General features: G+C 34.8%; 3 protein-coding genes and 1 long non-coding RNA gene across 4 annotated transcripts in view; 1 reads left to right on the top strand and 3 right to left on the bottom strand.

The window, feature by feature from the left end:
- Positions 1-6920: 6920 nt before the first annotated feature.
- Positions 6921-10382, bottom strand: LOC144451661 (uncharacterized). The gene is made up of 3 exons (XR_013482306.1): positions 10098-10382; positions 7743-7821; positions 6921-7376 (listed from the first exon to the last, which is right to left on the bottom strand). It is a non-coding gene; the product is annotated as an uncharacterized LOC144451661 (long non-coding RNA).
- Positions 10383-12555: 2173 nt separating this feature from the next.
- LOC144451107 (uncharacterized) lies at positions 12556-35826 on the top strand. The gene is made up of 4 exons (XM_078141880.1): positions 12556-13420; positions 28259-28387; positions 29090-29510; positions 30809-35826. The coding sequence occupies exons 1-4, from the start codon at positions 13120-13122 to the stop codon at positions 31053-31055; spliced, it is 1098 nt and encodes a 365-aa protein (XP_077998006.1). The 5' UTR covers positions 12556-13119; the 3' UTR covers positions 31056-35826.
- Positions 35827-37625: 1799 nt separating this feature from the next.
- LOC144451511 (coatomer subunit beta'-like) lies at positions 37626-51542 on the bottom strand. The gene is made up of 22 exons (XM_078142379.1): positions 51487-51542; positions 50765-50785; positions 50348-50464; positions 50089-50175; positions 49238-49364; positions 48038-48186; positions 47369-47615; positions 47070-47212; positions 46356-46455; positions 45609-45708; positions 45140-45250; positions 44767-44852; positions 43762-43871; positions 43431-43574; positions 42639-42769; positions 42019-42226; positions 41480-41590; positions 41072-41286; positions 40331-40423; positions 39397-39574; positions 38800-38865; positions 37626-37847 (listed from the first exon to the last, which is right to left on the bottom strand). Exons 2-22 carry the CDS (start codon positions 50780-50782, stop codon positions 37626-37628), a joined length of 2763 nt encoding a protein of 920 aa, XP_077998505.1. The 5' UTR covers positions 50783-50785; positions 51487-51542.
- A 2751-nt stretch (positions 51543-54293) lies between these two features.
- LOC144451510 (coatomer subunit beta'-like) overlaps positions 54294-72089 on the bottom strand; it is an 18065-nt gene continuing 269 nt past the window's right edge. The window contains exons 2-23 of the mRNA XM_078142378.1: positions 71482-71502; positions 70571-70687; positions 69900-69986; positions 69060-69186; positions 68582-68730; positions 67763-67909; positions 67009-67108; positions 65940-66082; positions 65374-65473; positions 64754-64853; positions 64431-64541; positions 63660-63748; positions 63219-63325; positions 62390-62533; positions 61820-61950; positions 61299-61506; positions 60501-60611; positions 60063-60277; positions 59421-59513; positions 58504-58681; positions 57703-57768; positions 54294-57155 (exon numbers count right to left, since the gene is read on the bottom strand). Coding sequence (XP_077998504.1) covers positions 56916-57155; positions 57703-57768; positions 58504-58681; positions 59421-59513; positions 60063-60277; positions 60501-60611; positions 61299-61506; positions 61820-61950; positions 62390-62533; positions 63219-63325; positions 63660-63748; positions 64431-64541; positions 64754-64853; positions 65374-65473; positions 65940-66082; positions 67009-67108; positions 67763-67909; positions 68582-68730; positions 69060-69186; positions 69900-69986; positions 70571-70687; positions 71482-71502 — 2784 coding nt within the window. The 3' untranslated portion in view covers positions 54294-56915. The remainder of the gene's footprint in view (positions 57156-57702; positions 57769-58503; positions 58682-59420; positions 59514-60062; positions 60278-60500; positions 60612-61298; positions 61507-61819; positions 61951-62389; positions 62534-63218; positions 63326-63659; positions 63749-64430; positions 64542-64753; positions 64854-65373; positions 65474-65939; positions 66083-67008; positions 67109-67762; positions 67910-68581; positions 68731-69059; positions 69187-69899; positions 69987-70570; positions 70688-71481; positions 71503-72089) is intronic.

Here is a 72089-nt window from a genome sequence, read left to right as displayed (position 1 = left end):
TGGTTTCGAAATGTTAATAGGGGCATTACAAGCTCGGTAATCACCTTTCGTAGTTTTCAATGATTTCTTTTGTTCTAACAAGGGCCGAACGTTACCGAGAATTCCGTGATTTGCTCCTTTTTGCTCTTCGGGAATCCTCGGTCTTGCATGCTGTGGCAAGCCGCAAGAGGCGGCCGATGATTCCCGAAGAGCAAAAGGGAGCAAATCACGGAATTCTCGGTAACCTTCGGCGTACGTTTGAACAAAAGAATGCCTTGCAAACTACCAGAGACGATTACCGAGCTTGTGATCCCCTAATATCACCTAGACCTAATAGCAATTCTTGTTATGTTTCTATCTTGTCTGTGATGCTATCTGATACCCGTAATTTGGAGTTTCGGAGCCTCATGAATAATTTTTTTGAGAAATTTATAAGACGGGTCTAGAGTGAGTGGTGTGTGAGGGCGCCGCATCACGGCTAATGGGTGGGATATTAACGTACTGAGTCAATATTTCAGATGGGTAGCTAGTTCAAGCTGTTTGAAATTGTGTGCTCTAACACATCACTCACTCTAGACACTTTCATTCAATAATTTCCCATTGCAGATATATATTTATCTTAACTTATCAAAAATCCCTCCCAAATTGCAATAAAAACTTTGAAAATACGATTTACTTGGGCCATGGACACCTGTTGCTGTTGACAATACAAAGAAAGTGACATTTTTTTTCATCTCTTACGTAATAAGTCGTTTTTTACCCTACGAACATGCAGTCCCAACTCGCTGCCTATCTGAAATATTGACTCAGTACCTAGGATGAGGCGCCCTCACTGTCACACATCATCTCTAATCCTGAGGAGACTTTAAAAATTTCCCAAAAAATTATTCATGAGGCGATGAAACGCAAAATTTCGGGTATCAGATAACACCACAGGCAAGAGAGAAACCAAACATTAACGGGTATGGTTTCGAAATGTTAATAGGGGCATTACAAGCTCGGTAATCACCTTTCGTAGTTTTCAATGATTTCTTTTGTTCTAACAAGGGCCGAACGTTACCGAGAATTCCGTGATTTGCTCCTTTTTGCTCTTCGGGAATCCTCGGTCTTGCATGCTGTGGCAAGCCGCAAGAGGCGGCCGATGATTCCCGAAGAGCAAAAGGGAGCAAATCACGGAATTCTCGGTAACCTTCGGCGTACGTTTGAACAAAAGAATGCCTTGCAAACTACCAGAGACGATTACCGAGCTTGTGACCCCCCTAATAACACCTAGACCTAATAGCAATTCTTGTTATGTTTCTATCTTGTCTGTGATGCTATCTGATACCCGTAATTTGGAGTTTCGGAGCCTCATGAATAATTTTTTTGAGAAATTTATAAGACGGGTCTAGAGTGAGTGGTGTGTGAGGGCGCCGCATCACGGCTAATGGGTGGGATATTAACGTACTGAGTCAATATTTCAGATGGGTAGCTAGTTCAAGCTGTTTGAAATTGTGTGCTCTAACACATCACTCACTCTAGACACTTTCATTCAATAATTTCCCATTGCAGATATATATTTATCTTAACTTATCAAAAATCCCTCCCAAATTGCAATAAAAACTTTGAAAATACGATTTACTTGGGCCATGGACACCTGTTGCTGTTGACAATACAAAGAAAGTGACATTTTTTTTCATCTCTTACGTAATAAGTCGTTTTTTACCCTACGAACATGCAGTCCCAACTCGCTGCCTATCTGAAATATTGACTCAGTACCTAGGATGAGGCGCCCTCACTGTCACACATCATCTCTAATCCTGAGGAGACTTTAAAAATTTCCCAAAAAATTATTCATGAGGCGATGAAACGCAAAATTTCGGGTATCAGATAACACCACAGGCAAGAGAGAAACCAAACATTAACGGGTATGGTTTCGAAATGTTAATAGGGGCATTACAAGCTCGGTAATCACCTTCCGTAGTTTTCAAAGATTTCTTTTGTTCTAACAAGGGCCGAACGTTACCGAGAATTCCGTGATTTGCTCCTTTTTGCTCTTCGGGAATCCTCGGTCTTGCATGCTGTGGCAAGCCGCAAGAGGCGGCCGATGATTCCCGAAGAGCAAAAGGGAGCAAATCACGGAATTCTCGGTAACCTTCGGCGTACCTTTGAACAAAAGAATGCCTTGCAAACTACCAGAGACGATTACCGAGCTTGTGATCCCCCTAATAACACCTAGACCTAATAGCAATTCTTGTTATGTTTCTATCTTGTCTGTGATGCTATCTGATACCCGTAATTTGGAGTTTCGGAGCCTCATGAATAATTTTTTTGAGAAATTTATAAGACGGGTCTAGAGTGAGTGGTGTGTGAGGGCGCCGCGTCACGGCTAATGGGTGGGATATTAACGTACTGAGTCAATATTTCAGATGGGTAGCTAGTTCAAGCTGTTTGAAATTGTGTGCTCTAACACATCACTCACTCTAGACACTTTCATTCAATAATTTCCCATTGCAGATATATATTTATCTTAACTTATCAAAAATCCCTCCCAAATTGCAATAAAAACTTTGAAAATACGATTTACTTGGGCCATGGACACCTGTTGCTGTTGACAATACAAAGAAAGTGACATTTTTTTTCATCTCTTACGTAATAAGCCGTTTTTTACCCTACGAACATGCAGTCCCAACTCGCTGCCTATCTGAAATATTGACTCAGTACCTAGGATGAGGCGCCCTCACTGTCACACATCATCTCTAATCCTGAGGAGACTTTAAAAATTTCCCAAAAAATTATTCATGAGGCGATGAAACGCAAAATTTCGGGTATCAGATAACACCACAGGCAAGAGAGAAACCAAACATTAACGGGTATGGTTTCGAAATGTTAATAGGGGCATTACAAGCTCGGTAATCACCTTTCGTAGTTTTCAATGATTTCTTTTGTTCTAACAAGGGCCGAACGTTACCGAGAATTCCGTGATTTGCTCCTTTTTGCTCTTCGGGAATCCTCGGTCTTGCATGCTGTGGCAAGCCGCAAGAGGCGGCCGATGATTCCCGAAGAGCAAAAGGGAGCAAATCACGGAATTCTCGGTAACCTTCGGCGTACGTTTGAACAAAAGAATGCCTTGCAAACTACCAGAGACGATTACCGAGCTTGTGACCCCCCTAATAACACCTAGACCTAATAGCAATTCTTGTTATGTTTCTATCTTGTCTGTGATGCTATCTGATACCCGTAATTTGGAGTTTCGGAGCCTCATGAATAATTTTTTTGAGAAATTTATAAGACGGGTCTAGAGTGAGTGGTGTGTGAGGGCGCCGCATCACGGCTAATGGGTGGGATATTAACGTACTGAGTCAATATTTCAGATGGGTAGCTAGTTCAAGCTGTTTGAAATTGTGTGCTCTAACACATCACTCACTCTAGACACTTTCATTCAATAATTTCCCATTGCAGATATATATTTATCTTAACTTATCAAAAATCCCTCCCAAATTGCAATAAAAACTTTGAAAATACGATTTACTTGGGCCATGGACACCTGTTGCTGTTGACAATACAAAGAAAGTGACATTTTTTTTCATCTCTTACGTAATAAGTCGTTTTTTACCCTACGAACATGCAGTCCCAACTCGCTGCCTATCTGAAATATTGACTCAGTACCTAGGATGAGGCGCCCTCACTGTCACACATCATCTCTAATCCTGAGGAGACTTTAAAAATTTCCCAAAAAATTATTCATGAGGCGATGAAACGCAAAATTTCGGGTATCAGATAACACCACAGGCAAGAGAGAAACCAAACATTAACGGGTATGGTTTCGAAATGTTAATAGGGGCATTACAAGCTCGGTAATCACCTTCCGTAGTTTTCAAAGATTTCTTTTGTTCTAACAAGGGCCGAACGTTACCGAGAATTCCGTGATTTGCTCCTTTTTGCTCTTCGGGAATCCTCGGTCTTGCATGCTGTGGCAAGCCGCAAGAGGCGGCCGATGATTCCCGAAGAGCAAAAGGGAGCAAATCACGGAATTCTCGGTAACCTTCGGCGTACCTTTGAACAAAAGAATGCCTTGCAAACTACCAGAGACGATTACCGAGCTTGTGATCCCCCTAATAACACCTAGACCTAATAGCAATTCTTGTTATGTTTCTATCTTGTCTGTGATGCTATCTGATACCCGTAATTTGGAGTTTCGGAGCCTCATGAATAATTTTTTTGAGAAATTTATAAGACGGGTCTAGAGTGAGTGGTGTGTGAGGGCGCCGCGTCACGGCTAATGGGTGGGATATTAACGTACTGAGTCAATATTTCAGATGGGTAGCTAGTTCAAGCTGTTTGAAATTGTGTGCTCTAACACATCACTCACTCTAGACACTTTCATTCAATAATTTCCCATTGCAGATATATATTTATCTTAACTTATCAAAAATCCCTCCCAAATTGCAATAAAAACTTTGAAAATACGATTTACTTGGGCCATGGACACCTGTTGCTGTTGACAATACAAAGAAAGTGACATTTTTTTTCATCTCTTACGTAATAAGCCGTTTTTTACCCTACGAACATGCAGTCCCAACTCGCTGCCTATCTGAAATATTGACTCAGTACCTAGGATGAGGCGCCCTCACTGTCACACATCATCTCTAATCCTGAGGAGACTTTAAAAATTTCCCAAAAAATTATTCATGAGGCGATGAAACGCAAAATTTCGGGTATCAGATAACACCACAGGCAAGAGAGAAACCAAACATTAACGGGTATGGTTTCGAAATGTTAATAGGGGCATTACAAGCTCGGTAATCACCTTTCGTAGTTTTCAATGATTTCTTTTGTTCTAACAAGGGCCGAACGTTACCGAGAATTCCGTGATTTGCTCCTTTTTGCTCTTCGGGAATCCTCGGTCTTGCATGCTGTGGCAAGCCGCAAGAGGCGGCCGATGATTCCCGAAGAGCAAAAGGGAGCAAATCACGGAATTCTCGGTAACCTTCGGCGTACGTTTGAACAAAAGAATGCCTTGCAAACTACCAGAGACGATTACCGAGCTTGTGATCCCCCTAATATCACCTAGACCTAATAGCAATTCTTGTTATGTTTCTATCTTGTCTGTGATGCTATCTGATACCCGTAATTTGGAGTTTCGGAGCCTCATGAATAATTTTTTTGAGAAATTTATAAGACGGGTCTAGAGTGAGTGGTGTGTGAGGGCGCCGCATCACGGCTAATGGGTGGGATATTAACGTACTGAGTCAATATTTCAGATGGGTAGCTAGTTCAAGCTGTTTGAAATTGTGTGCTCTAACACATCACTCACTCTAGACACTTTCATTCAATAATTTCCCATTGCAGATATATATTTATCTTAACTTATCAAAAATCCCTCCCAAATTGCAATAAAAACTTTGAAAATACGATTTACTTGGGCCATGGACACCTGTTGCTGTTGACAATACAAAGAAAGTGACATTTTTTTTCATCTCTTACGTAATAAGTCGTTTTTTACCCTACGAACATGCAGTCCCAACTCGCTGCCTATCTGAAATATTGACTCAGTACCTAGGATGAGGCGCCCTCACTGTCACACATCATCTCTAATCCTGAGGAGACTTTAAAAATTTCCCAAAAAATTATTCATGAGGCGATGAAACGCAAAATTTCGGGTATCAGATAACACCACAGGCAAGAGAGAAACCAAACATTAACGGGTATGGTTTCGAAATGTTAATAGGGGCATTACAAGCTCGGTAATCACCTTTCGTAGTTTTCAATGATTTCTTTTGTTCTAACAAGGGCCGAACGTTACCGAGAATTCCGTGATTTGCTCCTTTTTGCTCTTCGGGAATCCTCGGTCTTGCATGCTGTGGCAAGCCGCAAGAGGCGGCCGATGATTCCCGAAGAGCAAAAGGGAGCAAATCACGGAATTTTCGGTAACCTTCGGCGTACGTTTGAACAAAAGAATGCCTTACAAACTACCAGAGACGATTACCGAGCTTGTGATCCCTCTAATAACACCTAGACCTAATAGCAATTCTTGTTATGTTTCTATCTTCGGGAATCCTTGGTGTTCATCTCTATGTCTCTGTCTCTCTGTCTCCCCCCCCCAACGGTGTCCAACCGACTTAGCATTATTAACTATATATCTCAGTGAGCCACAGGGACATGTATTATTGAGAAAATTGTTGTTTTTCTAAGGAAAATATTGCGAATCCTGTATCTACATATGTATCCATACACTCTGAACTATATATCTTTCCAGAAAGGCATGGGAAATATATTCATCACAGTTATTATATAGCGATACAAGGAAAACAACAATCTAAGAAATAGTACGTATCCCTATGGTCTGAGCTGACATCAGTAAATGACAAAAGAGGAATGAAGTCCTGGACTTGGCATTATTCACCAAACACATCTTTATTATTTTTACTTCATTATAATCTGACTTGTAATAATCGGCCATGATTTTATGAAATCTTCAATTTAATACATCTGACGCTATCTACACATAACATGCTTCACATTTTCTATGACATCATCAATTGTGTCATGGTTCGAAATACGTTTTCTATGACATTATCAATTGATTCGTAATACGTAGTGTGAACTCACCACAAATGTTTACCCCTCACTTGGTCAATCCTTATTTTTCTTCTGTACCCTTGTCTACTACCCCTTTGCTAATGGCGCCCAACTCAAAAACAAATATATTATCATAAGTCGCTCACAGGTGAATTGAGAATAATTTAATATCTAAAATGAGTATATAAAGTTCTACAATAAAAAGAACACAATTGTGTTGAGTTTTTTTTCAATAGTTTAGTTTTATAAATTTATGTACAATATAATTATGAAAGTATATCAAAGTGTTCAAATTAAAACCACAAAAACTTATCCTGAGTTTGAAAATGAAATGTAAACATGCAAATGTGTCTCATATAAACAATACAAATGTCATCTTGTTGAGGTAACCATAGTAACTTTACATAATAAAATTTTCTAAACTATAATACAAATATGGCGACTTCAGGGCTAATTTTTATTGATGCAGTGTAGTTTTATTGCGCTTGAGCTGCAGCGCTCTGGCTACCGGCCCATTCTAGAGTTCAAGTTCACATAGGGACGGTTGGACAATTGCCAACTTTGGTATCAGTTTGTGGCAGACTTTAATAAGAATTCTTCCTGTACAGATAAATCGAGCGTATTGTCATCAATCAATATGACTGATGCAGCATCCCAGGAGGCTGATTTCTTTCGAGCTATGTCTGGAAAGAGCGCCCTCATTTGGTAAACCTTTGTCGTCAAGTCCGTTCAGAGATTCACACACCAACCATAATGCCAGTAAAATCTGACCCACTTTGCACTGATATGTCTCTTTTCGAACTGTTGTCAATATAAACTGAAGCATACTGCCCTGCCTGTTAAGGAAAGAATTCAAAGTTATTGTCGATTAGTTAGCTTCCTTTACTAGACCCATCACATGCTATGTGTACAAGGGGTTCTACGTGTGCAAGGGGTGCTATGTGACAGTGCACAAGGGGTTCTATGTGTACAAGGGATTCTGATCAGCTTGAGGTTATGGTAAGAGATGCCTGAGAGAAACTATTCATGCAAAACATTCAGTAACATTTCATGTCGTACCAACAAATGAACTTTTTTGATCAAAAAAAAAGAAAACTGTTTTCACATGTTATCTTTGACTCATCATGTATATTGTGGATGATCACTCAATATTTTGGCAAAAAAACCTAAAATAATAAATTTGCATATAAAGAAATTATTACCTCCAACTGGAGAAGCCCTTTAACATTTACTGTAAAAACTCGACTATTACTCTCAAGCCCTGAGATGAACTCCAGTGACCTGTGGAAATGACAGACAAAAATATATTAATAAAATAAGAAAACAAGGAAATTATTGTGCAAAATTGAATCGTCCAGTAATTTGTTCTAACAAATGAGGTTGTCATTTCACTTTTTTAATAGCGTGTAGAAGGTGTCATTCCACACTCTAATTTATAGTAAAGGGTTTCACTCCACCTTTATTCATAGACTAAATGCTGTCATTGCAACTTCTGAATATAGTTTCAGGTGTCATTTGTTGTTCTGTCATTCCACTTGTCATTCATTTTAGTGTGACACTAATAAATACTGACATTTCATACATTGTAAAGCTTAAGTTAATGTAATAAGTATAATGACATATATGTATAAGTATATAGTAAACCTAGATACTTTCACCACTACAAAATTTTGCAATTTTACAGTCTTCAGCAAGTTCTTAAAGACTAATTTTTACTAATTACCAGACTGGTACATTGTGTTCATGTATAAGCAGGCATTTTAGCCACTACTTATTTTTGCGTTTTTTGTTTTCCAAGGAAATTAGTGAAAATAAAAATTTCCAGATTTCCAGTATCCTGTCTGTAGAGAGTAGCAGTGGGTAGTTTGTTAAGTTTTCAAGATTTTACATGATTTTCAGATATCGATATTCGGGTGAGCAAAACCCCCATAGAGGTTTAGAATTTGTAAGTGTCAATTTCCAGTTTATAAAAGTTTTATATCAAAACAAATATTCAGGAGTAAGTTATATTTTTATATCAAGGCAAATGTTCGAGAATACTATACACAATCTAATTGATAGCACTCGTGACACAGGTTTATGGTCAAGTCAACAGTAGATAAACACCAAACAAACATACTTTCAAAGACGGTGGATGAAGTGATGTCACTGTACTTACGTGTGTCTTTGACAGAGTGAATTTATAAACTTTGGGTTCTGTAGCACCATTCCATGATTTCACATAACTCAGTTGTCAAGAATCACCAAATATGAAACATTTTTCACCTCTATTGCTTCGTTAGTGGAACACCACTGCCTCATGGTTCTTTATAATATCACATATAAATATTTATTGGATGTGCACTGAATATTATAACTCCTACAACTTATTGATTATTTCCTTCAGATAAAGTCATGAATATTCAGTGTGTATCTAATACATATTCATGTCTGCTAAGACCCATCATGCAATGGTGTATCAGTGAAATAGAGTTTCAATTTGGTGTAGCAGCCAAGTGAAAATTATGAGATATAAAACCATAAAATGACTCCAGAACCCAAACTTTAAGAAAATACATTTCCTGGAGTGGTGTTTTCCTTAAAATGGACAGAAAATAATTGAAGAAATGATGCCTGTTGCATGTATTGTTAACAATTTATAATCCGACATTACTGTTTGATTTCCAATCAGTTAGACCTCTGTGAGAGATTCACATTAAACTGCACTAGTTGTACTTGGGGTATTATTGTTTTGATCCAGAAAACCAACAATATATTGACTTGTTTCAATATAAACAATAATTAGACATTGTACATGTTGATTACAAGTCAAATTTATCCATAAATAGTACAGTAACAGGTTGAAATATTGATTGCGTTGGGCTGCTGATTTTAAGGTGTGGACCCAAAAAAACAATTTGATAAGATTCATTGTATGCGTACAGCTACATGAAATCTTTGACTTACACGTGATTCAATACTTTATAAGGTGTACGATATTGTGAGTAAGTAAATTAGTACTCTTGTAATTGAGTCTTCAGTTTATGAAGATTTATACAAACTGAAATTATTGTCAGCAACATGTTGATACAACAGTGATAAGCTATTGAATGCATGTTGGTTTAATTATAAGTCTAAGTAGCTAATGAAGTGTGGTGCGTTTGCTTACTCATGACAATCAGGAATGAGATTGATGCAAAGACATACAATGTAACAAGTGTCAATAACTTATCAAAGTTTATACCCTTTAGTTGTCAAAATGTTGACTTGGTGTATCAAAGTATAAACACCACCGGACCCTGAATCCCATAACTCTGTTTACTGATTAGAACGTTATATGTTATAACAATCAAGTTAAGGTTACTAACTGAAAGTTTATTTTACAACATGACAAACTTTCACAGATGTAGACAACCTGATAAAAGCATTGCATCAACCTACATTAGAGGTGTCTGCTATTGTTTCTGTATCAGTTATCTTGTTGTCTTTACCTACATTGTCTCTGAGTGAAGCCTCTCTTAGCTCACTTCATTCAAGCAAACACATCAGTGTTTTTTCACCAGTTGTATTAAACTTACCTTCATTATTCTGCATCTGAGCTTCCTGTGGTCTTTGTCCTTGTACCTGTTGTATTTGGTTATTATAATCATCTTCAGCTGTGTCTGGGTTTCGTTGTGCGGCTCCATGTTGATCCTGACCTGGGACTTGTAGTTGGACATCGTTGAATCCTCTGAACACAAAACACAAACAAATTATCCAGATTAAAACTAGTCTTTGTAGAAGACACAGCCCCCCCCACCCCAATATTTCAAGGTGGTGGCAGCAGTGGTGGTGGTGGTGGTGGTGGTGGTGGTGGGGGGTTCTATCTCCTCTTCACAGAATGAATACAGAGGTGTAGTGAATTGTTGTGGATTAAAATTACAAATCTGTTCATTTGTTTGTATACAATATTGTGTAAAATCTTAAACTGAAATTCTCTATTTTTATAATCTATGGTCATTTTTGTAATCAAACTATATACACTCTTTCAACACAAATTGTTAACATCAAGTTTTTCTTTCAAGCTTTAGATGGCTTAATGGGATTACAAATTATGCATTAATTCTTCCTTTATGTTTTTCTTTGACCGATTTTCCAGAGGATCAAGTTTATTTTCAAAGTAAAATATACTTCCTCTAAGCACTCATGTATATTATTCTTTAAATCTGTGGAATTACAGTTGTAATACCAAACCATCTAAGGTTTTGAGTAAGAGAGAATCTTTCCCTTGAAAAGTCCTCACAAGGAATCAGAATGTCGTCACAAGGAATCAGAGTGTCTCTCGAAAACAAATCAGGAACTTTGTTACTGTAATACCATTTCGACCAAAAAAGCTCAAAACAGATTTCTTATGAAAAAGAATATTATTGTTTTCCCAGATAAATTGGTCCGTAGATATCTATTGAATTTTGGAAAGCTCTGACCAAGTATCCAAAGTCACTCATGAAAATAAGACAAATTCACTGGTAAAAATTTAGTCTCAAAATTAAACATAAAGGGAAGTTTCCAACCAAGTCTACTTAACTTTCTCTCTAAAAATTATTTCCATAGACTTGTTGGATTAATAATATCCTTAATTCAAATATTTCTATTTGAATCCTTCACAGGCATCTTGAGACCACCTTGACCTCTGACCTTGACCAACCTCTCCTATCATGGTATTCCCAGCTATTCAATCCTTTCCATACCATAAAAACTGTAGATATTGGAATGTATTTTTCGCTTAGTTTCTTTAGAAATGACGTATTTAATATGATAATTCAGAGATACATAAAGTCTTTATAATTTGAACTTTATCAAATAAAGTTAGATTCCTGCTTCTCCAAGCATTTAAAGTTTTCTCCAGTTTGTCTATCAATGTAGAAATATTTTTCTTAGCAGCTGCTTTTTTATAATACGAAACATTAAAGTAAAACAAACTTCACAATGAAATTTGAAGTTAGTCTGAACATGTTGGCAGGTATATAGAGAAGGTGTTGATAGTTTTTCAATTTGGTTCATTTTCACTGTACAACGCTCTGATCATGATTGCACTTGTGTGGTCATGACTTTGAAGAGACAACACTCAGGTCATACAAATGTCAATACATGAATGACCCAGAGTGACCTCCCTATCTTCTCAGTAATCCATTGACACATATAAACAAAAGCACATAGACCGAACAAAGAAGTGCAATCGCAACACAATGGTCGTATTACGGGCGTTGATTACAATAAGTTAACGGTAACACTTAACAACGAAAGCTAGCTGTATGCCCCTAGTCGATCTCTCAACATGTTTTAACACGATTTGACTCAAGGAATGCACAGATTGTGATCGTAAGACAACAAAGTTATTGACATTAGGTTATTCAATAGAAACAAGACAAAGAAAAACAATAGGAAATTAGTTATGGTTGCTAACCATCGATTGTTTATGGCGGGAACTATTCTCCGCGAACTAAAACCGTACCAGCTTGTAAATATATTACAGAATCACGAAGGCTAAAAACTCCGTCGTAAATAGCGACAAAAAGTGAAGGACAGCGGAAAAGAATACACCCCTGCCCCCAGAACAGAACACAATAATCGCATTCAGTCTCTCGACATAAATTTTGCAATGTCATTATGAGAATCTACGACTGAATGACACAATTTGATTATGGCATACAATTACAATAAACATGGACATGACCATACTTGTACCAATAGCCCGCGGCCTTGATGTTCCAGGTTTGGTCGATATTTTTTTTTCAGTACATAAAAAACCCTAGATCGACTGACTTTTGAAGAATTTCCTTAATTAACTGATATATTTGTCATGCCGAAAGATAAATTATCAAGAAATGGACTCAACAAATTACTAAACTTCAAATGCCGGTAGGATATTAGGAAGTACTCGTGAGTTCACACGTTTTTGTACAGCCCTCTGCTATTGATTTTATTTAGATGACATCACCATTAGCCAATGGAGTAGCAGTATTCTGGTCAGCTGATTCACTCATGAACTTAGTTACAAGAAAGTGTTGATACAGCAACCGGACCAAAACAACTGGGAATCGTCGCCATTTCTGCTGCGAAACAGTGAGTTTTCAAGGGTTTCACCGGAAAATTTGTATTAACTTAGCTTGGCATGTACTATAAGGATATTGTAACCGTTCTGATCGTTTGATGTCCGGTGTAAGGAAGAATATTCACTCGGTAACGGTGCACGATAGTCTAACTTGCTAGACGATCGAGCGGTGACTCCGGCTGTCGTACTCGCACGTACACGTTTGTTTCCATTTAACACACACGTTCCATTTAAAGACTGGGTGTATAACTGACTTGTGGATATATATCGTGGAAAACTAACTGATGACGACTTATACTTGAATGATCGAACTGGCTAGCGTTGTGTCGGAATATTTTGTAAACTGAGACGTATTTCGGAAGGTACGTCTGTATTAAGTTTACCCGGTAAAGTTCGTTGAATGACGCTACTGTGTTCAGGAACGCGCCAAAATTAAAACAGGATATTTGGCGATTTAACCTTGTATGCAATACATTGTGCATTTTATTTACATTTAGTCCACTAATACTATGAGTGGAAAGAGGGGACCACATGCTCTTGCCCAGAGCGGTAGTTCCGACGAAGATAACTCCGATCATGAACTAAGTCCAGATGCATGTCCCACGTCGCCGTGCAGCAGTACGTCGAGTGGACCTACATATGTACGGACTCCAGGATTTAAACATCACGGACATACATTTATTACAAGGACTAAACAACCAAAACATAAGAAAAAGAAGCAGTCATTTACAACAGAAAGTATCGTTACTAGTAAAAAGAAGACAACACTTGCATTATTGGGTGGAATACCTAAAACGAAACCTAAAAAGGGTAAGTTATACTTCTAGAAGTTTAAGAACGAGTTGTACAAGGGGTTGTATTTTTTAAACACTAACAATATAGTATATATAGGGGGTGATAACAGCATTTAGTGTGCATGTATAATATGTCACAATATCTGTGTGTGTGTGTGTGTGTGTGTGTGTGTGTGTGTGTGTGTGTGTGTGAGGGCAGATGTTACCTTGTGTGGGTGGGGAGTATGCAAATATCAAATTCAAGCCAAAAGCATTGTAGTCCATTAATAAATCACCTACAAAATATCGGACATAAGAAATCATGAGAAACATATAATAAATTATATTTTTGCTTTTTCAGTTTTTTGCTAAAACTTAAAGAGATCATATGAGTTTTTGATATTACATTTAAAATGATTGAAAATAACATGCAGCCAAAACAGCTGACCTCTACTTTCAATGGAAATAAAAAAATTGAAAATGGAATAGTTCACACTGAAACATTAAACGCCTATGGTACATTATATATAGACCATTATTCAATGTAATAGATTTACTAATAGAGTGGATTCACATTTATTGGTAGGGTTTCCAACTATATCCATGGCAACTGTATCCATGGCAACATATTCAAGTTATTAATCATATTGGTAGTAAGTGGATGGATAAATGCAAAGATGGCTAGGATGCCAATTATTTTAAAGATAGTAATAATAGAAATATTATATATGTTTGGTTGAAATATATTATGCATAATTATAATTCTGATTACATTGTCTATTGCATACTGTATTGTTCATGCCAGGCTTTGGTCATAAATCTGTCGCCATGGAAACAATATGTCTATTCTATATAATAATAAATATGAAATATTGTTTTTGCAACCATATGGAAATAAAGTATATTAGAAAAATGTCATATGAAATGTGAAAAGGAAATTTATATTTGCATAATAATTTATTCTAACTGAACTACATAACAGGGGTATTGAAAAACTCTTGTAAGTTGTAGATTCTGACCTAGCCCTTGACAATATATGAAAATTATATTAAATCACTCCAAATGAATATCAAAATAGTTTCTAATCAGATACCAGAGAAGAATTGAATTGATAACCAAACTAATGTTAGTCACTAGAGTTTTCATAAATCTATCATAAGCCCTCTTGTAAAACAAATCCGAGCTAAAACTAGGCATACATAGATTTGAAGTACTCTTAAGTTTATTAAATGAGTCGTTGACCCTTGAATAAAATAGAACTGTGATGAGATATGTACCATATATATATAGTATTTAACATTCTCGCAAACCAGAGCTGTTATTTCTTCCGCGACACTGTGAAATAACAGCGGTGTGTCTTGGACGGTGCCGTAAAAGAGTCTTTGGTTTACGATGCTGAGTATTGATAGATTTTTACTTCGATCTAGTCAGCTGTTGTATCATCTTATTAGTCCTACTTACATTTTTGTAGCCAACATACATATATGATATTTTAGTAAGTCAGCTGTTACATGGTTAGTATGTTGTAATCTACTTTTATACTTACACAAGTCAGCTGACCTTTTAAATTTTGTATTTTGTCTGTCAACAAGATGTGATTTAATATGTATGGTGATGAAGATTGCATGAAGTGTACATGACTACATGTTGACATCTCGCATTTAGTTAATAACACCTTCAAACAAACGACTAGACTTGAATCATTCCTATGGTCTGAATATAACACATGGATATAATAAACTGCAAACAAGTGAAATAAACAATTTCTTACATTTTGCAATTTGTCATGAATATTTTTTTTATAAAAACTGACACGTAGACAATATATTGATTGTTTCATCGAAATAAAGTTGAATATAACAATTAAATAATAAACCACAGATAAGTAAAATAAAATAAATTCTCACACTTTGATATCTGTAATGTTTAGGAATGTTAGTAGATGTTTTTATACAAATTTTTTTAGGACAAAACATTAAAACTCCACTAGCTGTAACTGAGTATTATTTTTTCGATGAGGCAATCAATTTTATATTCACTGAAAATTGTTAAAATACCAATAATTAGATGTTGTATATGTTAATTAGAGGTCTATTTTATCTAGAAGTTGTAGAGTAACAGCTAGGTTATATCGTGATTACATTGGGATGGTGATTTTGGGTGCAGACCCAATGATGGCATTTATTTGTACCATATTGTACAGTACACAAAATATATTTATCCATGGGTGATTCAATATACATAGTGTACGATATTAGGAGTAAGTCATCATGTCTAACAAAACGGTTTCAAAATATTTCCAGTTGCAACTAGTGCAACTTTAACAATTTCATCTAAATAAAGTTCTAGAACAATCTCCCCCCCCCCCTTCCCCTTTCAGTCAATATATGGCTATGATCTCATTGTTGACTACAGACTGTAGGTCATAGGTATGTATAGGGTATGGCAGGTCATAGATAGTCATATACATCCGGTTTCACATTTAATGAGAGATCGGCTATAACCCTGATGCTATTGTGTTTTGGCAAGACATCAAATTCATAGGTCTTGAGGCGGTGTACACCACCAGAACACAAGGCAAACTTAAACAAAGACATCCTTAAAGAAACAATCTGACAAACAAAGCACAACAAAAAAAGACCATTTTTGTCACGACTTGCGATAGTGGTTTAAGACATGGAGAGTTTAGAACAGTCTACTCAATTTAATTCAATCTTCTTGTAAAAGTCCACTCTGCGTGTGAAACTAGTCGAAGATTGAAGTCATTTCTTGTACAGAATTACTACTAATAAGATAAAAGACTGAAAAATATGACTTTATACCTTTAAATGAAGTTAACTCCCACAGTTTCCCATAATTTCCTGGTTATTTTTGTGGTAAATTTGACTGATTATTAAAGTGACTTTGTTTTACGCTATCTATGTAAGTTAAGACTTTAAAAAACAAAAAAACAACAACGAACAATAACTGATGATGTAGTCTGAAAAATTTGGTTGAATTAATTTCATTGTAATGGTGGTACATTATAAAGATTTCATTGTATTTGTGGCGGCTGTGATGGGACAAAGAAACGTTAGTCTGTTAGCCTTGAGATGGTCATCAGATGTCTTAGAATTCACGACAGCTATGTGTGTAAGGATTAATGACATTTTTTTTTAGATCTACATAGACTTACAGTCACTGACTGAAATGGTAGCTGAAGATCAGTTTCAATATTATAACAAGATATTCAAAAATTATATAAATATGCAAATTATGATATCATAATTGCTGTCATGAGCCACATGATATGCGGTACATATGATCTCTAAATAGATGTGAAATACTTTTATCATTATGTGACAATTCATATTTGATTTATACTTGGTTCAGATATCAGTCTAGCAATGTTACTCTTTGACACTCAAAAGCCAAGAATGTGAATGAACAGATATTAAAATGGAACTAAAGACAGGACTGATTTGCTTCTATGCCTAGGGGTAACTACAATATGCATTTCAACCCAACCTGCATTGTGCAACTTCTTAAAATAGTAGTGAAGCATTATGGGAAATAACTAAAATTATGGGCTTTAAACCTGTTGAAATAAAAATGGCCACACAATGCCGAATTGTGAGAACAAAAAGAAGCGCCTAACATTATTTATTTCCCATAATGCATTGGCACAATGTATAGCAGGCCTCTTCGAACCCAGGATTGTAGAGAGGTCACACAATGCAGGGTTGTAGAGAGGTCACGCAATGCAGGGTTGTAGAGAGGTCACACATTGCAGGATTGTAGAGAGGTCACACATTGCAGAGTTGTAGATAAGTCGCACAATGCAGGGTTGTAGAGAGGTCACACAATGCAGGGTTGTGGAGAGGTCACACAATGCAGGATTGTAGAGAGGTCACACAATGCAGGGTTGTGGAGAGGTCACACAATGCAGGGTTGTAGAGAGGTCACACAATGCAGGGTTGTAGAGAGGTCACACAATGCAGGGTTGTGGAGAGGTCACACAATGCAGGATTGTAGAGAGGTCACACAATGCAGGGTTGTAGAGAGGTCACACAGTGCAGGGTTGTAGAGAGATCACACAATGCAGACTAGTATGTTACTGAATAATTAAATAACATGAAATGTTATATCAGGCCATGGTCCTAAATTAATAATAATAATAATAATAGTAATAATAATAATAATTTATAGTATATTTAGAAATGAAACTCATTTCATCAGCCAACCTTAGGCAAAAAAAAAAAATTGTTTCTGGTCAGCGCAAGCATCACTTAAATACCCTGGCATCAGTCTTTTTTTTTGTGTGTGTTTGTCCAGACATGCAGTCTGCAGATCCAAGGGAGAAACACAAAAATAACCCTCCCTACGTCAGTGAAGACAACTGCAGAGCCAAACATGAACAAACAAATGACATCTGCCCAACTACACACTTGCTCTAAAGTACTAAATAAAAGAACAGTAACTGCCATAAATAGTAGACTGAGTGACAGGTTTGTTGAGAATAAAAAAAAATCGCATCATTGCACCAGTTTAGACAAAATGTCTCGACCAGAAACAATTTTTTTTTGCCTTAAAATAAAAATGTTTATTTGATGTAGATGGACTATATAAATCATGTCATTATCTCAAATACTTATATATATTAAAAATATGAATTTATTTATTATAAAATACGTAAAAACACAAATTAATTTATCAGCAATAAATGTGTTAAAAATGGCTTGAACAGTCTTTGACTAATTTTGAACCGCAACAGGCTTCTTAGAAGTTAGTATTCTGATTATGAAAAATGGAATTTGTAATAACGAACATGTACGAAGCAGAGTTGTATATCACTGAATGCAAGGTATAGATGAATTACAAGTAGAACCATAGATTATTATACCTGGGATTGAATTTAATAAATAAAAGGAAATAAAATGAAGAAATTTATTCATATTTATTTTATCAAAACACATTATTGATATCATGTCTATAAATTTGTATGATTACATTGGCTCTTTATATATATTATTAGAATCAGAAATATGGTTTCAATTATTTATTATGGATTCTATTCATAATATTACATTTTTAAGATTGGCGTCACATTTTATTTATACTGATTACAAAATGTAACCATTACTTGAATTAGATCAACATTTATAACTATTGTGGTGTATAAAATCTTCAATTTTGGACATTACCAGTATTTTCTGTTTTATAATATTGTTCATTATCATCACCAACAGAATATATTTATATTGTGTATGCGCATAGAATCCCAAGACCCAATACTGTTGTTTCCATGTTGCTAAGCAACCGTATTCCTGGTGGCCATATTGATTATAAATATAGATATTTAGGAGCAGTATGTTTCATTTCCAAAAACTAGAAAAGACATTATTTTGTCAAATTTGCATATACATGGTTCAAATTAATGCATTTAATGTGGTTGTTATGGTTTACTGATCCAATATGACAGACAATATTGTAAAAATTGCAGCTTTCTCACTCATTTATTTGTAAAAGTGTGTAATCTCTACAGACAGCCATGAACACCATGTTAGGTTCTGACCTGTATAAACTCATACTGATAATATCATGACATACGGATGTATGAAGGATATACAGTTTCCTGGTATTGATAGCATTAAACAGGACTTCAATATTGATAAAAGGTTGATAAACAAAGTTCTATATCACTGATATACAGAGTTCTATGCATAAATATAAATCTACACAATGGAGAATTCTAAATAAATAGAGTTCTATATCACAAATAAATAGAGTTCTATATCAGAGGTATTCTATTGTTTTTTTTCATTACATGACCCTAGGGTTATGTATCCTTGATATGTAACCATATCTAGGTTGATAACGTTTGAAAACACCGATACTTTAACTCAGTATATGCTAGCAATGTATATTATAAACCATTAATACTGTGAGTACATGGAGACTGTAGAAAAAATGTCAACCAGAAGTGTGTGGTACAACTGTTGACATCAGATCATGGATGAATGGAACCTGTTACAAACAGGGAAAGTAAACAAATGAATTAGATTAATAACACTTGGCACAATATATTGGAAGTACAGAGACTTGTATTACATTCCATTATTTGATAAACACAGTTTTATGGCCACTTTACATAATAGTTCAAGTTCACAAACAAATTTGAATTTCCCCTGACATTTTATATACACATAAAGAGGCCATAAAACTGTCCTTATCTCTGTACTTCCAACATGCTGTGCCAATTGTTATTAATCCAATTCAATTGTTTACTTTCCCTGTTTGTAACAGGTTCTATTTGTCCACGGTCTGATGTTGGCAGTTGTATCATACATTCTAAACACATATTTCTATGGATTGCATACATATCCTACAGTAAAATTTGCAGTGTGTATATATATGAATAACTACTGTGTATGTATGTCTATATCAATTTATATCACACAGCATGTAGACTATACAACATCTCAATAGAATAATTTCATGATGAAAAAAACCTTCAAATACACAATACACTCTTAATGAATTTGATTTTAATTCAATTAACAAATTCATTCAATCAACTGGTTGGTTGGCATATATTGTGTACATATTAAGGGCAATATATTATAGGTAGCATGTTAGCTGTGAGACTTTGTAATCTGACTGGACATAGCAGATCAACAGATATTCTGGTGAACTTAACATTGTTAATCCAGATAGCCAAGTGTCTGGGGCTGGTAGTGGGTAACATTTACCAGGTAATACCAAGGTAATATATATTACTAAGATTATAGCCACCACAATTATAATACAGCATCTATATAACTTTAATACAGGGTATTCAAATTTGTTTGTAAATTTTACAAATTTTCCCCCTCTGTCAGCGTTACCAAGGTTTGCAAACTTTTAACACTGGATATAGTTCATGCCAGTATCCAATACAGAGTATTATTGTAACATGTGTCAGTGTTTTTGCTAAGGCTTGGTAACCGTGGTAACCATGGTACCTGAAAGAGGTACTATAAAAGTAGCATTATTCCTCATATGAATGTAACATCACTTTTATTTGGGAACAAGGTGAAATGACTGATAGATTTTATGGACTTAATACCACAAAGATTCTGTGTAAAGTGCAAAAAAAACAATAAAACTAACGTGATAAACTTAATGGTAAACAATATTATCAATGTAAAGTTAGATTTATTAAATTTAGAAAATAAATAAACTTTAAACTTTATCTTAAAAAACAGAAATTAATGTGATATATTATGTTTCCTTCATTTGTTTTGGTAGCTTTATATATTTTGACTTTGTTGGTTTGGATATGTATTGCATTTGTTACATACAATAATTCATTATTCACATCAAATAAAATATACTATACCATACTATTATTTATACATATCAATAATTAATTGATTACATTAATTATTCATATTAATTATTCAAAATTCCAGTCTTACATGTCTTGATTGTTGATATACATTTGTAAAAAAATATTTTCTTTTTGAGTCCCTTGTTGAAGGATAAATCTAACTTTACGGTGTAAAATATTTCAATCGTATTTTTGCGTAAACAGGAATCGGAATAACAAGAGACTTTATAATGACTTACACATGTTGCTTCGTTTTCACCTGACCTTGCTATAAATTATGCATAATGGTAAACTGTCTTGGCCACAGAAACTAAACTATGCTACTCCCAGTTACCATGGTTACGACTGACTTAAAATTGGTTTAATCGTGATTAACGACAGTCCCATACTGTAGAGTAATGTGAACAAGAGAGAGAAGTACTTGTGCTAGAGATTCAAAATAAATTATATTAAACGAGTTTCATTGATATTTCATATATATGGCGTAAAGTGAGAGAATCGAGTATAGATTTTCTGTTCTCCTCACTTTCTGACGTTAGAAGAATTATTTCTCTCTAAAAATCAATAAAACATTCATAAATTATATTTAGTAAAATCATTAAGTTTGAACTTTTGTTGTATAGACTTGTTTCTACACCAAGTATTGAATAGCATAACATAGTATTTCGTTGAAAGGTCAGAGGTCATATAACAGCTGCTAGTAGATTATCATCACAATGTAACTATGTTATGTATGTTGTATGCAAATGAGTTTCCAATAGCGCTGAGAATGAAAGCCTTACACTGCTCCTAAAAATAATCCATGGGCTTTGTTGGGGAATATGAAACTGTATTTAGTTCCTGTAAGATTTATAGAGGGTAAAATTCCTTCTGGCATTTAGAGTAGACATCGGTAGTACGCACTGCAATAACCATTGTTCATGGTTTCCATAGCAATGTAGTAAACAGTGTATAAATGCTGCAGGCTATACAGTAGTAATACAGTATGATTAGTGGTTACACAGTAATGGATAGAACTAGATGGATTGGGTTGGCGGCTGATTACATTGATGGGAAAGGGTGGGGGTTCTGTTATTAATTTTTGTTGCCGGTGTTTTGGGGTGAATTTTTTTTCTGTCTGATTTCAACAAAAAAAACCTCTAATGAAAAGGTCGGGTTAAGTTATTGTGTACACAAATGACATCATTGGTATTATATATATAGTGACTCATACCCTACAGAGTGTAATATTGGTACCACCCAGTATACACTGACAATTCTATTGATCTATTCAGCCATAACGGCATTGCTACTCAGAGTTTTAACTCTGTGAATGGAAAGTAGTATTTAACTTTGTGTTATCATTTGTTGTTATTCTAAGTTTGTATGGTTGCTTTCTGGTTATTGTGTGGGAATGGAATGTGATGTGACAGGCAGTCCAGTGTGTTTTTTTTTAACCCTGGCTGGTACCAGAGAATGGAAAGAATATATTGTCAGATTTGCAGTATTTATAGTAAATAAACACACACACGTATGCACACACACACACACACACACACACACACAAATACACACACGCATACACACATATACATACACACATACATAGTGCACACATACATACATACATACATACACACATGCAGGCGCACACATACACACGCATATACACGTACACTCACAGATACAGAAAGACACAAACACACACACACACCTATACACACACCTACACTCACACAGACACACAGACACACACACACACACACACACACACAAACAAACAAACATAAAAGATGTATATAAAGAAGACATTCTGTTTTAAAACAAGCTATGAAGAGTACAGTATGTCTTAATTTTACTAGCACTGTAGCAGCTGTAGTAATCTCCATTGTGAATTAGTATATACTTGTAATTTTAGTGCGAAATAAATACTAAACTAAATGCAGTACGAAAGAAGACATATTTTTGTGATCTTAATCAATTCCAGGGACTGTGATGTCTACAACTGTTGCACCCTTAACAAAAAAAAAAATTATATATATATCCTGTACAGACAGTAGACATTTATTCAAATAAAAATTTGCGGAAGCAAATCCCAAATGTTTGCATTGTCTCAGAGTTGAAATTCTCAAGACTCGGTTTCAAGTTTGTTTTGGTTGCTGGTCATACTATAGTTGGACTGATCCTGTTTTGTTTATCAAACTGAAATTTTCATTAGAAACTATGAACCCGGAGTCCATGAACATTTATTCTTGCAGAGAATATATTGTCAATCTGTCTACTTATTTCAGTCTGTGTTATCATACCAAATACACATTAAATTGACAATCAAATCTTGTTGGCAGGATCTAGAGATAAAACTGTCATGGCTGGTGATGTAAACCCGGAGGTACATAGCTAGGTTGATAAACAAAGACTGCGGACGTCCGTAGCTAAGTTGACAAACAAAGACCGATGTACGTAGTTATGTTGATAAACAAAGACAAACGTATCTAGGAAGTAAAAGGTACGAATGTAGTATATTTAAATACCTGTAAAGATTTTAATCTCTTTGTTTATATGTGGACCTATTAACAGTGACACACATAGCTTTGTCATTGTTTTGACAAGACCCCCACCTCCTCCCACACATACACACATATTGTTTTATGAGGGAACGCCCCCCCCCCCCCCCCCCCCCCCTCAAAAAAATATAAATATAAATACATTTTAGGATTAAGATGAACAAATTAGTTCATTTATATTTAGTGAATTAATAATTTCATCACAAGTCAGTGCACCCTCCTCACAACCACCTGTTGACAGTTCAAATTACAATACATGTACTTTATTTCTGGCATTATATATAAATACTTTCTTCAAAGGCAACATAGATATCTAATACCCTAGAATAGTAAAATACAGTCATGTGGAGATATTTGGTTCTCATCTTTCCCTTACGCCATTATCAGTCTTGTACTTTGATGAATTATCAGCCAGAAAGACGTTGAAAATTCTTATTGGGTTTTCAAATTTTCCTCCTGTGAGATGACATCGATTGTGTCACCAAATGATTATAACTAACTCACAGGGTTGAGCTGTACTACAACATAACCCATCTCAGTAGACATACTCAGCCAATCACTAAGGGATAGATTTCCTGTTGTCAGATGACATCGATTGTGTCACCAAATGATTAGAAAACTAACTCACAGGGTTGAGCTGTACGACATAACCCATCTCAGTAGACATACTCAGCCAATCACTAAGGGATAGATTTCATGATGGTGTTAAATGTCGCTGCGGGAAATTGTAATCTAATTTTCTATTTCAATAGGCTGCTCTTACAGTGAAATGTAAAACGTACAAGGAAATATGAGAACCAAATATCCCCACATGACTTGATTCTAGACTAGTTAGTATACATGTATAGATTTGATTCTAAACTAGTTAGTATACATGTATAGATTTGAGTGAAGAGGAAAAATAAAAAAGATTTGTAAAATTATGAATAGAATTTTATCAAATGGTCAGCCCAAAATTGTTTCTAGATTGCCATGTTTTTTTTTCAGAACTAGCTGAAGACTGTAAAATCACAAATTTTCTTGTGGCAAAACTATTTAGGTTTGTAATCTATCTTATCCATGTTGTATTATTTTAGATTTTCCTTAAGTCTATTTCATTTCTATTCATGGATTGGAAAAAATCTTTCAGCTGTTAGCATATAACAGGTATATATACTTAGAGAAGGTGCAGTCATATGGGGCTTTGTACTTCCTTAGCAACCTACAATTAGTTGACCCCAGTGTTGCTATGCAAGGTCAACCTTGACAACAATTGAAGCAGTACCACAATGACCTCCAGTGTTACAGTCCACAACCCAGGTCATGTATGCTATTGTCAGAACTCACAATGAGTCGCCACTCAAGGTCCCCCTAACATAGTGACACTACATTCATCTTTCAGTACAGATAGATACCCCCCATTTATCCAAGGTCCCCTAGGACATTGAACTATATATATATCCCTTCATCTTTTAATATTGAGATAGATCCCCCCCATCGAAGCCCCCCCCCCCCAGCATAGTGAACCACACACTACAGAGAAATATACCAACCAAGGTTGAATACCTTTACTCTTATACACATAGCCTAGCTATCTCTAGTCTAGTCTAGTTCTTATACAACTCATTATGATTACTACCGTACCATAATCTCTACTTTAATATAGAGAAAGTCCTTATTCTAGCACAGAAATCTGTGCTACCCCTGCTGGTCAAAGTGGAAAACATTAATGCATGTCAGTAGTAATCCATCACAAATTGACAGGCAGTACAATTGGTTTATAGTTCCTTTAGACAATTGCTCATTAACGGAATTCCACCTCTCCAGTCTGGAACTAAAATCGTGTTGGGACACGATAACGCCATCACGTTTATAATGCAGTTTGAGGGTAGCGTAATCCAATATTGTGGCATTCATACTCTTAATCTATTGTACATGGAGTTTTTAACACAAGTTGGCACGTTCAGTACATCATAGTCATCATACATGTCATGAGAACTTCTCTATTCAAATATCAGACACAAGGACGTCCAATTATAGAAGCCACTATTAAATCATCCTACAGAAAATCTCAAGGAAAACTATTTGAAAATGAAAACAATGTGTACAAAGTACACTGTGTGAAGTCACTATCATATTCCATTCACTATAATGTCCCTAGGTGGTCATACACAGAAGATGTGGACTGAATGAAAGATTGCATATACATTTGTATATACATAATGGTTGCCTGTATAGTATGACAATCATTCCTAAATTAATAGACCCAGAGGTCATTGTTTGGTTACCATGGTTACTGCAAGTTAATAAAAGATATACTGGAGGTTGTTAAGCATGAATTTATAATGCTTCAATTTTCTCTTTGAGTTTATCCCCATTGCCTCATATATGATATGATACTTAGGCTTCAAAATAAACCTACCACAACAATAACTCAATCATAAATATCACATATCAGAAATGTATATGATTTCATAGAAATTATTGTAGCATTGAATATCTAACATGTTACATATTTATTTATTTATTTAGTACACTTAACAATTTCCACGGGAATTACGAAAAGGTAAATTACAAAAAGAAGACCTCACTGCTATATAATATAGGGTATACAGGGTATATCAGTGACAATGTATCCAGTTAATATGGCGTACTTGCTACATTCTGTATGTATTATAGTTACAAAGTATCCAGCTAATATGACATGCTTGCTACATTGAGTATGTATTATACTATAGTTACAATGTATCCAGCTAATATGGCGTACTTGCTACATTCTGTATATATTAGTTACAATGTATCCAGCTAATATGGCATAGTTGCTACATTGAGTATGTATTAGTGACAATGTATCCAGCTAATATGGCATACTTTGTACCTTTCCATATCTATTTGTTACAATGTATCTAGCTAATATGGAATACTTGCTACATTCTGTATGTGCTAGGCTACAATGTATCAAATATAGTATCACATACATGTTATTTGCATATTGCAACAAATAATATATATGCAGATTGGTTTATTACATTGTATCAATTTCCTGCTTACAATTGATAAATAGACTTGTGATGACCTATGTTGTTATGGCAACTACAGCAGCCATTTTGAACAGACTCTTGTAGAAACAGCAATAAATAAATCCAATCTGAGCCTACGACTATATACAATATTTATAGAAACATTTAGTTTTCATTTTTAAAAAAACTAACTTTGTCTTTACGTTGACTTGCAGAGTTAAACGGAAAATATATTAATGATCAAATATTATCTTTGAAGATTCAGATACAAGTATAACAGTTTTGGGACATCGACTTTGGTGATACAGGATATAAGGCTATCTGTATATTAATAAAAATAATAACATTTATTCATCGTTTTGATAAAGAGGGCCATAACAATAGATACATTACTGTACATACATGGCAATAGGGATAAGAAAATAACAAAGTTGTACCTAGTATTCTGTCTGACATATTAATTTATACAGAGATAAAAATGTAAAGATATTGTCTATAAGTGTTATACCATCAGATATTAAATGTGTGAAGATCTGGTACAGATAAACGATAACTGTTGTAAAACTGACATGGTTTAGAAACAGATATAGATATACTGTGTAAGCAAGAAACACACATATATATTCTTGCATACTCAGTGTACACATGATTTTGTAAGCAATGCAGGAATTTGTTTAATAATATGTTTGTTCGATGACATATACTAACATAAGTATTGCAAAGAAATCAATCAAATGTATTATATAGTGAACAGAGATTCATATCATTAAGATGTTATTTATCCTGACAATTTAAAGTTTAGTTATATACCTGTGGTTTAATTTCTAACATTCTCCATTTATTTTATTTTAAAAAAAATTAAGAGTGAGTTTTCCTTGTTTATTGGCCTGAAAACAGTGAATGTATTGTTTGCCATTTTACATGATTTTATATCAGTCATATACGAGGATGCAATGCATCAATATTTTAATTATTAAATTAATGCAATGTAAAGGTGTTCTCAGAAGCATAGACCCTACACGTGTAGGATGTAGGGTCTATGTTAGAAGGTAGTAAGTTGATAGGAGGGAGGGAAGGGAGGAGAGAGGGAGAGTGAGGGAGGGAGAGAGTGTATGTGTATGTGTGTGTGATGGAGGGAGGCAAAGGAGTGTGTGTGTGTGTGTGTGAGGGGAAAGGAGAGATTTTTGAATTACTGAGTTTAGAGGATACAGTACATCATTATTATAATTATCATCAATACAATGTACAAGTGTCATCGTAAGAAGTTTGAGGTGAGCACTGAGAGAGAGAGAGAGAGAGAGAGAGAGAGAGAGAGAGAGAGAGAGAGAGAGAGGGAGGGAGGGAGGGAGGGAGGGAGGGAGGGAGGGAGGGAGGGAGGGAGGGAGGGAGGGAGGGAGGGAGGGAGGGAGAGAGAGAGAGAGAGAGAGAGAGAGAGAGAGAGAGAGAGAGAGAGAGAGAGAGAGAGAGAGGGGGGGGGAGAAAGAGAAAGAGAGAGAGGGGGAGAAAGAGAGAGAGAGGGGGAGAATGAGAGAGAGAGAGAGAGAGAGAGAGAGAGAGAGAGAGAGAGAGAGAGAGAGAGAGAGAGAGGGAAGAGGAATGCAGTGACATCTATTGCACTGTATGTGTGTATATGTGATAGGAATTTCTTTGATGAACTTCTGTTCTGAATACTGGTTGTGGTCATCTAAATACATCACTATAATAGTACATTACATATATTGTATATAATGGGTTCCAGGTGTAACACATCTAATGCTATCATCAATGATGTACTTCTACGATATCACCAAAGGATAAAGTACTGTTGTAGCTTAATTGTTGCCTGGCAACAAACAGGTCAGTTGTGATGGTTACCATGGCAAAGGAAGTTTAATACAAAACAATAAGGCAGATGAAATACGGAGTAAACAGAGATATATCTCCTACACGATATTATACTGACCTACTTTCTAATGATATTTTGGATTTTATGTTTTTTACAGAACCGTTACCAATGAAATTACGTGCACTACCACAGTCTTTCTGGCAACAACCAAATGCAGTTAATACAGCGTCTCCAGCTAATATGTATCCAGTTTTACCACCACTGTTTAAACAGGATGAATTTACAGGTAAACAATCAATGACCTAGTTAAGGTGGACTGTACCACAGGCACTTGAATCAATCTGTATGATTTGGGGGGAAAATGTATATGAATAAGAGATATTTTCCTCCCAAATCATACAGATTGATTCAAGTGCCTGTGGACTGTACCTGTGGAGGATTTGAAAAGCCTTAGGTACAAGTATTTTCTGGCTGAATGAAACAAAATATTAATTGAGGAGTGGTTATACATGTATCTATATATGCATAATTTAGAGAAAAAATAGTAGTAATTTAGAACATTTTGACTCCTATTTCAAGCACCATACACCCAATGATATAGACATGCTGTCGTGATATAGAATGGCCAGGGTATATTTTGTTTGAACAAGTTCATTTTGCTCTTTACATAAATGTATAACTAACATTACCATATATAAATTTGACTGGTAGTTTGATGATATTCTGTTAACAGGGTCAAAACCAGCTCAAAACTAGTCAGAATTTCTGAATTTAGCAACTATGATCTACTTTCCATATTTTATACATAGATGTACTGTACATCCAAAATTTTCAGCGATGGTCAGTCATTTTTCAATGCATTTTACAAACCTTAACATGAGGAAGGTCTTGCAGATTGTGTCAAAAAGTGACTACCATCTTTACATTACTTGACACTTTCTATTCAGTAAAATAATCTCTGATGATAAAAAAATTCTTGTCTTAACAGAAGTCAGACCAGTAACTCCACCTGATGACTCCAAAGATGACGACAGAGATGAAAAAGACAGAGAAAAAGAAAAGGAAAAAGAGAAAGAGAAGGAGAAAGAAAAAGAAAAAGAAAAAGAGAAAGAAAAGGAGAAGGAAAGAGAAAAAGAGAAAGAGAGGGAGAAAGAGAAGGAAAGGGAAAAAGAGAAAGAAAAGGAGAAGGAAAGAGAAAAAGAGAAAGAGAGGGAGAAAGAGAAGGAAAAGGAAAGGGAAAGAGAGAAGGAAAAAGAAAAGGAAAGTAAAGCAAACGTTAAAAGACCACAATATCACCCAAGACCTCCAGCTTCAAGGATAATTACAGCCTCCACGGCTGAAACTGATTTACTAGTTACATTGTTTGATGGAATTGAAAACGACAAGAAAAAAATTATCAAGAGGGGAAGGTAAGGACAATTCTAAGTATGTTTATCTAGTGCAATGTTCAATAGCCTGTTTACATTTTGATCTGTGATGTTATGTCTCTGTCTCACTAACCACTGTAATGCTATCAATGGTAACTGATTGATGTAGTTTGAAAATTATATGCTCAAATTAGTTTGAAAAATGCACTCAAACTGATTGGTCACAATGTGGAGTGATAACGTATGTCAGCCTAAATTAACCATATTCAAATGAAGTCATTATGTAAATGAACACTAAAACTGATTGGTCACAATGTGGAGTGATAATGTACATCAGCCTAATTGACTTCGAATATAGCAAATATGTAAATATGCCCTTGTTGAGATGAGCAGAAGGGCAACACAATATACATATAGCGAATATTATGTAAATATATGCAAACAGGCATACTGCCATAGGGGCGTAGCAAAATTAAACCGTTGCTGTTGACAACGAAGCAAAATCACAGATCACGGTATACAAATCTAAACTATGCTCTACTGTGAACAATGATTTATATTTTAATAATAAAAGAGAAAAGCGTACTATAAAACCATGACCAATATGCCGATAGAAATAATATTAAATGGAAATATAAATCATAACAATAAAAATGATGGAAATAATTTATCATTTTCTACTTATTATAGAACCATGGACAATATTGACTAGAAATAATTTGTTATTACATATTGAAAGAATATATCATTTGTAGAACCATGGTCAATGTTAGGATTGAAAGGAATATATGCATTATTAATAAGACAATAAGATTTATTATCAAAATTATTTATTACACTTTACTGAAAGAAAAATATGATTTATATGACTATAGTTAATTATAACTATATCATGGTTTGGGTAATCTAATCTGGTTAGCTAATCTTGACTTAATATCTCAGTTCTGTGATGAAAGCTCGGACATCAATGATAGTACATGTATTACATTATCTACTGCCCCCAGACTTATAAACTCAGTTCTCTAAATATTGTCATCTCTCTTCCTCTCTAATGTGTTGTTAGGAGTTCAAGTGGTTACCTCATGTGCCTCTTACCACTGCAGTCTGTGTTCAAACCCACCAAGTGTGGTCGAATTGGTTTGATTAAAGATGTAAGAAGGATGCATGCACTGTTTGACCCAACAAAACAGTGCAGGTTTTCCTGCATAATCTGGTTTCATCTTGCTTGGGTACTAGAGCACTACACAAGTGGCAACCCATAGTTCAATTGATCAATATTATATCTAAAAAGTTAAACTCAACTGCAGTTCTAATGGTTCATTATCTCTCTCTCTATGTAGGCCTAAAAGAGTGCATGGAACAGAAAGTAAAGGTCCAATCCAAGGAGATGATCCATACATGATGGATAATATAGCAGAAGGACTTCTACCAATGTTATCACTTGAAAACTGTAAACACGGCTCAGTTGCAACACATCAACTTTCTATGGTAGCCGTTAGAGAAGGTGATAAAAGTATCACTTTGCCATCGCTCAGTGTTGAACAAAACTACACACATATGTTGTCAGAACTTGTGAAAGCGCTCTGAGCATAATAACAACACAATGATAAAACATGCAAGACAGAATATCATTGGATGTCAATGTCACAGAGAGACTTGCCAGGTCAGAGGTCAATGTGAGACTGCATCTAAATATCCTCGGTTAATGGTCAACATTACCAGGTCAAAGTCAAAGTCAGACATCTCAACTTTACCAGGTCAAAGGTCAACATTACCGGATCACAGGTCACCACATCAGAGGTTAAAGTTGAATGACATCTTGTGCATCTCATCAGGTTGCAGCCACTGCTACTGCAACACACTCAACAAGTACTATACATAATCTGTTGTTGATACAGTAAATGTCGCCCTCAAGTCATGAAAATTGCCTTTTGTTTTTGTGTAACTGAATGATTATAAGATTTTGCTTCCGTCCTTGTAAGTGTTCATACACATTATTTGTATATTGTCTCACAAATGAAGCATCTGAGTTGTTATGGCAGCTAAGGGTTTCACAACAGTTAGGTTATCCTGTATGTAACTATATCATGAATAAAACTATTCATCAACTTAGTTGCAATTATACATTTACAAGTTTCTTTGCTCAGATTATGTTGAAATTAACATATCAAATTATCATTTTGTGATACTATGTCACATCATGATACTATGTATCAATTTGTGATACTATGTGTCACATCGTGATACTATGTGTCACATCGCGATACTGTGTCACATTGTGATACTATGTATCAATTTGTATATGTCACCTTGCTATACTGTGTATCAATTTGTGGTTAGTGTCACATTGTGACACAATATACCAATTTTTAATACCATGTTTCGCTTTGTAATACTATGTACCAATTTGTGCTACAGTGTGTTACTTTGTAATACTATGTGTCACCTTGCTATACTGTGTATCAATTTATGGTTACAGTGTCACTTTGTTACACTATATAACAATCTTTAATACCATGTTTCGCTTTGTGATACTATATGTAACACCGATAGCAAAAATTGTGATACTTTGCAACATTGTATCATTTTTGACATCCTGTATCACATTGACACACTAGAAATCCTTGAGATTGCTATCAACGTATTGATACGACAAGTAAATTTCCTCTAAGTGACTTACGTGTGCTTTGAACATGTCCCAGCCGTCCATAAACTTAAAATCTTTCAGAGACCATATAGCAAATACTGGTAATGAAACTGTAAAAGACATTTTGCATGCCAGTGGATTTCAAAGTCCAAAGTTTTCAAATACATTTTATCGGTGCATATCTATTTATTCGAGAGCATGATATGAAATTGGATGCCAGAATAAAACCATCCCTCCATTGTGAAATGTTTAGTGTATAAACTTTTATTGACGTACTTAGACTATTGGCAGTGATTGTGTTGTTACATAGAACAATACTGATTGTCATTTGGAACTTGTTACTACTGTTAAATTCCTACTAAAAGTACATGTTTGTACGGGAATTGATGGAGAGGATATGTGGGTATAGTGTAACATATGTTATGTTGTTCCGTCCTCAACGAACTGGATTAGTCAAGGGGTACCACACAGACTAATTTGGGTATTAAGTTATCATTTCTTACAACTTACAACTTTCTCGCAACTAAACAAAAGCACTGGGCACTTGCCATTGTGAGGGCGCTAATGTGAGTAAATACAGTAATTCAAAAATCTGGTAAAACAAAAAAATTATCAGTAACTCTGAAAGTTGGTTGGCATTGTCTTATTGAAATAGATGCTCCTTTAATTGGGAATTTGACAGTGGAATTTAGGATAGCATTGACAAGGTAGTACGTCTTTGTTTTATTTGCTGTGTATTGAAATGTAATATATATAAATGATATCAAATGTAGATGGAAAATAAGTAAATTTCATTTTTTGTATATTCCTGATTTTAAAGTTATTCCGTGAATCATGGAAGTGCTGTGTTAATAGGTCGTCAGGGCTTATTGGTGCCAAACACACATATAATATAATATTGTATTTCTGATAAATCCTGATGTCATGACAACTGTGTTATGTGCCATATATCATTTCATCAGCTGACATCTGAATTTGTGTATAAATTTTCTGTTTATTTTGTTGGTCTATTAACTGTAATTTGTGCTACTAGCTTCAGTGCCAGTATTGCCTAGCCTGAAAGATCCTAGGCGTTCCTTCCGCTTACATTATTCACTCTCTCTCTGTCTGTCTGGGTAGTGAGTTGTTACTTAAGCGGACCAACGGTTGGACCTTTCACACTAAGTATTGCCATAAACCAAACTGACATAATTTATTACTTGCAATTAGTGTACAGCTATGTCCAGTCAGAATTCAATATTTTAATACTGCTAGTTGACAGAATACATAAATAAGGAAAATAAGTTATTATTTTGTGAGCATGATAAAGATATAAATTTGCTACAACTTAACCAACACAAGTGTATATACTAGAATTTACTATAAAATAACTGACACAATGTATTTAGTATTTGCTACAAGGTTACCAAAAAACTGTATATATTGTAATTTGCTACAACTTACAAGTTTACTGACACAGTGTATCTGATTCAATAGTTTGCTGCAATGTTACCAACACTTTGCTATAAGTTTTATAGTTGGGTCAATGAACTTTTTCCAATAATGACAAAGTACATACAAGTTTGTGTTTGTTTACATCATTCACAATATCTATTTGTACTTAATTTATTTCTGTACAGTACTTTTTTTTACTGTTTTCTTGTTTGTTTGTTTGTTGTGCAATTCTCTCTGTCCTCTTCATCTATTCTTTGTGTATTTTGACTATAGGAAGAATGTGCCTCAGGGACCAGTTTATTTGAAAATCAAAGCACAACTCACTCAAAGTGTTGCCATGTGAACATTTATTCCTGGTCCTTTTGTAGACTGTAAGATAAGTCGTGTCATTCCGCCCTCACTGGCCTCCTCTCTCACAGATGTGAGAGGGCTTGACCAATGTGTGAGGGCGTCCGGTCAAGGCGTACCTTACAGACTAGTTCGAGAGAAATTTGTTTGGTGACCATATTGTTTTGAAGGAAAAAGTCAGTGGGTCGGCAACCAAAGATGTTATGACAGTAGTAATTGAGGTTTCTGTTTACTGAGATAGACAAAAAATAAAACTAGTGTTCAATGTGGTAGATTACACAAGTGGTTCATAGTGGTACCTTTGTGTGGATATAATCACCCTGTAATCAAGGTAATGTAGACAGTGGAAGTCCCCAAAATGTACAAAGCAAGATGATGCAAGTCATCAGAAATGACATCCTAAGATTATGTATAATTAAACCAGAATCAATTCAATGGCTTGTAAGTTGTATCAACTTGTTGCAACAATAGTTTTAGTTTATGTCTATCTTAGTAAACCGAAACGTTGATTACTGCTGATGTTGTAATGTGTTTGGTGGCTTTTTGAATTGAAGTTTAACATGGAAACATCTTCAGTCATTTGGTTCTCATTTAAAAAGTGACACTTTCATGATTTGAATAGAAACTGAGTTGGAGTTTTCTTGAATGAAAATCTAAGACTCATTTTTGAGGCACAGACTTTTTTAATGTTACGTACTACTTTATCTTGGTGAATGTATAACACTTTATGTATGGAACAATTTATACATTATTACCGCGAGTTTTAGTGAGAATCTAATTATTTATTTTGAATGGCCCCCCAGAGGTCAATCTGAAAACCTTCATCTTGTAAAGTGACTTTATGATTTATGGCTTAAATTTCAATGTGTAAATGTTGTACAAAGAATGATTTCAACCAGACTAGATTCTTGATGCACTTGAAATCTTTATTTTTATACATTATATCTGTTCCTCAGTGTCGAGTGCTTTGTATTATATAGACTGCAAGATACGTCGTGACACTGCCCTCACTACACTCCTCTCTCACATGAGAGGGGTTGACTGATGTGTGAGGGCGCCCTTTCACGGTGTACCTTACAGGCTATTTGTATTTGGTGTGATAGTTTGGCGTCATACTTCACGGGGTCAACATGACAGTAAACATGAGGTCAGATTAAAATGATTTTTACAGATGTCAACAAATATTTAAAAATGTGGGAATGGAAAGCAAGTTATAAAAATTGATATGAGGCTTCGATTTACTGGCATTATCCCGAGATATTTTTGAAAGATGGACTAATATAGAATTGACATTTCTTCCACATTAATCAGAGAAAAGTTTAAAAACTATACATGGTGCCGAAATGTTTTCTCCATATTAAAGAAGAAATCTACAGCTACGTGTTCTGTAACCATAGTAACAAAATAGATATCTGAATGAACAGCTGTAAGTATTTAACCTTTGACCTCACCTACTCCTATGTTTAGGAATCAAGAAAACAAAATTGCAATAAATCTGGAAAAAGTTGGAATAAATTAACTGAAAAATGTGTATCAGAGTGTGACAAAGAAACTCAGAAGTATATGTCTGTGATTATGTCATTTCAAAAGTATGCACCTGTGTCAGATCCAAAGATTTACATATGTGTACACCCATAACAGGTGGACTGATTTGCATATAAAAATGTATGCACCTGTATCAGATCCAAAGATATGCATGAAGTGTGTACACTTATAACACACTGATTTGCACATGAAATATGTACACCTGTGAAAGGTACACTGATTTGCATACTGCATGTAACAGCATAACATATTTGCATATGTGTATACCTGTAATATGTCAACTGATTTGCATATAAACCTGTGTACACCTGTAACAGGTAAATATCATTTATCTACTTGTAGTTTTTTTTTGTATACATGATGGACTTTTACTTCTTTTCTTTACTCTTATGTCAAGATAGAAGATTTAATTCTAAACAAGAAAATTTATCAATTGCAAATAAAATTTTCAAGACTGTGATGATGTTTCTTGTTTTCTTTATTGACTGAGTTGCTTATAGAATGGCGCATAAGCTCAGGAAGTTGAAATTCCTTCTTGTAGGTCATCACCCCCCCCCCCCCCCCACCCATCTAAGCCAATCATCCTCTAGTCAATTGGTTAGGTAATTGCCAAAGAGATGTAAGCTGTGGTTGCAGTGGTAGAAACTACAATTCCCCACCACCTTATCCTTCCACCTTTCACCAGAGGTCAGCATGCAGTCAGGTGGGTGAAATGGAATTGGCTATACATATAGTACACCAGTTAATTCAAAAGAATAAGCGATTTCTACCGTTGGTGGCGCACTTTCTAAAAATGTCCCTGTGTACTTTCAAAGGACCCGACACCAAAGACAATACAATGTCTTATATTATAATCATCTTGCTTGTTTACAATTAAGGTCTGTTGTAGTTTATTATTATCACTACTACCAAAATACTCAAGATTACTCCTATGTGTGTAAACAATAAGAGAACCCCATCACATATGGGTGAATTTACAGCAAACTTACATAGGGTAGGGAGCCATAGGGGCTAGCTTTTAAAGACCCCTTACTGTTCTGAGGTAGTTATCAATACAAGCCTTAAAATGATTACTTAATAGAGTAGCATCAATTCTTTCTGGTAAACTGTTCCAAATGTCAACGACATTTTCACTGAAAAAATAGTCACATATATCCAATCTAGATCTGTTCTTAAAATTAAAACACCATGAACACTTGCAGAATACTCAAAGTATACCACGTCCACGCTGGTGATCACACACCTAATATGGTTTCATTATAGTACTGTTACAACACTCTACATGTTGTACATAGTATATCACATACAACTAGCATATCACACTGACAATTATACACTTCATGTGGTTCTGTCACTTTACTGTTATGACTCTATAGTACAGTATTTAATATCAAAATCATTAGATCTTACTCTGCTCTATTATTGCACTATATGCCATTAAATAAATCAAAATTCTGACATTCAAACTCTGACACAAAAAAATAAAATCATTGTCTAATGTTGCAGCATGGAATTAATTATGAATGATAACTATTCTGTATTTTACATATCTACATTTATTTAAAACATTTAGAATTATATATCTGTTAATTTAGACTTGGACACATCTGAAGTAAGGTCACATGATGTACAGTGGAAATTCTAATCATGTTCAGTTCTGTGATCAAATATATGTTTGACATGGTAATTAATAGCCACACTAAACCAAGTAATATCACGAAAACTTAAGATAAGTAACATCTGTCGAATAAGTATAAGTAATAAACCATTACATGGTGGATGGGTGGGTGGCAGTGTGCCCTCTAATGACAGCCAAATTTTGTTGTGAGTCAAAATGAGAACTGGGACTTCTTGTGAGTCACCACATAGTAAGAGATGGGGGAACACCAAATTTTGGTGCGTCACTAGAAATTGTGTCAGTCAAATTGGCTTTAGAGGGCACACTGATGGGTGGATGGGTGGATGGGTACAATCAGATCTATATAATAAACTTTGCACTCACTCTTTACACTATAAATCTAGTTGCACCCACCTGTCACTCTTTATTACTTACACTAATTGGGCAGCATTACCTATCTCAATTTTTGTTGATGTTACTTGGTTGAATGTTGCTCTTTTCAAAGCTGTTTGATCTTTGAAAGTGAACACAATTATAATTTGCGCTGTAACTTCACTCAATTCTATTAATCTTCTAATTGTAATATATCGTCATCCAGATCTATATCAATATCATCCACACCGTCGTCATGGAGATCTAAGTCTAAATCTAATGATCCGTCTGTATCTGACCTTGGTTTGGTTTCCATGGTTTTGATATCTTTAACTTTCTCATTCTGTAATACCTGGGTATGTTCTGTTTCTATGGTAACATTATTTTGGATGATTACGTCTCCAGTTTCAGGGTTCTGTAACAGAGAATGAACAAAAAGGAATGAGATATTTTTAATGAATTATTTGAATGACGATAGTCAGAACTATGGTAGGAAAATGTACTTGTTTTTAAACAAAGGTATATTGCACCTCAGGGAGAAATTTCCATGAAAATCAAACTTCTTCAATTCTCTCCAAACTTTGTCAGATGAAAGTTTGTTCCTGGTCTTTTTGAAATAATAAAAGAATTTGGAGATACACCATCTTGTTTTCAAGGAAAACATCAATCTTGTATTATCCAATCAAGTTAACACAGCTAGCAATCGACGGCCATATTGGTTTCTCATTTTGACCTCTACTTCAAAAATTTGTACGATGACCCTCTCGAAAAATAATAAAATCGCGACAATTGTGAAGTCTTGCCAGAAATAGTGGATGTGAAAACTGACATCAACTTAAAAAGACAATATACAACTAATCTGTAATGGTTGTACATCTGCTGGGAAGAAACCACATTTTTCTCACTGATTGTAACTGGGAATAGGTTGAAGTTTTCTTGAAGAAAGTAACAGCACAAGTTTAGAGTTTATATCTGAGGTAGTCTACATTATTTAATATTTGATTAAAAAATTACAGATATTTGCTGAATCTTTGAAAGTGAAGATCATGCCATATTTCACTGCTACTGTACATAATACACAGGATATCGTTGCTGTAATATGAAGAATCTAACCAAATCATAGCAATGTATCCCTTATACATGGTGTACCTAACACTCAGATACTAAAATTGTTTTTGCATATATAATGACCTATTTTGAATAATTCTGTGCCATAAACATCTAATTTGTATTATTCAATGTGTCCTTTCCATGCTTAGTAAGTTTTATACCTGTACTATCTACACATTGGACATTTTATGTTGACTAAAGTTTTACACGTATACTTAAGGTGTAAGTCTTTGCTTTGAATAATATAATAAACTTACAATTTGAGCAACTCCACTTTCTATGGCTTCCTGTAACTCCCCTAGCACGTTACGATCACTGCTATGCTGTGTACGAATCAATATGAAAGTTAATGGTAAGAGATTGATAAACTATGTGATATGCTTAATGTATAAAGCGATATGATAAGAGATTATTTGATAAGTCTACCATATCATATGATATGCTTAATGTATAAAGCGATATGATAAGATATTATTTGATAAGTCTGCCATATCATATGATATGCTTAATGTATAAAGTGATATGCTAAGAGATTATTTGATAAGTCTGCCATATCATATGATATGGTTAATGTATAAAGCGATATGATAAGATATTATTTGATAAGTCTGCCATATCATGTAATAAGGTCAATCTATAAAGGAATATGCAAGAAATAAGTCTGACAATCATGCGATATGTCTAGTGTATAAAACGATATGAGAAGAGATTATTTGATAAGTCTGCCATATCATGTGATTATTAAAAGTCAATGTATTAAAACAAAACCTATAAGTATTTGTCAGTACTTGGTTACTATGGAAACAAAACTTACCAACACTTTTTGGGAGCTGGTTTTTAGAAACCAAACTTACCGGTACTTGTTGGTAGGCTGTTGCTGGATACTGTTGCTGGGTTTGTTTCAGGTAATTTTCACCATAACATGTGTCTTTTAAACCACCAAATAAATTCTGATATTCTCTTGGGTCTGCTAAGGCATTGGCTTTCTTTTTGTCAGTTTTAGCTAAGGTCTCTTTCCATAGATCTACAATTCTAAAATAGTGATAAGAATAATATTTTATTGCCACAGTGACTTATAAAGGCAAAAGCTTGCAATGGAAATTGGTGCAGATTCGCAGATAAAAGACAAGGTTAAAAAGAAATACCACATGAAATAGGTGAGAACATAAACTAAGATAAAATACAATGGTATACATGAATTAAAAGCATGTGACATAGTGAAGTCTATATAAGTTAAAGGAGAACTCCACTCCAAGAAATAAAGGTATTTTCATTAACTTTGAGTTCTGGAGAGTCATTTCATGATTTAACATCACATAAATTTCACTCGATTACCAAGAAACATCAAACTCTATTTCACATCTATTGTTCTCACACTCATCCACTGTTGCATCATGGGACTTACCATACATGCATATGTACTAGATGAACACTTAATATTCATGATTCCTAAGTGCTTATTACCTTTAGGCAAATAGTCATGAATATTAAGTACCTAAAGTTAATGACAATACATTTATTTCCTGGAGTGGTGTACTTCCCCCCTAAAGATCTATGTAAAAGTAAAATTAAATTTAGATGGGAAAAACAAGTCTGTCAATTTTTAGCAATAGAAAAAGTTGGTCCAGAACAAAAGAATTATGACCCTATGTATTCATTATTATTCCACTGACAAGATAAGACATTGAAATGTGTGAGAACCTGGATTGAATCATATACCTTTGAAGGCCCATGTCCAATTTGGATTACAATACAAATTGAAATATAAAATTTGACTATTAAACTTACTGTGGCATTTTACTTGGCATGTATGTCCTAGCAAAGAAAGCGGCTTCTGGAACACGATTGGACTGAATCAACACATCTATGCATTCTTCAACCCTGCAATGAACACACAATGACATATATATTGAAAAGAACAGCTCCCTCTATAGTTTGAATGCGACAGTCAGCAGCAACATACAAATTCTACAGGTAAAAATACAATGTAATGTCAGGCAAGATTTTGTGCCATTTGTCTGCAAAGATTCATGTTGCCTTTGTAAGTTTTATCATAGGGTTTATGGTTCTAATACCCTCCTCAGTATGTACAGAAAAAGATAACGTTGGCTAGACAACAAAGGGGACCTCTCACAACCAACAAGTTTCACTTGATTCGATATCCATCGACACATCACATTTTCTTTGAATTTGGTTGGACTCTTTTGAACTGATGTCAGAAGTTTATAAAAAAAAGGAAAAACTTTTTGTAACACCAAAATCAAATTCTCACTTTCACACACTAGTACACTCAGATGAAAACAAAAACTCGTTAACTTTCAATCTTTCAACCTAAGGATCCAATGGAGTCCCTGCCTAAGTGTTGCAAACTTAGGAAATGGTTTATTATTAAAAGCAATGAGGAACATGATTGCATTTACTCCATGAATGAAACTCAACCTGGGTGAATTTCATTTATTGTTTCTTTCTGAACAAGTACTTAATTATCAAGTTAATCAAACAACTTGTAACATTTTCAGATAAACATACCTTCCAAGTAAAAAGTTTGATACAAAGGCAACATTTGCATGTCTATTGATGTCAACTGCTTTAGTTAAATCCTCTACCATGGCAACATCACTGGAACAGGTTGCCAATAGCAACAAGCCACCATAATCTTGAGCTTGGTGTAAACATTCAGCAGCCAACTTAAATTCACATTTGTTAGTTGCTAAATCAGCTAACAATTTCCATTTCTCTTCACTCTGAAAGGTCAAAGGTCACATTTAGATGTTACCAACTGAGCTGTTTCTACTTCTTGTCATTTTGTTCTCTATAACATACATTGTATGATGACCCCTTTTTTTCTCCTGGATTGTAACCAACAATGGGTTGGAGTACAGTACAAGGTTAAGGCTTTCATTTCTATGGTGCATATCTCTGATTATCTATACTTACCTGTGTTGCCTTGGCAACCTGATGAGCTATTTGGATGTTTTCTAACTGAATTGCGAGATCAAATTTGTGATCCTGGTCAATGGTAACTGCCATAGCTTGAGACTTGAATCCCTGTTAATATATAAAACGTGTTACCATAGTAACTGCTAAGCCATATAGAATATGACATATTATTCCCCAATATTTTCTCTTCATTCAGCCAAGGAAAATATGACTGCCCTAAGGGGCCTAGTCACTTCTCGTATTCAACTTGTAGTGACAAAGCACTTAGGCCACTAGTATTTCTTGGCTAAAATGAAGAGAAATATTGGAGAATAATATAATTATATATGTGCTGGCTTAAGTCAAGAAAATAGTGAAACTGAATATTTATACAGTCTGTAACTCAAATTGTGAGTACCATGATGGAGCCAATAACATTGACAATATTGCAGTGACATAGAATGACCTGGGTGTACCCTCCTGTATTTTCTGATTGAAATGGTACAACTTGGCTTGTGCATGGCTGAATATTTGTCTGACATGTCCCAAACTCGTACCTGTTTTTCTAGAAAATGTGCGACCCTTGACCTCTGCTCCCTGGGAACTGTGGGCAGTACTTTGTCCGCCGTTTCAAAATCTCTTCTCATGACGGCAGTTTGGTACTCTAGGACTGATAGCAACAGTTCAAAACTAATAACATTGAGTTCTTTGTCTCCAAGATACAAACGGTTATCACGGGGAATGTATCCAAGTAAATACATCACTCTGAAAATACAAACAAAACGATTATTAAGAACACGGATTTCACCATGTTATGATCATTTCCATAAATGAATTATAAAAATGTCTCCATCAAAATTGTAAATTATATATCTTATCAAGGGTTGGTAGAGGCCGAGTGGTTAACTCGTACACCTCTTACCCCTGCAGTCTGGGTTCAAACTCGCCAGGTGTCTGCTGGGTTTGATAAAATTTACCACACTTTAAGTAAGAAGAGTGTCGTTCAGTTTGACTTTACTGTAATACGCGGGTTTTCCCCGGGTACTCCGGGTTCCTCCTGCATTAACACTGAACCAAAGGAGCCTATAAATGGGACTAGCTCCTGTTGGTCATCAAATAAATAAATAAATAAATAAATAAATAAATAAATAAATAAATAAATCATTGTTGTCCTCACCTATCCATATGCGATATTGTGACAATTTCTCCACCAACATAATAATTCAATCTATTGACAGAGTTGGTATAGATAAAACAGTCTCCAACCCAAAGACCAGTCTTGACAATTTCTTGGATTTCACCGACAACCTAACAAGATAATGTAAGAACAATTTCAGCCAATTAATTGTGTGCAGAACACATTATCCATACATGTTGACTAAAAAGAATATTGTTTAGTTTGACCAATAATTGTGAGGACCACAGCAGCTATGGAGTATGGCTGGTCAAATTGTTAGAGTGTTTGGCTTGGAATCTGTATGGGTTGCATGTTCAAGCCCCGCTGCTGACGTTTGTTTCTGAGTGGCTAAAGTCTTTAGACAAGATTTGAACCACGACTGTGCTTCAGTCAACCCAGCTGTATAATAGGGGACCTAGTAGGATAGAGGTTGCAATGTGAAGGCTTTAATCCTATGTGCTTACAGAGGTTAAGCTTCATATATACTCGCCAGGGAGTTGAGGAAGTTGTATAGGGCTTTTGTGCCAATGTAGGTCTGTACTAGAGCTAAAAAATTGTACAGTGCCAGGACTGGCATCACTATTGGTTGCTCAAAGTTTTAATTCTCATTCGCTCTCCTTTTGTACATACATTTGTAGCTGGGTGTCTGTGTCTTCTACAAAGACTTTTCACCAGTGTTAGTCATTCATACAATTCAACATTCTCAATGACTGTACATCTCTATTCTACCAAATCACATGATCTTCTCAGTATATCACACACTATGTTACACAGTACAAAATGTAATCTCACCTCAAATGCATCTTCTACACCATCTTCTGTGATACCTTCATTAGTTTCCTGGGCTTTAGTCACAGCTTCAGCATTGTATTTAAGAATATAGAAAGAATCTTCTGTTGTGATAGCCACTAACTCACCGCTGTCTGACCAGTAGATCTGTGAAATAAAAAATGATTAAAAAGTCAACTTAAGTTGATGGAGATCGCTGTCAAAATACTGGATGTACTAAATATCATATTGCATTGTTGGTTCATGAAATTTAACTTCTGTTGAGAATTCACACAGTGAATGAAATTATTCAAACCGCAGATAAAATTTTGAGATTAAATTTAGAGAAACTTACTGCTTTGGGAACGATTTCAATCCTTCTGACTAAAACAGTTGGATTATTCCAGTCATAAAAATCCAAACCAGCTGATGTCCTGACACCAAGTAATAATCCTCCAAATATACCTAACAATGAAATTATGGCATTAAAGTTACTCTCTGACATTGAAGGTACAGGGGTTAATAGAAATCTAAACCAGTTGATTTCCTTATACCAAATAACAATCCCCAAAGTATACTAGTAGAGAAGTTAGGAATAAGTTACTCTCTGACATTAAAGGTACAGGGGTTAATAAAAATCTAAGCCAGCTGACATGTCCTTACACCAAGTAACAATCCCCAAAGTATACTAGTAGAAAAGTTAGGAATAAGTTACTCTCTGACATTAAAGGTACAGGGGTTGATAGAAATCTAAGCCAGCTGACATGTCCTTACACCAAGTAACAATCCCCAAAGTATACTAGTAGAGAAGTTAGGAATAAGTTACTTTCTGACATCTCTCTTGTCAAGCCTGGATTGTTTCAAAACAAAACAGAAGACTTATTTGTTAAGCAAAGTCTATGGTGTGCTTTAACCATTCAACGCTACTGAACAGAACATTGCTCTGAAAATCGGCACTATAGAAATTTGATTGATTGATTGATTGATTGATTGATTGATTGATTGAGTGAGCGAGTGATTGATTGATCAATCGATTGATTGATTGATTGACATATATTCATCAAAGTCATTGTACTTGTACTGGAATTAGGGTAATAATGGCCAACTGATAGAACGACACACAAAATATGGAATTTATTCCTGTCTGAAGTTTGGATTCTTGGACTTTTGGGGAATTTTTAGGAGGTTCAGATATTGATTTCAAAATACTGTATATCTAAAACAATAGTTGGAAGGTTGAAAAGTTATCATCTGACCCTTATATTGATAACAGTAAGTATAGACCCACACAAACCACTTTTACAAAAAAAATGTGGATATTAATTAAAACATATATTTAACACAAGAAATAAAAACTCACCATCAGCAACAAATGCTGGTTTCAGATCTTTGGTTTCCTTGAAATTTTTGTAGAGTTTCACTCTGTCCTTAACTCTTACTGCATATCTGAAATTATAGTAATTAATGAAAGATGTAGCAGAAATAAATATAACACACAAACAGTTCTAAGTTTTTTAGTATTCAGCTTTCGATCTGTCTTGGTTGACGATCCTCATCAGATTGACAAATTCCATAGTTACAGCTGACCACTAGGTGGCGATATCTTCATCAGAATGACAAATTCCATAGTTTTATACTTAGTATTGTAAAACTAAATAGACAAGATGACCCATAACTTGTTCATTATAGTCTTGTACTGTACCACTACATAGACAAGATGAACCATAACTTACTCATTAGAGTCTTGTGCCCAGACAAATTCTTGTGCTGATCCAAAAGCTTTATTTCTTAAAGCCATGGCTGTGTAGATAATATATTCTCCATCTCCACATACCACTACAAACCTGGATTTAAGACAGAAATGTTGAATGATTTTATAGTCAGTGACACAACAATGTAGTAATCTAATGTCTTGCATTGTTTTCACAGTAAGTTCAACTTAGTTGAAGAGTAGCATGCTGTCAATGTCTGCATTTTCTTCGATGTGTGATTCGTAACAACCAATGTGCGAGAAATAAAAAAGATCATGTCGCCTTATCGAAACTGTATACTCTCTCTAGTTTGGTAGTAGGTAACATAGTCTATACACTATGTAAATCATAGAATGTAAATAAGTGAAACTGTATACTCTCTCTAGTTTGGTAGTAAGTAACATAGTCTATACACTATGCAAAACATACAACGTAAACAAGTGAAACTGACCTTCCATTAGGACTATGTGAAATTGTCTGTGGATAAATTTCACAACTTCCCATATCTTTGACAGCTAATGGTAATCGTTCACCATCTTTCATTTCCAGACCTGAACAGACACAATAACTAACATTCTCTAATATCTACATGGTTTATTCGGTACTTTGGTCACTGGCCTTAGGTAGAAATGTATCAAGATATAACAAATGGACACTAGAAGAGTTACAGAAAATAAATAAATAAATAAATAAAGAACATATACAGACAAAAAAAATCGAAATAAATCAATATGGTATTAATAGCTATGTCTAACATCATGGAATACTGTTCATTATCGACTCGGATTTTGAATGCCGAGTGTCAAAAAAATGCAATATTTCTCAAAGTCTGAATATTGGTGGTTCTCATGAGTCTTGTAAACTTATCAAAATATGGCTGGTTACGGTAATACATATATCATTCTCTAATACAATACAATAGTTAAAATAAATAATACATACATTACAAGACACACAACAGAGATCATAAACGTACACTTGTTCACTGTCCTACCAGGTTCCCCTTTATACAGCTGGGGCACAGTGATGGTCAAATCTTGCCCAAGGACTTAAGCTAGTCAATAAAACAAATGGCAAAGGCAAAGTATGTGGCACATACTTATACAGTAACAGTATGGTGTATTGGTTCATTTTAGCAGAAATCTTGTCTCTATAACTTGAACAGACATGAAACTACATGTTTGTATTTACACTTTACCTTGAACAGATTTCAGATTTGCTTGTTGTATTTCAGAATGTTTTGCCCAGATAATTTTACCACTGCTGTCCATGGACATGGCTGGTTCTTCACGACCAAGCTATTAACCAAATGAAAAATACAGTTACAGTCAGTTTCATTATATTTCAAATATTTTTTGACTGTTACATTAAAATCTTGGCTTCAAGAAAACATGAGCTAAAACACATAAAATTTGGATAAGAAAGAAAGAAAGAAAGAAAGAAAGAAAGTAATTCAATATCAATATTTACTTCAAAATCAAAAACTCCAAATTATTTTACAACCAAAAACATTTCCTTGCTCTGGCATTATATTTTGTATTAGTACCAAAGTGAAATCATAAAGAATATTTCACTCGGCTTTCTTCAGCTATTATTGTATACAATTCAAAAGTTGAAATGTTGATGGTAAACGTTTGTATTCTGCATCAACTTGGACTTGAAGCCATGCATCAAGAGTGGAGAGGCTAAAAACTGAATGTGAAACTGGCTCACTGGTCAAACCATCAACAATTCAATGTTTTAAATCGTATATGAAAAGAAGGCCGAGTCATTTAGCCAAACTATACTCAGAAAATTATTTACTCTCTGAGTTTGGAACAAATTATTTTCTTACAACTGCTTTCATACATACTGCTGATTAGGAATTATAGATGATATTGTTAGTACAAATGAATGTTTCCCAAATACATACCTTGAGCATAACAGTTCCTTCATCAAATCCAATGGCAACCGCGTTAGATCCTTGTAAAGTGGCAATAGTCCAACTTCTCTCTAATCCATAGTTTAGTGTTTTTTCATGTCGATAGGTACTGGAATGCCAAATACGGATATTGTCTGCAGACAGTGTTAAAAGAGAATAATGGGTTAATTCAATAAATTGCAAAACCGTAACCACATTTTTTAGTTTTTTGCAATGTATTGAGTTACAAACACAGACTTGGCATATGCTGTTTCATTGATTTTTCAAATATGAAGTCATAGTCAACTTACCATCTTCTCCACCACTAATAATTATGGGTAACTGTGGATGGAAGCTGACCGTAGTCACATTGTTAGAATGACCTCTCAATGTCTGAACACAAGTTTTATTTTGATAGTCCCAGACTTTCACTGTATGATCGTCACTTCCAGATATCAGATATGGTTTGTCACCACCACTGTAGTAGTCAACACAGTTCACACCACCCTCATGACCTTGTAGGGTGAAGTTAGAGAAGTTGGAGCCAAGCTGCCATACCTACAAACACAAAGTATAAAGTTAGACAAGTCTATATGCAAATTGGACTTTTGCTGTCATACCAACAAATATACAGTGTAAAGTGAGACAACTTAGGGTCACACAAGCTCAACAAGTGAACATCGTTTGTTTAGGTCTAAACTCCCTCCCCTAAACAAACGTTCACAAGTGCGACATCATACGTTTTATATGATGTAAAATCTGATGAAAACTGTAGTGGTCACACCCCTATGATCGATGTAATGTAAAAACATGATGGTAAACACATTAAAATACTACCAGAAACCCAGCACCATATCTCACATTAGAAGTAAATTTGTATCAACTTATCAACATCTCAGTAGTAAATACAAAAGCTGTTATCATTGAAGGAGTGAACATTTTATTATTTCATCATTTCCATGGTAACATATCAGACTCACTTTGATGGTAGTATCCAGGGAAGCACTAGCAAAGGTGTTGTTATCTTTAGGATTGATAGCAATCTGCATAACATAGTGGTAATGACCTTCATAGACTTGTTCACATCTCCATTTATTTTCCCAATTCCATAATTTGATCACCATGTCATCTGAAAGTAAATAAATAGTCATTCTTACTACCAAACTAGAGACACCATGTCATCTGAAAGTACAAATAAATAGTCATTCTTACTACCAAACTAGAGACACCATATCATCTGAAAGTACAAATAAATAGTCACTCTTACTACCAAACTAGAGACACCATATCATCTGAAAGTACAAATAAATAGTCATTCTTACTACCAAACTAGAGACAGCATAGAGTTTCAATTATTTGATACAATATATCTCACATGTTTTTTTGTTACAAATTACATAAAAATAAAATACAGATATTGATAACACTTGCACATATTATTATTATTATTATTATTATTTATTTTATTATTTTAATTTCACTACACATACGTCACAGTGCGATGTACAGAAACTCTAAAAAGAATATGCAAAATTTAAAATACACAGTGCAAGTGGTAGGGTAAAGAACACACAGTCCTGCGGTGAAATAAATGAACAGCAAAGCAAAAACGAATCAATGATAGTAAAATATATATATAAAATAATAAATGTTATCTCACTGTGATCACAAATCAACATCACTGTCTGATAAGGCCAAAATAAAAAAGAATTTTTTCTGGTCAGGACAGTTTGTCTAAAATGGTGCAACGCACAATTTTTTTCTTAATTCTCAACAAACCTGTCACTCAATCTACTATTTATGGCAGTTACTGTTCTTTTTATTTAGTACTTTAGAGCAAGTGTGTATGTAGGGTAGATGTCATTTGCTTGTTCATGATTGGTTCTGCAGTTGTCTTCACTGAGTAGGGAGGGTTATTTTTGTGTTTCCCCACGAATCTGCAAACTGCATGGGCTGGATAAACCTAAAAAAAATGCTGGGGTATGTAAGTGATGCACAGGCTGACCAGAAACAATTCTTTTTTTGAGGGGGCTAAAACAAGGAAGAAATTGGTATGATATAAATCAGTTTGAGTTTTATTCTACATTTCAATACTATTTTCTACATGAACATTCTAAAAGAGTTAATATGTATGGTTGTGTTGTTGTTTGTTTGTTTGTTGGGGGAACCATACTACTTACCACTACTGCTGATAACATATGGTTGTGTTGGGTGTACTGCAATACATCGTATAAAGTCAGAATGAGCGTCTATCGATTGAATCTGTTCTTGTGTGTTGTAGTTGTATACTCTTAACATCATATCATCCTGAAACAGAACAAAACAAAAAGCCTTGGTGAACTTGGCCTTGAAATCTAAGGCACTCAAACTTTTCATAACGTTATAAAATTCTGATAAAGCTTGTTGACCAAGTCAGATGGAAAGCTTTTTTTGCTAGAAAACTAAAAAACTTTCAACGGCTTGTGTGTTATGACCTGTGCAAGTCATTATAGAATATTAATATAAAATTATTATCTATGTCATCCTGGTATTATTTTTCAAAAGTTAATTTGAAATGGCAAAACTATGGCATTCAAACATTGGTGTTTTAAGGTAGTGCCTATGGGTGTTTTAAGGTAGTGCCTATGGGTTTATTTTTCCTGAAAATCAACCTCCTTAAAATTCCTTCAAAATTTGCTCAAAATTTCAAAATCCCTTCAAAAAATGAAAGCTTGTTCCAGGTACTTTTGAAATAATGTTTGAAGTAATGTCTTGTTTTCAAGGAAATCATCAATCTTTTATTTCCCAACAGAATTAACACTGCCCTCAGTGGCCATATAGAACTCTATGTAGTTTGCGGCCATATTGGATTCTAAAATCATTTTGACACCAGATTTAAACAACTTATATCGTGACCCCTCATTATTTTCTTGATTTGAACTGAGAATGGGTTTTAAGTTTTCTTGTAAAAAGTAACAAAAACTGTTCAAATTGTTTATTTATGAGATGCATACGGAGTTAAATGAAAATACAACACATAACATATACTTACAGAACCAGCTATAAACCAATTCTTCCTGGCGATAAACTTGGCAGCTCTTACTGGCAATTCATTCACTTCAACATTCTTGACTAACGTCTATAAAAATGAAACACACACTATTAAGTTACAACTCTGAGTGTAGCTTATAAAGTATCTATTTATTATCAATCGTTATCAACTAAATCAGTAGTTTCACAATATTTTTATTGGAGAGACATAAACTCAGCTTGTACCACTTTAAGAATTGAGAAGTTTTTAAATAACTCACCTGGGTGTCATGATTCCATATTTGGATTTTTCCGCCAAATAGAGCTGCTAGTAACCATGGTTCATTTGGATGTATATCCAAACATTTCACTCTAGAAGATCTTGCTGAGAAGTGACGCTGGAATAATAACAGATGGCGAAGAAATCACTAACTTGAAGAAATCAAGAATTTAGTCACATGTGAAGATTAAATTGTTTAATTTTCTTCTCTATGATTGCCATTTTTAAAAAGGTTTCGTTAGAAAATAAAGGAATGTTCGTAAACTTTGGGTTTCGGAGAGTTATAATGATCTCACATCACAAATGATAAATTTCATACAGTTGCCAAGAAACACCAATTGCACCACCATCTCTGCAGATCCACCTCCCCCCATTGTGTACACCCCCCCCCCTCCATCACAATATTGTATAATCTTACCTTGATGTTTAGTTTCATTGCCTAAAAATAACAAGAGAAATATGAAAGATATATTTAATATCCATTTTATTCGTTTTTACAAAAATAAACATTGGGTTTAAAATCTGTAGAATAATGAATTTCATTTTTATGTTATTTATATTAAAATTCATATTTTAACCTTTTCATTCATATTGTATATTTTGTTTAAACAAATCAACATTTTCAAACATTTACATAACCCATGTGGAATATTTTACAAAGTATCATGTGTGTGTGAATACATATATTAAACATTGGGGTTTTGAAATAAAACGTGGTGGCATACCCCCCCCCCCCCCCCCCATCTCATCTCTGGATGACATGGAGTTAATTTTCTACCAAACACAATGGCCGACTGCTGCAACAGGCGATTCCTAGTAAGACCCTTCATTAAGAAATTAAATAAGTTTTTATGACACCTCAGAATTATGTCTTAAACAGTAACCTCGGACATAATTACAAAATATCAAACGTGTAAGCATTATGTGAGATCTGAAATTATATGCACCAAAAGACGGTCTATCTCTCTCGGGTTATCATCGTAGATTTAACTATTGGTAAAGTTCCGGCAAAGTGTTTTCCATAATTCTAGAAATCTTTGAAACATCTGAATACGTAAATACAATATTTATCAAGGTCTCTACATCCCTACATCATCTTACAATCTAGTAAGTGAATAGTATGGATGTTATTTCACTCACCGTGGGTTGTTACGATCACCGCAATGCAACAAACTTGTAACGTGATTGTGAGTTGACGACCGAACAGTGATCAAAGTCCGTTGAAAATACACAATCAGTGGTGATAATAATACGTAGTGACCTGGCCTGTTGTCTACATGTATATAGATCGTTCCCTTGTCACAACGGAATCAGTAAGTACCCATCATAATGATTTTGCCGCGTCACAACCCGATGAGTTGGCCAGGAACACGTAGTCTGACCTTTGACCCGAAGACGTTATAATATGAAGCCTGCACTTGTTTAATACTGCCATGCCACTGGTTCTTGGTTGTGACTCTTTTTTGTGGTCTGACGTTGTCATAATTTGAGGCATCAAGTGTATGTGTGTAAGTACGCGCGTGTACGTGTGTGTCTGCTTGTGTATATCTGTCTGTTGAACATCAACGTTATATATAGTAATTTTTTTTTGTTTTACGTGTACATCATTCTGGCAATTTTCGACAAAATTGTCCAAGTGCCATTTCTTGTGTGAAAAAGATATAACAGTACAAACGCATTTGTTTTTCACGCAAAAGTTTTATATCAATACGGACCAATATTTCGAATACCATTTCTGTAATTCTGTCCCCTTTTTCCAGAAGAAAAATTATTACATTGTTGATCACTGAGTCGTTGATATTAACATTATTAAAAGTGCATGGATAACTTTATATTTATTATATTGATATATTTGGAGGATGAAACTTTCTTCAAGTAAGCTTATTTAATTATAAATTACTACTTTTCACACTGGTTAGATGCAATATCCAAATATTGCACTTGTACGTAGCTGCAATAATTGTAGCTTTGTTTTTATTTACAATACTTTAAAAAAATCTTTTTTTTTTTAATACAGTACTTTATTTTGTGTGACTCAACGTTGTTCTTTTTACTGTTTATTTTCTTACGTGGTTTGCAAAGAGGGCCGAGAGCGACGTAGAAAGCGAAACCGGTACAGTTCTTCATCTAACTGGTATGATACAATATTAAGACGCTGCTTTTTACACTATAAAAATTATTGCATTGGTATTGAACATCTCATCAATAATTGCATAAAGCACAGAATGTGATGTGTGTTAGTTTTAATAATTATGGCTAAGCCATAGATGCAATAATTTGAACATAAGTTTTTCGTTTTGACCTTTCTTATTTGTATATTCTTCTAGGGTTGCACTCAAAACTAACTTTAGTGCAAACCAAGAAACAACAACAACAACAACAACAACAACAACAACAACAACAACATTCAAAAATAAAACCCAACGCAACAACTATTGTGACTAGTTTCAAACTATTACAACTGGTACTTCAATGCCTACACTAGCTGATACCTTATCTAGAGCAACGGGAGAGAATATACTGATCAAATTCGGTCTTTCTGCAGGTCAAAAATATAAAGATAGTGCCAAATATGAATCGGCTTGACAATTATAAAATATATGGCTGTACACCTAAACAACAATGACAGAATAACGGTAAATAATGTCCCTAACTTGCCGATAATTTTTGGAGGTTTTCACAATTCGAGAAGCTGATAAATGGAGAAAACATTTTATGAGACAAAAAATGCAAGTATGATATAAATTTTTAAAAACGTGCACTACATATCTGCACTGAAATGGCGTAGAAAATGACCGTGGCTATCAAACAGACTTATTAAAGGGGCGATAGTGCACGTGATAATCCAGTGGTCTGTGAAATCACGTAAGATTTTGAGGCATGTAGAGCCGGTGTCCACACCTGTCTAAAGTTTTGTGGACAAAGACGAACAATGAAGATGACGTAAGCATTTAGAGAACACCAGGATTACATTTTACTCACCAGTCTGTTCCCGAAATCATGGAGAAGCCGCCAAACAAGATAACTACCTACAAACGTCCCACAACGTATAGTACCCATGGCATGGCTGTCATCTCACATCAAAATCAAATCCCGGACGCGGAATGACAAAACTGATCGAAACACGTGTTCCACAAGTTGCCAGATATTAGTTGAAACGATTGACCAATCGCTGGCCTGTTGCGCGCAATAACTTGCTAATTTGTGTACACATCCTTAAATTTGTGACCACACACAGGTGTGTTTGCTCTGTCCATTCAATAACCCTAAACTTTCCAACACGTTCAGTCGGGTGAGGATTCATCATTTTGAAGGTGTTATTCAGCTGCATTTAACAATAATATTGGACCAAGAAATCATTTTATCCTTAATAATATATGTTTGTAAATTCGTGATTGGTGCGAACATGGTGTAAGCTGTTTAATGAACTCGAGTCGGGTTAGCACGCAGATATTGCACCAACCTCATGCTCTGCTGCACTCCATACTCAGTGTATCAATATAATACATTATACTATAGTGTGTATCAACGTGTTTACACGGTGAACGTTATAGGCACGGAAATCGATTTCAAAGCATATCTGAAATCATGAAATTATACATTCATCGTAATTATCATTATGTATTTGCTTTTGTCATTGTGCTTATTGTCCCGGGCTTATCATACATGTTTTTTGTTTCTTTACATGTAAAGGTTTTGACTTTCGTACACTTGACTTTACGTGCAAATATTATTAAAATAAGTGACAACATGGAAGTAGTTCTGCTGTTTTGTTTTTAATTTTCATTACATAAATGGTAGAAGAGAAGGATGAGAGAAAGAGAGAGAGAGAGAGAGAGAGAGAGAGAGAGAGAGAGATGCAGTGACACTATTGCACTGTGATTATGTCTATTTGTCTGTCTACAGTGTTTGTCACACACACACATACAGTCACTGAAATAGATGAATTTAGTATTGTATTCCTTTTATTGCCATTTAAATAAATTCCATGGCAACATGAAATATCTATATCACCATGGTAACATGACAATCCACATCTGTATGGCTTCTTTCAGCAAGTATAAGAAAAATACACATGTACATAATTTGCCCAATGAAAGATTTGTTTCCATGACAACATTACTAGCTTGCCCGATTTACCCTAACAGAGATGTCTAATCACCAGGATGTTCTTGCAATAAAATCTATGAAAAAAAAGAGTATAATGTCTGATAATTGGTGGAGTATAGAGTACTGTGATTATCACATGTGTTTATTAATAGAAGTTTAGTATCTTAGTATCACCATTACTCTACTATCTACTATAAAATATAAATGTCTTCCCAAATAAATAGTCAGAAAATAAAACATGGTTGACACAGCACAGTTCTTGGTGGCAATGGAGAACTTATTCAGACAACATTGCCATAAAAGGGTAATGCACAAGGCATTTATTTACCACAAAAGGGTACAGACATAGCATGGCTTTAATGAGGTACACAACAGCATTACCATAAAAGGGTAATAGACAAAATATGTAGATTTTACCATAAAAGGGTACAAACATAGTAGGGCTACAATGGGGTAAACATAACAATAAAGGGTAATAGGCAAAGCATTTGCATTACCATAAAAGGGTACAAACATAGCATAACCATAAAGGGGTACAAGACAGTGTTGACATAAAAGGGTAATAGGCAAAGCATTTGCATTACCATAAAAGGGTACAAACATAGCACGGCCATAAAAGGGTACAAGACAGTGTTGCCATGAAAGAGTGTGTTTAATGACATATTGTCATCAAATTTGGAGATTTCTTTTACAAATTCTTGTAATCGGAATTTATCTCAGTCTAGATTCTATCACAAATTGCCAATCTTTGATAATTTTCAAAAGGAGAACTTACACCAGTTTTACCATCCCAATGGTAATATTTGTAATTACAATTTATTACAAAGACAAACCAAAAGAAGTATCAGTTATTTCCAGATAACCACAAATTCAAAGACTGATAAGGGATATTTATGAAAATTTGTAAGACACTGAATATCAATATCATCAGATATTACTATGGAAACCAAGCTATCAACAAACTAAGATGAATACAAATTATTACTGTTGTGTGGTAGATTACACAAGTCGATGATTGCAATGACTTGGTTATGTGGATATAATCACCCTGTAATCAAGATAGTGTTAACACTGAATGAGATTTATTGTGCAGCAACTTTAGAAAAACTTGCTATCAGAGACACCCCCCTAATGTGAGTATTATTTTATCACCATGTTGCAACAATAGTTTTATTTTGTGTTTATCTTACTGTTCTGATAGCATGGTTTCCATAGTAGTACCCCTATACATGGCAGATAATTTTAGTATTCCACCATCCAATAGACACTATTCTGTGTGTTTCGCTGTATGTCTGTTTTGATCAAACTCAAGCGTTATGCATAAAGAATGAAAATGATGATTGATGTGTATGTTCTAGCATTGAATATAAGTAGAACTGTTGATATAAAGTATGTACAGAGTAAATCACCTAATGTGTCAGTTAGATAAATATGCATTACATGACCCATTCACTAAAACTCAGTAGATGTAACTTTAAAGCTTTCTAATCATCATATCACAGACAATGGTCTAAAAATGCAGTTAAACACTAATAAAGGCCAATGTAAGAAAACAGTCAAACAGTAATAAAGACAGTTGGTCCTGCACTAATCCCAGACACTGTTAAGATAGTACCGGTAGTTATTCAAGTCTGTTGGATTCAAACCCTGGGTTTTCAGTGTTAACATCATGTCACGTCATGTTGAGAAAAAATGATACCGCACTAGTTTGAGTATCAACTACGTTTATATACACATCATAACTGTTTTCCACAGCAAAGTACTACCAAACCAGAATGACTGTAGAGTTTCAATTACGCAGCACACTGTTTTTTTATGTCTCACACAACACTTTTTGTTTGAATTACATAAAGTACGGCACTGATAGTGTGCACGTATGTGAACTCTATTCACAGTGAGAAAACATGTACACTATAAGTGTCTGTATTTCGTGTTCAGTTCAGTTCAGTTGAGGGATAAGGTATCCGTGGATACTATAAATCCCTTTATGTGTAACATTTCATGTGAGTGCACACTATCATTGTCTGTATTTTGTTTGCGTCATTCATAGCAAAAAACATGAGGTGTACAAATCGATGTGTTGCCTAATTGGAAGTCTATGTTCACTCTCGTTTGGTAGTAATATAGTGTCATAAGCTTACAAGTTGTATTTAAGAGCATGACTGCATTGTGATAAAGTACAAAGTACAAGGCAAGTATGTCATTTTACAAAACACAGATATGACAAAAACTGCTAAAAGTTACAGCCACTGAGACTTTTACCAAATACTGACATGTGTGATTTATAAACTTTCTACTAGTCTGTAGGACACAAAGTTCATGCCACACTATCAGCTATCACTCACAGGGAAGGAGTTGGTCGATGTGTGAGGGCGCCCTTGACAATGTGACATGGTGTACCTTACAAACTAACTTTCAACCTCACATTTACAAATATTTGTTTTTGTTTTACACTGCTCCTAATCTTCTAAAAGATCTTCATCTAAATTCACGTCATTTGTGTCAATATTTTCATCTAAATTCAAATTTTCAATATCTTTATCTAAGTCAAAATCAAAATCTTTATTTTCTAAATTCTCGTCATCCTTTTCAAGATTTTCTTCCAGTCTCTTAGCAGGTGATAATGAAATGGTTTCCTTGGCAACATTCTCCTCTTCTTCATCCTCCTCCTCCTCCTCTTTATTTGCTACTTCTTCATTCTATGAAAACACAGAATGACGGATTTATGGTTAGCTTTTTATCTTGAATGTGTGCTGATTATCAAAACAATTCATCTCAAATTGTGTTCAATTTTTAAAAACAAATGAGATCGTTCATTTTTTTCAAAACAACACATTGCCCACTTGTTTTCAATTTTTCAACACACTTTATCTGAAATTTAGATTGTCTTGAAAACAACTTGTATTTAATTGTTGTGTGTGTGCGTGTATGAGTGTGTGTGTATGAGTGTGCACGTATGCATGCATGCATGCATGTGCGTGTGTGCATGTGTGTGTGTGGGTGTGTGTGCGTGTGTGTGTGGGTGTGTGTGCATGTGTGTGTGTATGTCTGTGTGTGTGTGTCTGTGTGTGTGCATATGTGTGTGTGTGTGTGTGTGTGTTTGTTTGTTTGTGTGTTGATAGTGCAATCCACTCCAGTGCCAAGGTGAACATGTTATAGAATGTTAGATTAATAAACTCAGCTCTACACATAGCAGACTGTGTATATATACTGAATCATTTTACACTCAACTTAACATTGACTTACCGGTGTAAAGTCACCTTGGTCTGCTGCTTGTTGCATTTCTTCAAACACATTACGATCATATGTATTCTATGGGAATCAAATCAGAATCACATCTAAGTCATGCCATTTTCACAAAGACATACACACACACTGATTTGTTACTTTCTGTTCACTAAACATAAACTTTATTACCAATGTTTCAACCTCACACAGGAGGTCTCCTTCAGGGTACAGTAGTATAGTGCATCAAAAACTGGCAGTGGAGAATGACGACAGATGAATATGTCATGCTACACATAACATAATCATTACATACATTAATACAATTGTCTATACAAACTCCTCACATACATTCATGCATACCCTCCAAAACACACATATCAAACACATATCCATCTACCTAGCATTGGAAAGGCAGACACAGACACATTAATCCATCCATCGACACAAACATCGACATATACATGTAGAGAGAGCACACACATAGATACTGACAGACTCACGACAGAGACAGACAGACAGAGAGACGAAGACAAAGAGCGAGAAAGAGAGAGAGAGACACACACAGAGAGAGAGAGAGAGAGAGAGAGAGAGAAAGAGAGAGATAGAGAGAGAGAGAGAGAGAGAGAGAGAGAGGGAGAGAGAGAGAGAGAGAGAGAGAGAGAGAGAGAGAGAGAGAGACAGAGAGAGAGACAGAGAGAGAGACAGAGAGAGACAGAGAGAGACAGAGAGACAGAGACATAGAGACATAGACAGATATATACACAGAGATAAGGACAGACAGAGAGACACAATTTTCCCCCATGATAACTTGTTACATACCGGTGCATGTGGATATGCTGCTGCAGGTAAAACTTTTTGTACTTTCTTTAGATATTGTTCAGCAACGAATGCTTCTTTCAAACCAACAAATAAATTCTCATATTCTGTTGGATCAGCTAATGAGTCAGCAGCTTTCTTGTTGGTCTTTGCTAAACTTTCTCTCCACAACTTTACAATTCTGTAAGAAATAATAATTAACTCAAGTCAGTATTTGAGAGTTACGATTGTCCATCAATTGAAAAACAATGTTTGACTTTATTTGACTAAAATTCCATACTGAATATGAATGACTGACATTCTGACACCTCAATATATTTCAGACATGTTTACAAGGATAAATAATGTATCATCCCGCAATACCAGACTCAGCAGCCAAAACAATGTCCTATATGTCCCCACAAACAAATTAATGTCAACATCCAGAGCATTAAGACATGCTGGTGCAATCAATTTTAATAAGCTTACTGAAAAAGTTCGGAGTTCACCATCTTTTAGTGTTTTTAAGACAAATTTTATAGAAGCATATTTTAAATGAGTTTCATTGTTTCCTGCATATTGTATTTAATTTGTTTATGATTCCTGCATATTGTATATTGTATTTGTCTTATATGTATTTCTGTGTGTGTTTTAACTTATCCTGTTTTATTGTCTTTCGAGGGCCCTGGAGAAGACTAGCTTTTAGCTAACCAGGTTATCTGTATGATTTTTAACCCTCTTTAAATAAAGTTTAAATAAAATAAAATAAAAAATAAATTCTAAAATATAAACATCTGATAAATACTCAAACTTGGTTAATACCAAATAATAAATAAAATGTCTAGTATATTCTGAATCCAGGGAGTACATTGTAACTGGGAACCTTTAGGAGAGAGGTTTTATTTTTCAATTTGCCTAGAACTAAATTGTGTGATACATACTCTGAAACTTTGCTTGGCATGTAGGTTCTTGCCAGGAAAGCAGCCTCTGGTAGTCGCCCTGTTTCACATAACAGATCCAGACATTTCTCAGTCCTGTAAATAACAAGGGATAAAACACAATAATCAATAACATTATCAATCAATCAATCCATCAACCAATCAAATGATTGCTCGATCAAATGATCAATCAATCAATTAATCAATCAATCAATCAATTAATCAATCAATCTCTCCATCCATCCATCCATCCATAAACCAATCAATCAACTTATCTATACATGAATCAAAAGAGACCTTCTAAAGCATCAAGACTCAAAAAAAAGTTGTAGAATTCATTTAGTGCTTAAAGCTTTGATTGAAAGTGAGTACTTCCTAGAATAGAAAGATATCGTTCATCATCAAAGACATTTTCTGGATGTTAAATATTCTACTCGCATTTCATGTGTGGTTGCTATGTGTGGTTGCTATGTGTGGTTGCTATGTGGGGTTGCTATGATTCTATTCCTACACCATTAAAATTAATTTTCTTGAGAAAAGCTGCTGAGGTATAAAACTAGTTGAAGATTCAAAATATTTTTATTCTCATCTGCTGATTTTACAAGAATCTTCCTATCGTTCTGAAATGATAAAACTGTGACTTACTGTCCCATGAGAAAGTAGGATAGGAATGCTACATTGTTTTTGTCTTCATGTTGTGATGCCTCACCAAGCTTCTCTACCATGCCAACATCACCAGAACATGTTGCCAGTAGCAACAGGCCACCATAATCTTGAGCTTGGTGAAGACATTCAGAAGCCAACTTGAATTCACATTTAGAGGTTGCCAATTCAGCTAATTGTTTCCATTTCTCTTCACTCTGAAATAACAAAGGTCAAAGTTCACATTAAGGTCAATTTCCAAGGTCAAAACTCTACCATATTTTTCTTTCTAAGACAAAGCAGTGATAATATACAAACAAATGACTAGTCAGATTAATAAAAAGAATGAAAACAAACTAAGTTTGTTGGCAAGTCAATGGCAGAAATAAAACTTTCATGGCATGTCACATCATAGTTGTTACCATAGCAACAGTAGCTTACCTCTGCTTCCTTGGCGATATCATAGGAAATTTTGAGTTCACCAAGTTGTAATGCTAATTCAAATCGATGTTCTGGATCTGTAGATACTGCAAGTGCTTGAGGCTTGAAACCCTAATAGGTAAAAAAATCAAGAAATTATGAAATAGCAAGTTAACCCTTTCATGACTAGAGATGAGTTTTCAATAATATGGGGACCCAATTTATATGAATATTTTCATAATTACAATAATATTACTTTATTAGGAAGTAACATTTCTTTATTTCCAGTCTAAAATGAAGTTGATATATGCCAAAAACTTACATAAAACAAGAATTTTGTCCAAACAATTTGGCGGGAATGTTTTCAGTTTTGAAGGGGTTAAAGAGTGAAATATTTTGATGGACACCAGACAGAGGTGGATCCTATGAAGGACTAGGCCTACTTCCAACAATACCATCCATCTACTCTTTACTTCATCTAAGATATCTAGTAACTACGGTAATAGAGTGGGTAAACCATTTGCATCTTTTCACTGCAGTTACATTTTCAGCCTTGGTCAGGGTGTGATTAAATTTGCCACGCTGTATTAATTTTTAAAAAGTGTGTCATTTAATTTGACTCTACCTAACAACACAGGTTTTCACCTAGCATTCCAGTTCCTCCTGCATAAACACAGAACCCATCAGGGGCAGCTGTCACTGGACTTCTTGGGAGAGAGGCACTGATGTTTAAAGAACTATCTTGCCTAAATAATGATTATAATTATTACAAAGCATTTCTGGCTATACTTCATTTAAACTCAGTATAGATCAACATACCTGTTTTTCTAGGAAATGTGCCACCCTTGTTCTCTGTTCCTTTGGAATTGTGGGTAGTACTTTGTCTGCTGTTTCAAAATCTCTTCTCATGACGGCAGTTTGGTACTCTAGGACTGATAGCAACAGTTCAAAACTAATAACATTGAGTTCTTTGTCTCCGAGATACAAACGATTATCACGGGGAATGTATCCAAGTAAATACATCACTCTGAAAATGAATACAAAATGTCAATAAGTTAAGAAACATATGACTTTCATTCTTCCATCACTTCTGAGAGAAAAATTAACACTGACTAATTACGTGATAAAGGTCTGTAGTAGATGGATTGAAAGATTGCATTTGTTTCCAATTTACCATTCCAAAGTAACTACATTTTACTGTCCTAGTGATTCTTGTAATCATTAATGATATATTCTCCTACGACTTTCATCTATTTATGTATTTATTGAATATTGTAAATCATAAAAATGTCTCTATCAAAATGATAAATTATTATATATTTTATAATTCTTGTCCTCACCTATCCATATGCGATATCGTGACAATTTCTCCACCAACATAATAATTCAATCTATTGACAGAGTTGGTATAGATAAAACAGTCTCCAACCCAAAGACCAGTCTTGACAATTTCTTGGATTTCACCGACAACCTAACAAGATAATGTAAGAACAACATTAGATGTACATTCACATCTAGTAATCTTGGAATTCACACTGTTAGACATAAATATTAGAATTGGCATGTTGCAGCGACAAGGCAAACACTCCCTGTTTTAGCTGTAAATGTACATGTTATGTACAATTTTCTGGCAAACATTCTCTGTGTTAACTGTACATGATTCAAGGCTAGAGATATGTGCAGTGTCCAAATAGAAATGAGAACATACAACACATACCCAGTCTACAATTATAGTGTAGCAGTGATGTCAATTGACCTTTCAATAAATCTTACACCAAACTTTCAGTAAAATCAACAATTGGCGTCTTACTTGACTTTAACGTTCTTCAATGTTGGAAATGAAAACCATTGATACAAGATACAATGACATTATTTTGCATTCACATGATACCAAAGACATATAGTCTCACCTCAAATGCATCTTCTACACCATCTTCTGTAATACCTTCATTAGTTTCCTGGGCTTTAGTCACAGCTTCAGCATTGTATTTGAGAATATAGAAAGAATCTTCAGTTGTGATAGCCACTAACTCACCGCTGTCTGACCAGTAGATCTGAAATATAAACATGTACACATTCAGTTATTCCTTTAATTTATCTATATTTTCTGTTTATGAATTAAGAATGAATATACTTTGTTTAGACAGAAAGATTAACATGAAGAGTGAGAAGACACAAACTTTACACAATGCACATAACACAGATTTATAGTCACACAAACTCACATGTATTCATCCATTCATTCATTTTTTCCATGCTCATTCAATCCAACATGTACTTAGATCCTAACATTGTACTTCATTGAGTGAGTGATTAAGCACAAACATGCACTCACTCACTCTCATTCACGCCCTCTCTCACTCACTCGCACTTTCACATTCTCTCAATCACTCACACTTACTTACTTACTTACTCAGTCACTCACTCACATTCTCTAAATCACTCACACTTGCTCGCTCTCACTCACTCACTCACTCACTCACTCACTCACTCACTCACTCACTCACTCACTCACTCACTCACTCACTCACTCACTCACTCACTCACTCACTCACTCACTCACTCACTCACTCACTCACTCACTCACTCTCTGTCTGTCTGTCTGTCTGTCTGTCTGTCTGTCTGTCTGTCTGTCTGTCTGTCTGTCTGTCTCTCTCTCTCCCTCCCTCCCTCCCTCCCTTTCACCCACCCACCCACCCACTCATTCAATGCTTTTACTAAAAATATATCACAACTTACCACTTTTGGTGCAATCTCTATTCTTCTCACTAACTCATTATTTTCCCAGTCATAGAAAGCCAATCCACTTGCTGAACGTACACCCAACAAATATCCACCATAAATACCTGTAATATATCAATCATATACAAATATCAGTATAACACACTCTCACCAATACTTGAAATACATACATATCAGCTGATAACAGAAACATTACATAATATCCATATATGATACATTTGTCATATCAGGATGCTACTTAATACACTTTTACTTTCTTCTAACAGTTGGAGTTTACTTATTGCATCAACAACTTTTGGTTCATGATTTCTCATCCCTCTAGACGTGGTGAAAGAGATCTTCAAATTCAAAGCCACGGATAGCCTCTAGAGTCTTTGTACTAACACATATACATGGTAGATTTCTAGCTATATTGATCTGAGTAAAAGTGATTGTTACCTTCAGTTCCAAAGTCTGGTTTAAAACTCTTTCTTTCTTTGAAACTTCTGAAGAGTTTGACTGTGGATGATCCTTCTCTGACTGCATATCTATGGTGGAAGTGAAAACAAATGACAATACACATTAATCATCATAGTGTAACTGTGTTGAGGGGTGGAGGTGACAAGAAGGGTGATGAAATTTAGACTTCATATAGATTTAAACAATGCAATTATTTTAGCTGGCTATGTTGTCACGTGTCATTCTATATATAAATCACTTTTAGTGAATCAGGTGCTATCTTGCTGGGCATGGATGACTCTCGCATAGACTGTGGTGGACTGGCTGGGAAAGCTTTGCCAGTTCCACAGTGACATGACATGGCGTGTGCTACATAGTCCTGTCAGGTAGTCCCAAACCTGAATGAATTTCTGTCGAAATGTATGATTGTGTGTGTGTGTGTGTGTGTGTGTGTGTGTGTGTGTGTGTGTGTGTGTGTGTGTGTGTGTGTGTGTGTGTGTGTGTGTGTGTGTGTGTGTGTGTGTGTGTGTGTGTGTGTGTGTGTATTCATCTGCTTAAAATAGAAGTATTGGTAGGAGCAATTCCCAGCACAAAAATTTAGGACAAAAAAATGATCTGCATCGATTGTTTAATGTCATAACATCTAGTTTAGATCTTTTTTAATATAGTATATTATAGTATTGTACCACTACAAGATGATCCATAACTTACTCATTAGAGTCTTGTACTGTACCACTACATACACAAGATGACCCATAACGTATAACTTACTCATTAGAGTCTTGTGCCCAGACAAATTCTTGTGCTGATCCAAAAGCTTTATTTCTTAAAGCCATGGCTGTATAGATAATATATTCTCCATCTCCACATACCACTACAAACCTGGATTTAAGACAAAAATATTTGATGATGATTTTATAGTCAGTGACACAACAAGTCATTACGTCTGACCTTTGTAATATAGTAAATTGTAATTTATTGAAGAGTACCAAATCACTTTGGACAAACTATCAACATCAAGACTTGTTTAGCAAATATCTCATAAAAGATGTCCAACAGAAAGTAGAGACAACTGACAATTTAGCCAGACTGACCTTCCATTTGGATTATGTGAAATTGTCTGTGGATAAATTTCACAACTTCCCATATCTTTGACAGCCAATGGTAGACGTTCACCATCTTTTACTTCCAATTCTGTATAAAGTTGAAAGCAAAGTCAATTAGTACTGCAAAAGATGCTCAATTTCCAATTCAAAATGAAATGGTATTACAAACAAACAAACAACACAGTATTTGATAAATAAATTACAGCTTGCCAAAATCTCATTATGTAATTATTTCTAGTACTACTTGTACGTTTGTATGTCTCAACATTATAAAAAGCAATTTCTAATCACCCTAAATAAAAGCATCACTAGATGTAAAAATTACAATGGATGCTATCATCTGACTTTTAAAATTTTTGTTATTAATGTTTCTCTTGATAATGTTTGAAAATCATTTTTACCTATATCATATATTTACATTTCAGATATACACTTTACAAAATTAAATGTTTTTCTGGTATCCTAAGCAATTATTCTTAAATTAAAGTTATTTGGCTCTTTATGTTTGTCTCTGTCAAATAATATTACTCCTTGGTTTCATAGACAAAGCTGATTAGATCCTTCAAAGGTGAACCCAAGTTTACTGTTACTAAATCATGTGTACTTACCGGCTACTGTTTTCAGATTTGCCTGTTGTATTTCAGCATGTTTAGCCCAGATAATTTTACCACTGCTATCCATGGACATGGCTGGTTCTTCACGACCAAGCTATCAACCACATAGAAAATACAATCAGTTACAAATATTTTGAACCAAGTACATGTTTATTTGTTGCATATTTGTACATTTGGTAAGGTAATTTTACCAGAAGTATTCATTAATGTGGCTATCACTTCATGACCAATGCAAGAACTGAATACCAGACAAACACAAGAATTATTCAACACTTTTGAAGGAACTGGTCAAGATATGGTCAGGAGTTCTTGATCATTTGGCCTAAACTGTTTTAGAATATGAAGAAAAGAAAGACAGTGGCCTAAGAAGTAGAAACAAGAGAATGAAGAGTCAAACTGATAAAATGATTGTCATGACTTATAAAACACACTTTTAAAATGAAAATTTTAAACTGTTACTGTCTTGGAGGACTGGTTCAAGTATTGTTCTGCAATATCTAATTTTGTTGTCTTGAAAATCTAAATCTAAAAGTCCAATAAACAGCTATGTCCAGACTTACTTTGACCATTATACTGCCCTCATCATAGCCAAGTGCTACGTTGTTAGATCCACGTAAGCAAGCCACAGTCCAGACACGTTCCAATCCATAATTTAGAGTAGTCTCTAGACGATATGTGTTAGCATGCCAGATCCTTACAGTACCTAATACAGAAGATAAACATGATATACAATATGAACTTGCTTGTCAATTTTTTACATTGTAATGTATACATCAGTGTTCTCCCTTAAACATTTTAATGTATACGTACAATGTTGTGAAGTAACTTGGGTACCAAACTGTCTTTTAATTTTTGTACACCCTCTTAATAATATGAACATCATATTCCAAACCACTTCACTTTACACAAAAATGGCATCATTGTGTTTTTGTTAAGGATTGTAAGCGGGTAAAATATACCTGAGCTACCTGTAGGTAAAATCTACCTGAGTTCCCCAGTCATGTTACCAGGGTTATTTACCAGTGTTTTTGTTAAGGGCAGTAAATAGCTAAAATCTATCCGAGGTCCCCAGTTATTTTACCAGGGTTCCTTACCAGTGTTTCTGTTAAGGGTGGTAAGTAGGTAAAATCTACCTAAGTTCCTCTGTCATTTTACTGGGATTCCTCACCCAAATCCTGGTACAATGTATTTGAAATTACGCAAATTTTACCGTATTTCCCAAATTCTGTTACCAGGGTTCCCAAACTTTAGCAAACACACTGTACTAATACAACCACTTGACCCAAGAAAATCGTTTCCTGGTATCACACTGGCAACTTTGAAAGTGCTATCAGTCTCTGAGCTCTTCAGTGAAAAAATCTAAGGATTACTAAACTGACAAGGACAAAAGTGTAGCTGGTCCAGGACTCAAACCCATGACCTCCTGAACACTAGAATAGAATGCACTACAAACTGTGCTACCCAGGCTGATGTTCCTAAACCACAACATTACACTGTTTTGTCATAACACTGTAATATAGGAAACAAGATACCTCAATATTAAACACTCAAACCTTATGTAAGACCCTGCCCCAGTTTCTCTGACTACACTCTTTGCAAAGTTTTATGAACAATTACAACGTTACTTACCATCTTCAGACCCAGTTAGAATGATTGGCAATTCTGGATGAAATGCAACACATGCTACATTTTGTGCATGTCCTTCCAATGTCTGTACACATGTCTTGTTCTATAGTAAAACAGATAACAAACTTGTAGTTCATATTATACATATTAGCACATGTCAAGAACAAGTCAAACATCATCAAATTTTTTATGAATTCCAAAATATATTGCAAATGCATCACATATTTGAAAGTAATAGGTATGCATTCTACATGATTACAAGAACATAGAATTTCAGAGATTCAATTCTGACTGTCAAATAATTAATAACACAAGTCAGTGAGAAGGCTGAAATCATATTGCATATTTTACACTCATACTGATGCTTTTACTAGTAATGATGACATCTGAGCTGTATGGCATTATAAACATTTTGGTAAAGAGCACATGGTTGGTAAACAATGTCAATTTTTGAGCAGAATTGATTTGGTCAATGGTTCTAAAACATCAGTGGGAAACAGACTATTTATAATGTATATCAATAGTAATCTTGCAGCTAAAACCTATGTAAACACAGTAACAGATCATGTGATTTGATCGGACCAATGACAGTGTTCACAGTAACAGATCATGAGATTTGCTCGGACCAATGACAGTGTTCACAGTAAGAGATCAAGTGATTTGATCAGACCAATGAGTGTTCACAGTAACAGATCATGTGATTTGATCAGACCAATAACAGTGTATGTGGTGTGATTAAGTTTACTACAGTACTTACTTGATAGTCCCATACTTTACTTATTCTATCATCAGCTCCAGATATCAGATATGGTTTATCACCACCACTGTAGTAGTCAACACAATTCACTCCTTTTTCATGGCCTTCTAGTGTAAAGTTTGGTGCATTAGAACCAAGCTGCCATACCTAAATAAACCAAAGCATAATCACTACAAGTTGGATATTTTTTTTATGTATGCAAATTAGCACAGCATTGGTACATGTACATAAAATCAAGCAACTGCAACAAATAGTATTTTTTTGCAAAATTTGCTGTTTTCGATAATCATATGTAAAAATAACAGAGCTATAGAATGCATAGGTGCCAGTGTGGATACTATAGGAGTATTATATACATACTTGTGGTGTTTGCTACTGTACTTTCACTAGCTATGCTCATAAAAGTATGACTGATAACAACACCACAAGTAAATACCATGCATAGGCCACACTTGCACTCACATGTTGTGGGATTTTAGTGTTTGTGGAAATTACAGACCATTGATGCAATTTCCTGTTACATTTTGTCTAAATGAAATAAACCATTTCAACATACTGCAACGATGACACAGACATGCATGTAGCAATGTTTTGATGTCTGCATTTGATATCAGTACGGTGGCATGTTAGTTCATTTCATTTAGAAAAATGTAGCAAGAAAGTGTATTCATTCAATTTTGCTATCTGAAAGGGTAGCATGTGCATTAGTTTCTGCATGGTTGTATCAAGCAGAGCTGATGAATGGTAGTTTGAAATGGAGTGTATGTTGTGACTTACCTTGACAGTTCTTTGAAATGGAGTGTGTATGTTGTGACTTACCTTGACAGTTCTATCCAAGGAAGCACTGGCAAATGTATTGTTGTCTTTAGGGTTAATAACAATTTGCATAACATAATGTGTATGACCTTCAAACACTTGACTACATTGCCATTTCTTCTCCCAATCCCATAACTTGATTAACATGTCATCTAAAGATAAATATACATACATTATGTTACTAATCTCTATTTGCCAAGAATGGCCCTTTATGTTTTTTAACTTGTCTTCAAAGAAGTCCTGAGAGTGCTGACCCTAATAGGCCCAGTGTTAATGCACGAGGAAAACAAAGTTCCTGTGGAAAATCTCTGTTGTTCAATACAGTCAGACACTCTATTTACTTACAGTGTAACAAATTCTAATCAAAACCCAGACCAGGATTTGAAATCTGTCCGCAGAAGTAAGAGGTGTTGTTAGGTGGCCTCTAACAATCTTTTTCAACATATCAATTTGTGTTGGATGTACAGCTAGCTAAACTTACCACTACTAGTTAAGATATAAGGTTGTGTTGGATGTACAGCAATACTACGTAGGTAGTCAGAGTGAGCTTCAAATGAATGAACTCTTTCCAGGGTGTTATAATTGTACACTCGGATCTGCATGTCATCCTGCAATAGTTAAACAATGTTATGGTTTAGTCTTACAAAAGGGAGTGAAGATACAGAGTGGAACAGCATTCTTTAGACAATCATCAACATTGGAGTGTTATCAAGAAACTTATACATAAAATTAATATTGGGTTTCTAGTATAATGTTCTGTTGAACTGTATTTCTATAGAATTTGAAGGCTTTTACGCTACACCATGCATGTATTTTAGTGACTGCAGCATACTTGGTTGGTAGATGATGAGGCATGACTTACAAAGACGTAGAAATGTCATTGTTTACTAACTTTAAAGATTGTGATAGCAAGAAAACTGAATACTATACTATAGCATTGGGGTTTTTTTGGCGATGGTTACTTATGGGAGGGGGGGGGGGGGGGGGAGTCCAGACAACATCAGTGGCATTGGTAGTTTCTTTCAACTTGGAGGTTATGAATATCAGAACAGATTACACATTCAAACTTGTACTGTAGACATGATAACAGACTATTTTAAACCTGGAAATTTTTGCTAGACTTACTTTCACTTATTTCGCTGGAAAACAAAAACACAAAAAGAAGTAGTGACTACTATGCCTTCTTGTACATGAACACAATGCACCAATCTGATAATTAGAGGAAATTGGTCTTTGAGAACGAGCTGAAGACTGTAAAATTGCAAAAGTTTCTAGTGGCAAAAATATCTAAGTTTACAGTATATATGATCAATGTACTTACTGATCCAGTTACAATCCAGTTCTTTCTGGCTACAAATCTGGCAGCTCTCACAGGTAGATCACATACTTCAAAAGACTTCACTAAGGTCTGTAAATCACACACAAAACAGTAAATACTTTAAAAAAATTACAGCTGATTTGACAAAATAAAGAATGAAGATGTTGATAGACTAGAAGTATTGGTTTCAAAGTTAGTCTCCAAGTTTACTTCACTTGTGGAAGTGTACACTTTTAACACACCAGTCACAATGTACATTTGTATGTGAATTCTGGCACTATGCAAGTCATCACTTGTTATATTTCAATTCATACTGTAACAGCATTTTGAATCCATCACAAATTGTGTCCAACCCTCTGTACGTCCAACACTGTATAAGCAATAAGCAATAACATCCATATATCTCTTATTTCTTTGTATTTTTGAAGACTATAAGTATAGCGAGGTGGGCGTCATTCAAATCCAATCAAAATCCATGAGCCATAAATCACTATCATTTTGGATGGATTTGTTTGTACCATAGGAGTACAAGAGAGGTCTGACATATCCAAACTACAAACTTACAAAGTGGGTAAATTCTCTAGTGTTATCTTGTAAGTTGTAACAATTCACAAATTGGTATATTAAGTAATACCAAAAAAAATATGTGTAAAATTGTTGAAGTGAGTATTTACCTGTGACTCATGATTCCATACATGTACATTACCATTGTACAAACTAGCTAACATCCATGGTTCAGTTGGATGTAGATCTACACACTTGACACGGTCAGACCGTGCTGACAATTTACGCTGAAAATCAAATTATAAAAAAAATTAACATTTGACATTCATGTAAATAATACACATTGTATAACAAGGCAAGAATGCAGAACAGTGGATAGACTTTTTTATTTATTTATTTATTTATTTATTTAATGGAAGGCCAATGGGAGCAAGTCCCATTTACAGGATCCTAAACTGTACAATAGACATATCAATGTATTCAGACTTGGGAGTTTAGGTTAGGGTTAAGATAGATAGGGACATGAATAAAATCTCTATGTGATTATATACTAGTCATATCTTCTCTAATTTTTTTAGTAGTGTATGTATTTTAATTTCTGCTACTGCTGCTCCTAACATACTAAAGTGAGTGCATGATACAAAAGGGATGCAATGAATAAATAAATAAATAAATAAATAAATAAATAAATAAATAAATAAATAAATAAAATTCCTATTCTGAACAATATTTGTATTGGAAGAGTTCTGACTTAGTGTCCAGTAAGAAAAGACAATCCTAACAATGATTTAGTATTGATGTACATAGTGATAAAACACCAAAACAATACACACTAAAACATTGGATGTCACTGAATACCAGCTGTATACAAAACTCTTCAGAAAATCTTTTGTGAAAATTTTTCAAATAATGATACCCTTTTATAATAGTACAAACAGGTGTTCTTGCTACCCTATTATTACTTACACCATAGATCTTGGAGGGGAGATATATGTTTACACCCACTCCCCAAAAGACCATGCAACATGTCATTACAAATAATTAAAATATGTATGTGATAATTATAGTTTGAATAACTTACCTTAACATCTAGTCTTAGTGGCTGTCAACATGAAAGAAAAGAAATGGGACAAAAAAATAGAACATTAAATTAATTTTCAAAAAATACAAAATCATGTACATTTACAATTTGAAGACCTGTATTATCTAATAATTGATATGTTTCAATTGCATTTAGAATTAATATTATATTTTCAGTGCACAGCAAAGACTAGAACAAATACATCTAGATTATCTTAATATCATAAATTCATATTTGAATATAACAATAAATGGAAAATAAGGTAAAGGCTATATTTCAATAATTCAGGGTGAATATACAATGAATATATTCTATTTGTCATGATCCTTGTTGGAAGATTAAAGCCAGTATTCAAAATGCGGATAAAAATATAGTGTGGTGTTAGTATGTATTATTTTTGTTCCAGCAGGGCAAGGTGAAATGACTTTGTATACTATTACTACTTGTATTTAAAGTTGTCCTGGCAAAGTAAATCATAGTCATTGCAATACAAGCTGTAACTTAGTGATTCACTGCAACTTGAATAATTATTTGTATTCAAAATTAAGATCTTAGAATTCATGGTGAAAAATGTTTCAATGGTGGGGTTTTGTTTTTTTAAAGTGTCC

The sequence above is a fragment of the Glandiceps talaboti genome, chromosome 21, assembly GCF_964340395.1.
Source record: "Glandiceps talaboti chromosome 21, keGlaTala1.1, whole genome shotgun sequence".
NCBI lineage: Eukaryota > Metazoa > Hemichordata > Enteropneusta > Spengelidae > Glandiceps > Glandiceps talaboti.
The sequence above is the reverse complement of the archived record's forward strand: the minus strand, read 5'-3'. Positions and strand labels throughout refer to the sequence as shown.

Coding starts and splice junctions, on each gene's coding strand:
- LOC144451107 (XM_078141880.1), top strand. CDS start 13,120: ATGAGTGGAAAGAGGGGACCACATGCTCTTGCCCAGAGCGGTAGTTCC. Junction 13,421..28,258: donor TAAAACGAAACCTAAAAAGG/GTAAGTTATACT, acceptor TGTTTTTTACAG/AACCGTTACCAATGAAATTA. Junction 29,511..30,808: donor AAAATTATCAAGAGGGGAAG/GTAAGGACAATT, acceptor CTCTCTATGTAG/GCCTAAAAGAGTGCATGGAA.
- LOC144451511 (XM_078142379.1), bottom strand. Junction 45,251..45,608: donor TCACATAGTCCTAATGGAAG/GTCAGTTTCACT, acceptor TCTTAAATCCAG/GTTTGTAGTGGTATGTGGAG. Junction 37,848..38,799: donor AAAGTGGAGTTGCTCAAATT/GTAAGTTTATTA, acceptor TCTCTGTTACAG/AACCCTGAAACTGGAGACGT.